Source organism: Lineus longissimus, chromosome 2, assembly GCF_910592395.1.
Source record: "Lineus longissimus chromosome 2, tnLinLong1.2, whole genome shotgun sequence".
NCBI lineage: Eukaryota > Metazoa > Nemertea > Pilidiophora > Heteronemertea > Lineidae > Lineus > Lineus longissimus.
In genome coordinates, this window is record NC_088309.1 from 17693407 (window position 1) to 17765495 (window position 72089).

Consider the following 72089-nt stretch of genomic DNA (forward strand, 5'->3'; position numbering starts at 1 on the left):
CCCCCCCCCCCAACACGCACACACTTCTTGACCTGCATCAAAAAAGGGTGAAAAAGGACCACGGCTGCCACAACAGGCCAAAACAAACAATAGACCCCTTGCACGTTACAGGTATAGCCTACATTTGTTTACAAACAAAAGCCTCGTCCTCAGGTTATGTGCTGGCCTACAGTACACTACATAGATAGTAGCCTAGGCCTACACACACACCTGATCACAGTCGCACAAAACATTGGAAGTATTAATACTTCAATGCACTGACATGACTGATGACTGGATGACAAAACGTCAAGAATTTGACGAATTATCGCACTTATTCTGCTGTATGTATTTCAAGCAGTTTATTATTTAAGCCTCACATTGTAAATATATAGTCATAATTCACGGCCGGATGTTGACAGAGTAGACGTTGCGCCACCATGGCGTGAAAAAATGAAATGAATTGTTCTTGTTGACGATATACTTTGGCGGGATATTTGAATATCACGGCTGATCTTCCGCCATACTGAAGTCATACAGTTCTTTAACAGCAAGTTTATTTCATGAAACAGGGTTTTTGAAATGATTTGTTTGCTTTTCGGTCATACTCATGAAATTCATTTCGGCGATTTTCCATCTGGCAAAAACACCAGACAGCCGACTGCCGCCCGAAGTTTTGTATACTTTTGTTTAGGTCACCACCATTCCTAACTTTGGCTTTCCGATTTGCCTAGTCAGTGACGAAAAATGATTTTACATATCATCTTAAACATTTTCCGATATATTTTGAGAGGCTCTATGATTGGTCGACGCTTTGACTACTAAAGTAGTAAATTGTAGAAATAGACACTTTTGATTGGTCAATTCAGTTAACTACACCCAAACAGTAAATTGTACATACTAAACAACTGCAAAAGTAGTAATCAGAACCTCTGCCAATTATTTAATTAGTAATTTGACGTTAACTACTCAAAATAGTAAGTGAAATAACTACTTTTAGCCTCTAATTTTTTTTCATTTGCCCGAAACAACTCCCACGAATATGTATTACCTTGACCTTACCTTGACACAGTTGAAGTTGGTCACAAAACGGGCGTTACTCTGCGTATATTTAAGTTGATGCCCTAGACTTGTTGCGAACAACCGGGCCCTGACCTCGCTCGTCAAACTCCGGCGCAGTGATTATGGTTTGGTGAGGTGGTCCAACTTATCAGCGATGATGAAAAAGTTGGATTCATCGGTAGGCTACCAGCGCGCGCAGCGAGCGCCGGCGAGGGTGCACACTACTAGTGCACCGATCACTTTTATCAAGAGAATTATAAAGCGCTAAATCCAACTGGTTTCAGTCGCTCAAAGTGCTTCAGATTATTACCCCTCGTTATTGCTCTGTACACTCGTGATTCAAGATGAAAAATTCTATGGTACTGCCCCCCCCCAAAAGAGTCTACTTCCCGCCCCCCCCCCCCCCCCCCCCTCCCAGGACCTGGATGGTTTTGCCGTTACTTTAGAGAATGTAGGCAAATTTATGTAGACTATCAAGGAAACGTAGTTGAGTGAGCAGTAGAGATTTCGACCGTATTCTTCTTGTGATGGATGACAAGCTTTAAGGCACACTTTAGAACCCTATTTACCCCGGCCCATATCACTGACATGACTTGGTGAGTAGTATACATTCTCTCGTCATGCACGGCTCGAGAACGTATTTATCATGCTCATGCAGGATAACAAATGATAAACTTTACTGCCATCAATGAAGGTTTTGATTTTCATTGTATGAATGGGTTTCTATCCTATTCTCCAAGGCCGACATGACATTCGACTGCCCCACCACACTACTATCACTGCGTCGGAGTATATGTGGTTATCCTCTTTGGTTTATATCTTATTCTCCAAGGCGGTCCAGCTATTCTAAAAATTCACAATGCCACCCACTCCTTGGTAAACATAGTAAGGATTACCACATCTCCCTCCAGAGGTCCTCCGGCCCTAAATCTGCTCTTGTCCCAGGAGTATATACGCGTATATATACATGTAGTTCTGGCACACTTTTTGCTCATAGGCTATATATCATGCTCATAAAGGATAAGAAATGATCACTTGCAATACAACTGTTCTGATTTTGATTGTATGAATGAATTGCAAGCGCGTCCTTTTTGAAAGCAAACTCTGACATATTGATTTCTCCAGACCATTGAGTGAGTATCAAATGAAATAAATACCGTACAAGTCATCGATCGAGATATTTCAGGGGGTTTTATCATGCTAAAAAAGGCTGGGTATATGTGGCAAGCTCCCCGAAACTAGTATCATTGTTTGTCCTGTTCGGAGAGTCGCTTGCCGAACACCAATGAAAATCAACCCAGTTTGGCAAGCCCAGTTTGAAAAAATCCTTTCCTCTTTGGCGAGCCGGCGACTCTACAAAATATTAGCCAATCAATGAGCAGTGACGTCATATTGGAGTTAATATGCGCATAATTAACAATGGCGGACTCCTCGCTCTCAATTCACCTTACTCGTGATTTAAAATGAGAGTAACTGATGAGCGTAATAAATACATTGGGTACATTGCAAAGGTCCTTCGCTACACATCCAGTAGTGTCGTCGACAACGCTGCCATGATATGATAAAGTGCTCCGGGAAGGCTATGTATGAATGAGTTCAGCTCTCCATCTTGGGCAAAAAAGAGCCGCTGTTTGGTTAGCCGGGCTTGCCAAATAATCACTTCCTAAAAAAACTTGTTGTCCTTTCGCACCCACCGCATACACACATAAAAGGCATTCCAAAACATTATCCATTTTGCAAAAAACCTCTGAGGATTTCCTGCCAAGTCAGGGTCAAAACTCAAACTAAAGTCAATATTTCGAGCTGGCTGACTTTCATATTTTTGAACACTATTATAGAAGGAGGCTGAATTATGGACACTTTTTGCGTCCATATATTAAGATATACAACTTTAAAAGACAGCCCGATTTTTTATTCGAAAAAATCCGATACATACACACACATACATATGTACCATGGTGCTGATTTTTTGGCAGTGGACCGACTCTGGCCTGCCACTAAGGTGCCGTTGCTCCGCCGCAGCCTAGCAATGACAGAAATATTTTGAACACATGGGGATCAGTGTGTAGGTTCGACTACAGAGAAGGTCTCGAAATGTAATTTAGTCCTTGAGCGCCTGTACTACAGTTATCCCGCGAGATGTTGAGCAGATAGCGGAATTTTCAGACCTGCGGGTATCGGGTAATAATAGTCAAAGCGACTTTGGGCCACCTAAGGTTTGGAAAGCGCAATATTTTATTTAGAAACAATTTCGCTTAACATAAGGTATCGAAACTAGTCGTATTTTTGTTTCGAATCTATGTTCAGAAGATTTTAGAATCCGTGCGTTTTGAGAAAGTGAACCTCCATCATTTTCATAGCCAATTTGACAAATTTCCTTCTATTCTTGTTTTGCATTTGTCTTAAATTCAAGTTAATCATCTGACACCAGGCGGACCCTGTCTTTTCAACCCATATGAATGACCGACAATGCTTGGTTAGGATACATTTGACAGCACAGTAAGAGGCGCTGTCGGTAGGAAAATGAATGAAAACTGCCCCAATGGGTATTTCGATATTCTTCCGCATGAATATCCGCGCTGAAAGAAAATGAAAAAAGGCCTTGAGACAAATTGCTAAAGGGTGCTATGTATTACTTCTAGTAGCTCATTAGAATGTTATCCTTTTCATTCAAATTACATGTCTATACGAGCATGTTATTGAAACGGTGGAGAAACAACATTTTTGAAGTACAGGTACGCTGGGTTCATCAGATGAGAGTGTGAGTCGGTCGACCTCCTGATGACGATGTCCAACATTGGGATAGCTGTTCACGTTAACTTTTCCCGGGCCTTTCGAAAACTCCCTAATGTTGACAACTCCCCGGATCGGCGCCAACTCGCAAAACGGGCATGTCTCCCATCTTCTACAAGCGTTGGGACTTTATGGCATGAAATAATCGACATAATGGAAACCAAAAATATCAGCAAATTCAGCTAACGCCGGTATAACATCTGTGGTTGTTCCCTATTTGTGAGTGTTTCAATACATTACAATAAGGAGACCTTGAGAAATCAGGATTTTTTAACAGCGGGAAACACAGAAAAACTCGTCCCTGATTCCAAACGATGAGCCCACCAGAATCGCCGGGAAACACTCAAAAGCGTTACATTGGCTTCAGTGACCAACACTGATTGAGCGACTGCATGGGCGTTTTGAGTGATTTTTCGCCCGAAAAAAGGAATTTTCGAAAATCCCGCGAAAGACCAATGTGAAGACGCCTATCTCATTGTGAGTCGGTCGAGCTCCTGGTGACGATGTCGAACAATGGGATAACCGTTCACATTGAGGTTTCAGGGGCTCTGCGAAAACTCCTCGAACTGGCGCAAACTCGCAAATCGGGGATCTCTGCCCGTTTACGACAAGCGTTGGGACTTTGTAGCTTGAAATAATCGAAACCATCTTCTAACACCCAATTCCTGTATATCAAATGGGGCATAAATTTATCTTTTTTTTAAAGGATGACGCGTGGAAGAACTTTGGCTGCCAATGCATTATCGGACTCGGTCATTTCAGCAGGTCCCGGACAGGCACTCCGATTTCGTCCTCTAGTCGGTATCTAAATGAGACATATTTTACGTGAACAACGGACATGCAATGATGAGTACAAGAAATATGAAACAAAAGGTCCATTTTCTGGAATACAAACCCATGCACCAATGCTTGTAAGCTTCAATTTCATCATTTGTTAGAGTCCAGTCGAAGAAAGCCACCTTGGTGATCCGTTGCCGTTTGGTGCCTCCTACTATCTTCCTGGGCAAATTCCCGCCAACATTCAGTCCTAATCCTCGCTTCTTTATTCTTCGACATTGCAGGTTGAAACCACTTACCGTTGTAGAGCAGTTGTGCAACTTGACGATCAACGGCTTTCCAAAACAAGATTGGTTAATAATAATCCATGTCCATGCATGCATGTAACACTGTTGCAGTTCTACACTCCGAGTACATTCCCTTCTTGTCACGCGTTTACTATAATCATTGCACCTTCGTAAAATCAACGTACACTTCGTATTTATCTTTTGTGTTATTTTCATTTCAATGCTGATAATTCTATGATTTATTCTGCCGGTTAGCTCCATGAGTCTAAACTTACGAGATACATTGAAAGTGAGACAGGTCTGGAAAGCCAATGTGAAACTCTGGAAGTTGGACCTAGGCCTCATACTATTAAGGAGACACAATCCTCTTTCATTTGTAGGTGTTATTTCGATTGCGCCATCTGGGATTCCAAGGGGACCCTCTGCCATTTTTATTGTGCGTTCTCTTTGGTCACACCCATGCACGCTAAAATGGCCTGAATCAAACTTATCGAAAGGCCAATACCACATTTTACAGTTTACCCAAATATGCTGTGTGAACAGAGTGACTAATAGAAACGACAGCATAGTCGCGCCAGGTCGCATTTTTATTTCACACGTCGAAATTTCATCAGAAAGGGACACCTCGTATAAGTCAGATCAAGCTCCAAAAAGTTCCTGAAGGTGACGATTTCCAGAAAATATCATACATGTACGATAAGAAAGCCGGCCGAATGACCGGTCCGAGTCGAGATGATTTCTTACGGCATGAAGGTCCAGGGCTCTCAGGCCATAGAAAATTTTCGAGGGAGGCACCAACATTAGACCTACGCCACGCTGGCTTGGCACATCTTCACGTACAGTCGTGCAAAGTCGAATTATCCAATAGCCATCCGATAGCACGCGCAGAGCTGATATCAGTCCATATCCCTAATCTGCTAACACAGATCAAGGAGGATACCGCGGTGACGTCATATCACGTGATCACATCCCATATTACTGATCACTATGGCCAATCAGATTCAGTCTACTGACAGCACCAGCACTGAACACATCTCCACGTCTCACTGTCTGGTGCGCTCCTGTACACAAAAACACCAATAGACATGAAATATTGCAATACCTAGTATGGATTCTTCCGGTGTAAAATAAAATTTACAGAGCAGATTAACTTCCACGAATAAAAAAGACGTTTGGCGTGGCCAAAGTGCGGAAATAATGTATCCGCTAAAATACACTAGGCAATGCACTACGCGATACACGGTAGAGATGCAGTTGAGTTTGTTATTGTTTTGACTTAGAAGCCCGCCCATATCATGATATATTCATGTATTCATGAAGTATGAACTCATTTCTGCCCTATACAACCCTAAGAACAGTCAATTTCTGTAGCTGCCCACGGACAAACGGACATTGAAGTCGAGATTGTACAACGTACAGGTTTATTATGTACTTAACTGTAAAATCTGTAACGATAAAAAACAATAAACATTTTTGAGAATTATGTCTACATCTGTGTTAAACTCTGAAAGTTCCTGTCAAGAATACTGATACATGTGTAGCAATTGGATGCTTGTCCAGTGCTGTCCCCTAGGTGGACAGAGACAAACTACTGGGACCATGTGCTTTCACGCACCGGTGCCGCGCCACCTAACGACTGAAACTGGAACTAAATCTAGTCCTCCTGGACGTGGCTTCGTGCCCTAAAATTGAGTTAAATGAACCAGGCCAAAACCTAAGGCCAATCGGAATGTCTACTGGCTCTGCAGAGCACATTACCTAAACCTAACTAAAGAAATAAGACCAGAAAACAGCCTCAAGAAACTCGTTGGCATTTCGCCAACCTCTAAATCAAGGTTGCAATTTCTGGAGTGGTGCATGCACCGGCACAAAAGGCCTTCAAAAGTCACTAAAAACTATGTGACATCTCCAAGCTACTGTTTCAAAGAGGGCAAGGGGTTTCTATACATCATTTTAGCCTAAAGCGGCACTATTTACCTCTTTGAGTCCATCAGAAATAATGAGTTTATACTCCGAAATTCCTGTCCGTGACAACTTTCACAAATACATCTTATGTCCACGGGGTTCCCAGCTTCCGGACTCATGGATTCTATTTCCGTATCCGCCGTTTGAAATGGAGCGCACTGATTGCGCAATACTAAATCTAGGCGCACACACACTCCCCCAAAAATTGCAGAATGCAATTTTCAGAATTTCTATGAACTTGGATTTCAAAACTAAACCCAAACCTTAAAAGTCAAAAGTGTCTTGTATTGTACCTCTGAGAGGGCCCCTATTCCCCTGGCGGTACGGTGCTGCCGCCTGTCTGTAGTATAAACTAACTACTTTGATGTATGTTAAAAAGTCTGGACAAAAATATAGCACAGCTACATGCTTGACATTTAGTGAGTTGGTTTCTTTCTGCTAAATACAAAGTTTACGAGGCCTGGGGCGCAGTGTCACCCCTGAAATGACACATCTGGCGACCCCGGCAGGACATGAACCAACGGTTATAAACTTTATTTCATGATTTTGGAGGACATCAGGTGTTTCTCGGGAATCGGCACCTGCAAATCCACTGATGGATGCAGGGCAGTAGAGTAGCATGCACTGTGTATGACTGAGTACATCATGTACATTGGTGCGTGAGAAAGATCAAGCATGCATTATTGAAAAATGAAAATCCTAGTGGCTGGCCACTCATTTACACGCAGGTACAGGGATTACTTAATTAAAAAACGCCAAAAACACCCTGATCGTGTTGACTTTGGGCCTGATATTGGCCTACCAAGAGAGAACATTTTTATCAAAGGCCGTGGCGGACTCAAGATCACAGAGCCGTCTTTGATTCATAGAACTGTCACTGAGACGGAGCCAGACCTAGTAATTCTTGAACTCGGAACCAATGATCTATGTGATGCGAAATCGGAAGTGGATGTAAACATTTTGGCGGAACGTTTAGTTACACTTGCCAAAGCATTGCCTGTTAAGGCTGTCGTGATATGCCTTGTGGTGGGGCGCCGCCGTCGTAGTCGAAACCAGAACATTTTTGAGAAATTTGAGGAATGGTGCCAGCTCTTTAATATGAAAATAAGGACACTCATTGATTCTGAACCAAACATCAAAGCTTACAAGCACGATCGTACGATTTTGGTGAACCTAAGTAACAGCATTACAGGAGATGACATCCATGTGACTTCACAAAGAGGACTGCAACTCTACAATTTTAGTATCAGGAAGGCAATCCGGATAGGCATGGGAATCGTCCGTGGAACTGGTAGGCATGGAAGCAGCTAGATGACTTGGGATTGTTTTTGTGCAAGTTGGATAAACATTCTGAGTATACCTGAACATAAATTCTTTTCAGGGACAATTAGTTCTTGACGCAAGGGCCCAACGCGCCGCGTAGCGGCAAAAAAGCGAAGCTGGCGAAACATTTATAACGGGTCACCGTCACTTATTATTGGACTTATAGCGCATTTACGGGGTTGCAACTATTTTGCTTTATAGTGTCACCAGGAAAGAAAAGCATGCGACCTAACGCCGATCTATTTGTATAAAGTGATAATTGGAAGGTATATAGTAGGAAATATCAATAAAATAATCATTCCATGTCGTCTTTTGAGGGCATTTTTGATTGTAAAAAATATATGTGTACGTCACCGTAGTCTCTGCAATGATAATTTTATCAGAGCAGTCTCGCGCAAGTAGAAGTTCTTTACCTACTAGTTCTTCACTTATTAGTCTCAACGTCTGGCGCAAAGCCAGACGTTTTCCATTACGATTTCACTACGATGTTTGACAATAAGAAGCAGTGCGCGAGATATGCTAATGAGCAGACTTCCCTCGCTTGAGTTTCTGAAGAATGTTCCATATCGCGCTAAGCTCATCACTGCTGATTATGACAGGCGTGCAGCGGTAGGTATCTGCTCCCCAACTTCCACCCTAATACGGTACAATAAGTTACCATTTGATGAGAATGGGACAATGCCCTCACTGTGTATGGAGTCATAGGGATAAGAAGACATTATTCATTAGTGTTGGTACAAGTGATTTTGCCCAAAAAGCATGCGCATTCAAAAAACAAAATATGCAAGGTATCACGTACATGTAACATGACCATGACGACGTGCAGAAAGTGCACTGGCCATTGCATACCCTATGGCTATGTATAGTAAACATGGTAAACATGAACAACATCATTATTCATCGGCAGTTCATTTTACTCCGAGCTTTTCCTGAAACATATTGCCATGATGATTAGGCCTACCATGTACCATGACCAATAACGGCACTAGATCATGTAGATGTCAACAAGTTCACATGAACCGTATAATCCCGCATAATCCCGCATGGCGCATGTGGGGCATGCGTCTAAACCAAAGCCCCAAAATCACTTGTTTTGGTCTATTTCACTTGTGTTTCCCCCGTCTCCCAGTCCATAATACATTTACAGTTTACAATCCCCGATCATGGCCCAACAAAAGGTCATCGGTTGACTAAAGCCAAGGAACACAACTGTTCAATGGATTTATAGTTGAATGCGATCAAACTACATCTTTTCAATCGTGGATTGTAAATTTAACCCCATGGGCCTAGGGAAGGCCCTATAACAATACTTTCGACACAGTTATTATCTCCGCTGCCTCCACCATGTTACACACAGTGCTCACTGCTGATTCTAAAATGCGCCACCTAGTCAATTGCACTATCGTCATCACCTCATCATACTTCATTGACATTACAGGCACACATTGACATAGACCACTGTTGCAATCAACGACACAGTCGCTATCCAAGTAGCATTATAGAGGTAATTATCATTATCATACCTCATTAGCATGTGAACCAATCGCGTCGCGTCCTTTGCGATCACGGCAAAGCCTCATGGAATAATGTCTTTCAACGTTGAATAATTTTTCATATTCCATGCCTACAACTTCAATTTCTTCATAATCCATGGCTAGAAGTTCAATACTAATATAATATCCAAGATAAAGTTACAAGAAGTAGTCAATAGGGGTCTCTCACCTCTCACTGTATGTCCACACTATTCACGCTTGTACGAGGAATACATTCAATGCTGAATCTAACAACACCCAGTGCCCTTACTCTGTATATTAGTCACTGGAAGATGGCCCATTTCACTCCTTGCTTCTACTTCACCTATAGTCTCATTGCAAACGCCTCAGTTCTATGATATCACATTCACTTTCAGCTGTCATGCAACGCAACAACTGTGCTATCTGCCATCGCACATCAACGAAGAAGTGCAGCCGCCCACATTCCACCTCACGTCTGTCCGACCAGCTGCAATCCTCGAGGACGCCCCACTGTACCACGATTTCACTACGATGTTTGACAAGAAGGAGCAGTGCGCGAGATAGGCTAATGAGCAGACTTCCCTCGCTTGAGTTTCGGAAGAATGTTCCATATCGCGCTAAGCTGACCACTGCTGACCATGACAGGCGTGCATTGGACTGGTACTGGTTGGAACTGAACATTGAATATGCTGGTGGTGACGCTTTCTGATGAGAAGTTGGTCGTGACTGATGCAGTATCCTTGGACTTGTCCACAGCATCGTTCAATCATTGCTCTCTGAGCTGCCTTGATTCTGTACCCAAATACTAAGACCAAATGTCTGTTGACTGTGCTTTAAGAGAGACTGGCGCCATGCCTAGAGATATGACTGACCCCTATTGGCAAATTTGTATGACTTTATCTTGCCTACCTAGCTGCTGCCTATAGTCTCCCTTTAACTGCGGAACACTTCAAAGTCGATAAAATGCCATGTTCCACCTTTTAATGTGTTCAGACTGCCATTTTCAAAATAATCAAGTCAGGACACTGTCTTCTAGTCTCATAATAAATTTTGCTTTCCTCAATATATAATAACATTTCTTCTTCTTCAATGCTTTCATCATTCCAAACTTCTCCTCCTCTGACTTTTACAGGGGTACAGTCATGGCAATCAAAACCCAAATACTGAGACCAAATGCCTGTTGACTGTGCTTTAAGAGAGACTGGCGCCATGCCTAGTCTCTCTTAAAGCACAGTCAACAGACACCAACCCCCTCCGACTCAGAAACCACAAACGCCCAACCCTTCCTGCTACCCTAATACTTCTGGATTTCATATGTGTTAGGATAGTGTTGTTTACATGCTATTATTACAAGCATTATTGTTGTTCACCTGTATGCATGCTTTACCATCGGGTCATTATATAGGTCACTCATTCATTGTTTATGTATACATTTTCCATGCTTTACTGTGGCCCTGTTGACATGTACTATTGAATGTGCGTACTAGGGGTAATGCATTTCTGTTTTAGGATAGTGTCTGGCGCATGGTGGGAGTGTGCATGAGTGTGTCAAATTTGTCTGTGTTTTGATCATAGTACCATAATTTCCCTCTAAAATTTTGTAGTGTCCATCTCTGTTTGGCCATGGCGGATGAAGATGTTCGGCATCCCGGGAGGCAAGCTGGAATGGTATTGCGTGGCAGGGCATTGCCGGGGGCTGTGCCTGTATTACAGCCGAGACAGCAGGCACGTGCTGCAGAAGACAACGAGGAGCCACCACAGATAGTAAACCGACAACTGGTAGAATATACTCGCCAAGGATGGATGACCTTGGATAAAATAGGGGGTATTTTTGGAACTGTTAAGAAGAAACTATCCGGTGTGTTCTCCGCTTTAAGTCTCGGGGATAGGACATCATATGAGCAAGTGTCCATGGACACAACATTGGTCAATCGAGGTCCACAGCCCATAACTTCGACACCACTCAGCCCTATTGCACGTAGTCCAGGGCGGAGAGCTTTGAATGCTCCTACCAGGCCCATAATGGTAGGGATAGATGAGGAGGAATATCATGATGCTAGACAACACCCAGACCCCCACTTTCGCCCAGTGCTTCGGGAAACAAGTGCGACACAGTGTGACCTAACTGCACCACAGCTGCAGGATCACTACATCCCAGCGATTCAGAGTAGCACCCAGGACAATCTCCCAAGACATCAGCCAAGTCCACAGGTATTCGATCAACTCCATGAACCTTCGGAGGCGAAAAGCGGAATGGATTCAGCAGTACCTCAGGTTGTCAATCATTACACCAACTGCTCTTTTGGCCCTGACGGACACACCAGCAGTAGCAACAGACGTCCAAAGATCCCAAAGTTCGACGATTCCAAGATTGATGTAGAAGCTTACATAGCAAATTTCAATGCAATAACAAGTGGATGGAGTGATGCGGACAAGCTGTCTGCTCTTCGTGAAAAGCTTGAGGGGCGTGCTGCCAAGGTACTAGCAAATTTGGATCTATCCAGGACAGTGGTCACTTACCAAAGTTTAGTGCATGCCTTGGAACAGCACTACGTGGGCGAAAGATCAGTCTGGATGACCAACATGCGTGATGTTAGGCGTCAAGATGGCGAATCTTTGGACGACCTCGCGTTTCGAATTAGTCTGTATTCTAAACGTGCTTATGGAAAACTTCAACCAGACCTAGGGATCCACTTTTACCTGGCATTGCGTGACACACCCCTTGGCGATAAGCTGTACGCTTTCAAGGACAAATCTTTAGAAGAAATCGTCATGCACGCTAAGTCTTATGAGAATCATCTCTTGGCTACAAATCAGCCGGTAATTGACAGGCCTACCCCCACTCTTGTAGCCGCACTGGACGAGTCGGCTGTGTGGAACGGGGAATATTCCCAACCTAGTGGCCATAGTGGTCCTGGTAACTCAAGAGGACGTGGCAGAGGACGCGGAGGCTATAACCGTGGCGGTCGTGGAGATTACCGGAATTATAGGTATGATGGGAATGATAGGCGCTTGAACACGGTGGATAAACGATGTCACGTGTGCCAGTCTCCTGACCACCTCTGGAGGGAATGTCAATATGTCAAGCAACATATGGATTCTACTTACGCCAACAATGGCAGTCCGGGATCCCAGGGTGTCTCACAGGGTGCCCCAAACGTTGATCAGGGAAACCAATAGGCCATGTCCGTGAATTTGGAGCCGATGGACATGGTGAAGCCCAGCAACTAAATGTGGCAAAATGTGGCTCCAGAGTGTCGCGAGCGTTCATTGGGACTTATTTAAATGGTATGCCTGCTTGCTTTCTTCTAGATTCAGGTGCCTCGACTTCATTTCTTTCGTCAAGGGCATATTTCAGGATACCTAAGAAGTTTCGACCCCCGCTTCAAAAGCAGCAAGAAGATGTCCTCATGGCTGATGGCGAATCCAGGATGAATATCATGGGACAAGTGTCGATGCCTATTAGGATTCATGACACAAAATTTGTTGCAGATCTGTTGGTGACCAACATGAACGGATGTGATGGCATATGGGGAATAGACTTCATGTCCAGATTCCAATGCGATTTGAAGATGACATCCAATACCTACACTTTTGAGGGGCATGAATATCCAATGCATGGTAGTAAGCACCAACTTCTGCCGCATTCAGTGAGTCTAACAACCAGCTTAAAGCTACCACCTGGGGCAGAAGTAGCAGTGACAGCCAGGTTGAATAGTCCGTTTCGTGCTCGTGAAGAGGTGATGCTGGAACCGAATATTCACTTTGTACAGAAATACAATGTATTGCCAGCGAAGTCTGTCACCTACCAGTCTAGAAAACAATGTGCTACCCCAGTTCAACTTTTTAATCCCCTAGACCAGGAAATTATCATACCTAAGGGAACAGTAGTTGGCTATGCGTTTCCGGCGGAGACACTCAGCAAAAATGAAACATCATCATGCTGTCTTACTTCACCTTGTCCAGTTCTTGCCACCGAGTCCGCGGATTGTTCTGCCGTAAGACTGTTGGAAGAACTTGAAGATGACATCCCAGAACATCTGATCTCTCTCTATGAAAAGTCGAGTGGAGATTTGTCAGCCGAACAGAAGCAGAAGTTAGCTTCTCTCCTCATCCAGTACAAGACAACCTTCGCTGCTTCCTCAACGGAGCTTGGACGAACCAACTTGGTTGCCCACGAGATTAATACCGGGGATGCGGAGCCTTTTAGATTACCCTTGAGAAGACATGGTTGGGCAAAAGAGCGAGAAATCGACGCACTAGTTGACGATGGGTTAAAGCGTGGAATAATGGAGGACGCGAACAGTCCATGGGCTAGTGCTCCGGTGGTGGTGTCCAAAAAGGATGGAACAAGTAGATTTTGTATAGACTTTCGCCAATTGAACAGCATTACCAAGGCTGACAGCTTTCCGATTCCTCGCTTTGACGATTGTGTCGATTCACTCCATGGCAAGAAGTTCTTTTGTACGCTTGATCTTCAAGCTGGCTATTGGCAAGTGCCCCTAAAGTCTGAATCAGACAAAGAGAAGACCGCATTTTTGACCAAAAAGGGTTTATTTCAGTTTACTGTGCTACCATTTGGATTGTGTAATGCCCCGGCGACCTTTGAACGCCTCATGGAGAATGTCTTACGTGGATTGCAGTGGGAACGATGTCTTTTGTACCTTGATGACGTATTAATTTTCGGAGAAACATTTGAGGAAACCCTGCATAATTTGCAGAAAGTGCTAGAACGACTAGAGCATGCAAATTTGAAAATAAAGCCTAGCAAGTGTATTCTGTTCCAGTCATCGGTTGAGTATCTTGGACACCGCATATCAGAGAAAGGTCTCCAACCATTGGGTGATAAGATAGCCGCCATACAATCGTGGCCTACATTAGCTGGTGTACCACGTCAGAAACTAAGGACAGAAGTTAGGAAGTTCCTGGGCCTAGTCGGTTATTACAGGAGGTTCATTAGGAACATGAGCACTATTGCCGCCCCATTATACGAACTAACAAAAGCAAAGAGTGATCTGATTTGGACTGCAGATCATGAAGCTTCATTTCAGCGCTTGAAAGGTGCATTGATAACTGCACCGGTCTTGTCATTTCCTGACCTAAAGCAGGGTGATTTCATATTGGACACGGACGCATCCAATACAGGAGTTGGAGCAGTGCTTAGTCAACGACAGGAGGACAGGGAAACTGTCTTAGGCTATTTTTCTCGTTTACTATCTGACTCGGAACGTCAGTATTGTATTACTAAGCGGGAATTTCTTGGTGTCGTTAAAGCGGTGCAGCATTTTAAACCTTATCTTTATGGTCGAAGATTCCTGATTAGAACTGACAACTCGGCGGTCAGCCATATGCTCACCCTCACCGATGCCCAACCTCAGATCCAACGATGGCAACTTTTCCTGTCACAGTTCGTGTTTGACGTTGTCCACCGACCTGGTCGTAAGCACATTAACGCAGATGTCATGAGTCGTTTACCTTGTCAACAATGTGGGAGGACGGATGAAGCACCCTCTAATGTATCTAAATCTTATCCAAAAGGAAAGCCCAGAAAACTCCAGGCAAAAGAAAACACTGATATCCCCCCTTGTCAACATACCAAAGACACCGATGAGTCTATCGAAGAGACGGTTGACTGGCTCATGATGGATTGTGCGGCAGTGACTACCAGATCTCAGGCAGCAATACAAAGGGAACAACAGTCAATTCCAACTGACAAGCCTCCGCCCATCTCTATACTTGATAATATTATAACACTTTCAGAAGTAGCCAACATTCAAGCATCCGACCCGGACATTGCACCCATTTTACAGCTCAAGAAAAATGGATCTGATTATCCTGATTACCGTTACATCTCTGGAGAGAGCCTCAGTGTCAAAGCTTTACGGCAACACTGGAGACACTTGCTTGTGGAGGACGGCATACTTTTCAGGAGATTAGAGGTCCAAGGAAAGCCCGCCAGGAAGCAATTAGTATTACCGAGAACTGTGAGGTATCAAGTGTTGGAGAAATTACATTCTGATCCAGCTTCAGGACATCTTGGCATGCAAAAGACATTTGAACGGGTGAAAGCAAGATTTTATTGGGTCGGTTGGAGGCGTGATACCATGCGCTTTATTTCCCACTGTGAGCCATGCAACGTAATGAAACATCCACACAAGAAGCGTCGTGTCCCTTTAACCCAACAACTGTTTGGAGAGGCCTTTGAAAGAGTATCCGTAGACATAATCGGCCCTTTGAGACAGACTGTTCGAGGATTCAGCTATGTACTTACAATGGAGGATAACTTCACGAAATAGGTGGAGGCAGCTCCTCTTAAGACAATGGAGACCACAGAAGTCTGCAACGCCATCATCATAAGAGAATTAATCTCTCGCTTTGGATGTATGTACCTCCTCCATAGTGACAGAGGACCCCAGTTTGTTTCACACCTCTATGCTTCTCTTCTTCAAAAACTAGGTGTTAACAAGAGCTTGACCACTCCTTACAATCCCAAGAGCAATGGCCTTGTGGAAAATTTTAATAAAATCCTTAAATCCATGATGAAAACGTATATTTATGACCACCGCGAATCTGTTGGCGACTGGGATTCGATGTTGCCTTTATTTCTCATGGCCTATAGATCCTCTGTACATAATAGCACTGGAGAAACGCCACATTATATGTTGACGGCGAGGGAAATGAAAGTTCCACTGGATCTCCTGTACTCCAAACCATCCGAGTCTGAGGCCTCTGTGCCAGCTTACATCAGGCAGTTGGAGGAACGCTTTCACAAAGCCTATGCTCTTGCTCGCAACCATCTCAAGTTAGCTCAAAGAGTCCAAAAGAAACAATTTGAGCCATCTGATTTTATCTATAAGTCTATCAAACCGGGTGACTTCGTTTGGTACTTTAATCCCAGAAAGACATTTAAAGGGGATCGTCATCTACCATGGCGTGGACCGTACTTGGTGCAAGAGGTAGCTTCGGATTTCACTGTCACTATCCAGTTGGATCGAGAAGGTGGAACATATCGCACTCACGCTGACAAACTTCGTTTAGCCCATGGTGTAACTCTGGACAATTGGCGACCGACATGCAAATAGACAGAAGGCTGAAAGCTCTTTTGCCCTGGCCAGTTAGAGATGGATTCTGCACGCTAGCTGATGCTTGGAGCCCAATATTAGCTAGCTATAGCGGTCAAATTATGAGTGCTCTGTTTGGCTTTTAACAATGTGCTTGTGTTTGCTTACTGACTGCGCATTTGATTGCATGCGAGTGTGAATGGTGTGTGAATCAGGTTGAGGTAATCCGGAAGCCTCATCCGTTTTGAATCTTTTCTGTGCCATATATTATTAGTGGCAGGTCAATGTGCATTCACTAGTACGGGATAGTCTTATGATAAGGCATGGGTGGTTGGACAGTGTAGGCCTAACTCGGTTTATATTTTTGGAGAATTTTTGATCTTTCTGTCAAATGTTATCACCTTTTTGTGCCATCACTTTATGCCATTAGAGACTTTGTATATTTGTACCTCTGGTTTTGTAGTTAACAACTGTATTTCCTCTCTTCGTGCCAGTTCGATGTCGGGTTTTATCCATGGTGCAATTCTGAGTGTGGATATTTCGAGGCTCATTATGAACATTCGTGACCTCTTGAGCAATGACTCTTTATTCAAGCACATTTCGGGGTCGACCGGATTGCTTTGCCGGCCGTGACCTACTGTTCCTGTGCGTGCACATCTCGACTGGATTGCTCAGCCAGCCGTGAATTTATTGGACTTTGTTTTTCGACTGTGTAGAATTTGAACATTGAACTGTATTTTCCACTGGCATTTTAACTTGCATTTACGGTATGTTTTATTATTATTATGCATTTTTGATATAAATGTATGGGCCTAATTTTGACTTTTGTACCAGGGTACACGGGTAATTTGAAAATTTTGTTTCTTTACGATTGCATTTGTATTCACCTGTGCTCTTCATCATCCAGGTAGGCCTAAGTATGCTGTTTATCATTATTTCGAATTTGATAGGAGCGACTCAGTTGGTTGAGCGACTTCCTCACACTCGTCTTGTTAGAACTCCTTCGACATGCCTGTTTCATGTACTGTAGCGTACATACTTTTAATTTTTCTTTATATATAGACCTGGTTAGGTTTAATTCTGTAAGATCTTTTGTTTAACTTTGATGCTCGGCGTATAGCAGGAGCTTTGATACGCTTGGGGAGGGGGTGATGTATTGTACCTCTGAGAGGGCCCCTATTCCCCTGGCGGTACGGTGCTGCCGCCTGTCTGTAGTATAACTAACTACTTTGATGTATGTTAAAAAGTCTGGACAAAAATATAGCACAGCTACATGCTTGACATTTAGTGAGTTGGTTTCTTTCTGCTAAATACAAAGTTTACGAGGCCTGGGGCGCAGTGTCACCCCTGAAATGACACATGTCTCAGTTCAGCACACTCCGGAGCCCAAATGCATGAGTCCGCATAATCGCACCTGCAGACAACTCAAAATTCAAATTTTAGCAAATCATGTCACATAGGAGACAATTAAAAATTTCAACAAAATATGTCACAATGTGGACAACTACTGCCAATGCTACTGGCAATACTGAACTGAAACACAGCAACACTCTAAAGGTGCTACAACTTGCACTGTCCTCTCAAGTCATCACGAATGTTCATAAAATCATAAACTGTCTTGTCTTGATATCAAATTGGACTAAACTCACAGCCACTTTCTCACATGGATGGAATGAGTCTCAGGGTTCTGAGCATTTCAACCAGGAAGACCAAAGAAAAATCCCATTCAGTACTGGGACCACAAAAGGGCACAACCAACCAGTTCACGCTACCAAATGCTCAGAACAATAAATAGGAGAGATCTCAGTACACCAGAGTGAGAACTTAGCGTTAGTAGTGTAATAATGGGGTTTCTAGCTCACCAGTCAAATCCTAGTCAAACAATTATTCAGTCAAATCCCAGTCAAACAATTATTCAGTCAAATCCTAGTCAAACGATTATTCAGTCAAATCCTAGTCAAACGATTATTCAGTCAAATCCTAGTCAAACGATTATTCAGTCAAATCCCAGTCAAACAATTATTCAGTCAAATCCCAGTCAAACAATTATTCAGTCAAATCCCAGTCAAACAATTATTCAGTCAATTTCTAGTCAAAACGTAGGTGAGGGTTCTAGCTCACCTAGGATTTAACCTGATTTTTTATTCAGTCAATTTCTAGTCAAAACGTTGATACAACTTTCAACTTTCTAGCTCACCCTAGTTTTGACCTAATTTTTATTTCAGTCAATTTCTAGTCAAAACTATTTTACAACCCCACAACCCCCCAACCCCACAATGTGTCTAACTTTTCTAACGTGTTTAATCGGCTAAATAATCTCAAGTGTACATCTTGTTTAAAAATCAAAATTACACTATCTAATAAAAATCATATTATATAGAAAATGAGTGAACATTCGAAAAATTCAAAAAATCAGTCAGACGAAGAAATTCAATGTAAAAAACCTGCATTTGTGTTTCCATCTGTGAAAGACTTGGACGAATTAGAAAAAGAACAAGAACGTTCTCCCACGCTTCTTTGGAAAGAAGTTCCACTCAATACGTGGTATCATATTTCAGACGACAGAGAAGTGGAGACACAATTTGGAATTCAAATGATTCTCACGTTACAAGACTGTGAAGGAGATGTGTTTGACACCTATACAACCTCTCTCATTCAGAAAAAATTACAGAACAATCCTAACCTGAATTATATAAAATCAAAAGGAAAACCTAAAGGGAAAAAGTATTACGCGTTTAATTTAGTGCAAGGATAAAATAGGTTAACTTTATAAGAAGTGTCACGTTCTTATAAAGTTACATCATTACTTTAGTCTGACTCGCTAAAATAGCCCAAACAGATGATCACTGATGAAAGTCAAGTTATTTCAGATTCTCTGTAACTTTATTGGATTTTTTATATTCCTGAATAATAAGATCAAACTCACTCGCAGAAATATGTTCATTCGTAATCGCGCGTGAGAGTAAATTATTCACATCGTTTAAATGATCTTGTGTGCGAATCCAGATTGTTTTATGTTTTTTCATTTTTTTCCTTAATTGTGGAACAACAATTTTACCTGTTGTGCCTAACATAGTACAAACAACAGCTAAAGGTAAAGTAACAATATTGGTAATAACACCGCCTGCGCAAATCGAAGCGATTCCTGCTCCTGCTATAAAAAAGCTAGTTTCTAACCAATGAAGGATATTTGAAAAAAAACGTTAATCTGATAGATTTTTTGAAAAAGAATAAATGATTGTTCTAGTTATCGAGATCTATTACCTTGTCTCTCTTTTGATACGTGGAAGAAACTTTTAACTCCTCAACCAAAAATGACACCAAAAATTAAACCTCTTTTAACGTTTGATACATTAGAAGAAATTCCAATCAAAATGGAGCACATTACAGAGACAGCATTTCACCCATCCGATTTAAAGGGTGTCACAACACTCATGGATAAAATTAAAATCATCAGTCAGTATGTGAGACTTTTTTGTAATGAGTGGATATGTCATGATTGTTTTAGCATAGACTATGATCTGTATGACTGGGAAGTGGTGTGCAGTCAATGTTATTCGGTAGATCAACATCGTATTTGGAGTAATGCGATTCAGAAAAGTCCACTTGTTTCTGAATGGTATGGTATGGATCAAACTCATATCATCACATCCACCACGTCAAAACAAGGAGACTTTGAAAAATTACTAAATACGTATCCCATATCGTTTGACGTGATAGAAAAAATGAAAAAAGATTACACCATTCTCATTCAAAAATTTGAAACCATGAAAGCCTTACACAAACGTAAAAACTTTTTTATGGATAAAATTGTGTTACAACGCCTCATGGATTTCTATCACTTAAAACTTCAAGTGGTCAAACCAACCCCTGCGCTGAACACCTATTATACACTTTTTGAAGAGATGTCATGGCCTAATTAAACTTTATAAGAGATTTCCTTTTATAAAATTTAGTCTTCCGTGACAGGTAGAACAGATTCAGCTGTATTGGCTGCGATGGATCCTACAGCCAGAAGAGTTGGATTCATATAATAGCCCAATTGTTTTTTGATTTCGCTGTTGATAATGATATTGTTATTTAATTTTTCATGAAGTTTTTTCTGATCTAAATTTGGAAACATAACTCGTACGGTTTGCGTATAACCGAATAATAAATTGGAGACCAGTTCATCTGCAATTTGCGTATTATAACGTGTTTGATATTCATTGTACATTTTTTCAAGATTTTTCCCACTTGCTTTTTTAATAGTCGCTTCAGACACTTTCATGCCTAATTTTGTTAAAAGACTGCTTTGATAATGTGTTAAGAGTTCTGATCGCATCTCTGTCACAGAATCATTAGGATCATCCATCGTGTCCATTTATTTTATTACAAAATTTTAAAATCAAACGGTTGTGTTCTGCGCAGTACAAGTCGTTTTCCGCTATCAATCTGTTCAAGAACTGCAGGTTTTTCGCTCATAGGGATACAACGATTTTCTTTAAACACTTGATCCAGAGAACATTGATCATTCAACGTATGGATCACCATATGCTTACAATTGTCTCTAAAATCTTTGCAAATTGCATTATATTTTTGAGTAAAGAGCCAAACTGATAAACCAAAATGTCTTCCAGAAAAGGCTAATTCAGTTAGTTTGGTGGATTTATTTTTTGCATCCCAATGGTTTGCACAATCATCAATAATAAATAAAGTTTGTTCCTGTTCATCTTTAAACATGTCAATGGCATGTTCTAAACATTGATTTAAATTTTCTTGCACACGTTGAGGAGGATAAATAAAAATAGCGTCATCGTGTTCAATCCAAGATCTGACACGATAGGTTTTATTCATATCAATGGTAGGGCAAAAGATAAGGATGAAATCAAATTTTTTCTGAAATTCTTTTTCAAGAAGATCTAGTATAAAATAGGTTTTCCCACAATCAGTCATTCCGGACACTAGCATATTGAATGGAACATCACAATAATTCATTTATTTTAACATTAAAGATGGTTAATGTACAATGCCTTTCACTTTCATATTCTCAAGTCCTACCAAACCATCTGCTACAATATAGACTAGCATATCATATTCTGTGTCAGAATTTCTGCTGAGTTCAAGTTGTAAACCATGTTTGATATTACTCATGGCTGTTCCTGATCCATGCACAGTGTTATCTTCTGTACTTCTCAGATCAATCCACAAGCCATATTTTTGTTTGTCGTAGAATTTTTCTACATCCATCATACATTCTTCCGTTTGTTTAAGATCTTCCGTCATATAATGTCGTTTGATTTCATCAAACTGATTATAGGCTTTCAACCCTGATTTGAATATACAATGAGATATTCCTTCTGAAGTAATGGTCACATTAGTGATGTCAGGATTTTGAAAACTTGTTTTTTCAGAATCATAGTCACTAAATGTTTTTTGGAAAAATAATAGAATACCTTTTGTAGAGGCACGATTGACATCTACATTGATATTCACCCGTTTATTCGTTCCAATTGATTCTGTTTTCAAAAGATGGATGTCTTCAAACATAAATCTCATCTCAGAGTTATAAACAGATTCAATGGTTTCAGCCAGGACATCTGAGGTGACTGTTTCATATTCAAGCTGAATATCCGTCACAGCATAGGTTTTATTCGTAGCCGTTCCTGCTAGCACATATTTAGCCTCATTGAATTTGATATTATACTCAATGGATTCCAAAATCGCTGAGGGATAAAAGGGGGTATGGGAATCAAATAGTTCTGATTCAATGGGAATGCAGTAACGATCCTCAAAAGCGGTTTTAATACCATCTTTTCTCTGATCTTTCACAATCCCTTGTTGTACACGATTTTTTCGCTGTTTTTCGGTGAGCCAAAAATCCTTGAAGGTGTTGTAGATAAAGGCTTTATCCACCTCACTCATGGTTTTTCCACCCAATTTTGTGGTGATTCTTTCTACAATGTTTCTACCCACATTGGCTACAAAAGAAGCAGCAGCTGCATTGGCTGCATTACTTGCTTTTGACGTGGTAGAAAGTTTAAACGTGAGTTTCATGCTTTCAGGGACAATCACTTGTCCTTTTTCAAGCTTTGGAATTTTCACATAAAGTGTTTCTCCTGGATTGACAGAATTAGGGTTATGAGTGATCACCTCATAATTCCGTTTGGCTTTTAAGCCTTTGGGATACTTGTCTGATCTGTAAGGATTGAGATAACGACCATAAGAAGTTTCCATTTTATTTATCAGAAAAATTTTTTTTTAAATAAATGGCTAACCTGTGTACGATTAAGTTTAACGTGAAACCCGATGACATTATTGTATTAGAAAATGACATTAAAGAACTTAAACAAAAAATTAACACTTTAGAATCATCCTCATTTAAAGATGACATTAATGCAAACTTTCAATGTTTGCAAAATTGGCTGAATAGATTTGGAGGATATCTTCATGTAAGTCTTCCTGAACATGGCTTTAAAAATGTTCCCATTAATATAAATTTAGCACCTGCATTATGGTTAGATTGAGTAACATGTTTATAATATTTCGTTAGATTATAAACATGTTACTTTTTTCTCAGTCGTGAGTCCATTATATTTTCAGGATCTAATCCTTCTTTATGTTGAATGATCTTTTCAATTTTTATGTCTTTATCCACTTTATCCACACTCGCTGCGCTCGTCGCTAGCGCTTCATTTTCTTGTATGTCTTCAAAATCCTTTGTTATTTTTTGTAAGGCATCTAATCTGACTCTAGAATCATCATTCAATTGTGCATGTATTCCTTCAATACTTTTTATGGTGTAGGTTTTCAACGTCCAGATTCTTTTAAACCCTTTGGTAAAGAGAGGTTTCTTTAATTTTTTCCTCACAAGGTCACCCATCTTAAACGGTTGTTCCACTGGCATACTTTTCTCTACATTGAGTGCAACTAATTCTGTCTCATGTTCATTCGCTTCCTGTGGTGTATATCCTAAAATACCTCTATGAGGTGAATGATTGTAGGCATACAGATAATCATCCAGTTGATCCACCCATACCACTGAATGTCGTTCTGTAAAATCCTTAAATATTTTTTCTTTCATGGTTCTGCAAAGTCTATCAATTAAACCTAGCGCATTATGATCTCCTATGTCCACTGTATCATGTTTTATCTTTAATTCTTTTAAAAGATCTTGTACCGGTTTATTCAGAAATTCATTTCCAGAATCTGTAATAATTAATTCGATGTCACCAGAGTCTGTGTAAATCTCCTCAAACCCTTTTTTCACTTCAAATTTTGTTTTATTTTTCAACGCAGAAGCGTATGCTTTCCTAGTAAATGTATCAATAGCAAGTAAAATCCACTTATAACCTTTATTTTGTCTTGAATAATTTGTGAGGTCAAGAAGATCCATAAACCATAATGCATTTTCACGATAGGCTATAATATGTCCTTGGATTTGTTTTCTAGATTTTTTATGGAGTTGAAAACTTTTTTGTGATTTTACAAATTGATCCACATCCTCAAATGTTACATGAGGATCAATTTTTTTCATAATGCTATAAAATTTCATGATGCTTGGATACTTGTATTTTTTATAGACGTCTTCCATTTATTTTATAAAAAATACTGCAATAACAATGCAAGTGCTACTAAACTTGTTGTAAAATTTGTATGAATTGTTTCAGGTTGTACCATAGGTTGTGGTGTTGGTGTTGGTGTTGGTGTTGGTGTTGGTGTTGGGATGGGTGTTTTTGACACTTGACGCTTTTTTCTAACATTGATATGCGTGTTGATACCAAAATTTGTATTTTCCGTAGCAGTTAACAGAGAATTATTATACCCTTCAATCGTACCAATATGTAAACGCATATGACTCGGTACAAGTTGTAACCCTAAACCTACAGCAAAATCTAATCGTGTACCTACTTTTTCTAAGGCGTTCGCATACGATTGTTTAGATCGAATTAAGATACTAGCCGACTGAAATGTTTTGATGGAATCGACTAACGTTTGACCTTGAATCGCATCTTCCACTAAAATTCCAAACTGTTTTTGTGCATCTAAGGATTCTAAAATATCTCGCCTGATCATGGTTTGTGCACCCAGGATGCAATACACATACGTTCTAATTGATTCATTGATTCTACTCATGCCTGCTTTGGTCAATCCTTGACCATCTAAAGCGATGAAATTGGTCCAATCGTCTGAATAAATGAAAGATAATGTATCAATATAAAGTCTATGATGATCTGAATACACATATCCTTTTTTGTCTGCATTAAACGGAAACTTACTAGGATCTCTTAAATAATAGGATCCATTATCCATCGTAATATCTAATGCTTTCATTTTTCCTTGATGAAAATAATTAAAATCAACTGAACCAAATTCAAGTTTTAAATTTTCATACGCTTGCTTATGATAGGGATTCTTTTTTGATTTAAAATCAGGATTTCCTGGTAAAGGGATTTTAAGTTGATGTAAAATTTTTCGAAGGGTAAAGTAGACATGAAATCTAAAGATACTTTGTACTAAAGGATCCTGATGATTAATATGATTATGCCATGATACGCCACAGCCAGACGTGGCGCAAAATAGTGCAAATTTAAATTGGTTTTCCCAGTTATCCATGGTTGCATTCTTTAAATACTCTTGTACTTGTGAATACTGTGAAAATATTCTTGGAGGAGTCTTATCAGGAAAAATATCAATCGTATTGTAGTTGAAACTTTGACGATGATCCACAGTAATCTGTTGATGGATAAAAGGATCTTTGGTTAAAGAATTATTCTTATAGTTCAAAGGATACTTTACATTTGACTTATATTTTAAATAGGATGAAAAGTTCATTTATTTTAACATTTTATTTTCCAACTTTTATAATGACCTAGAGCTAAGGTTGAAATACCATCAGCTTGAATCATTCGCTTATCATCCGCTGCATCTAATGCTACTTTGGTTACTTTTTCTGTGAAAAGTTGATGATTTCGACTTCTAAAGACTGTCATTTGTTTTTCGATAGGAATTTTTTCCAACAACACTTGTTTGTATTCTTCGAAAGTAATATCCTTGTCAATCACATTCTTCTTGACACCTTTGCATTTCTTAATTTGTTCTTGACCTTTTACATAGGAATACAATTTAGACCTTAAGCCTATAAATTCACTTATAACATGTCCAGCTTCTTCATCCTTAAATTTCCCTATCACCTTTTTATTCGCGTCTGAAAACAGTGCATGATCTTTTGAAAAATTTGAAAAGTCATACAATTCTGCATCTTTTTGAAAATCTTGATACAGATCTTGGGTTTCGATATGATAGACTAAAGAATCTGTATCTGTGTAGAGTAATTTTGCTTTGTGTCCATACTTTTTCATCATATGATTATAGTGAAAATTGTACATGTGTTGTTTGGATAGATCTAAGATCGCTTGACCAATATAAATAGGTTTACACAGATAAATATCTGATTTTTGACGTTGGACCATCACCAGATTTTCATTGAAAATTTTATGCGAACGATAATTGTTTGAATTTAGTAATTTTCTGAGTTGTTTAGCATTAGTAGCTAATGTAATATTTTTGCGTAGTCTCACATTTTCCATGGTTTTACCAAACACACTATTATTCATCAGCTTGAAGAAGTCTTTTTCAAAGTCATTTTTCGCTTTGGCTCTTAAGGTTGTGTTAAGGTTAATATACTGCTTCAAAAAGTCAGTTTCTTCATATGAGATGCCTCTATGTATCTTTTTGAGTATTAACCCTCGTGTCAGATAAAATTTTAACATAGTATGATGAAGGATGTATTTTGTTTTGTGGTGTAAATTAGGGGTTAATTTTCCATTCAAATGTTCAGCTGCTAATGGATAATCATTATGAAGCTGATGAAGATGGTCTGGATAGTCCAAATCAACCTCTAATGTGCAGGGGATGTCTTGCCACTGGTCAAAATCCTTCATCCATTTGAAATGTTGATACGGTAGTTTTTGATCCATAGCCACTCCATACAAGTTATTCGCATCCAAGTAGGAAATATAGCTTGTAGGTTGTTTTTCATCATAGTCTTTCAGGAGTGGATTATTTGCTTTGGCATAGCGATGAGTAGCCATGCACATTCCACCTCTAATTTCTTCTTCGAAAAACATGTACATATCCGAGTCTGTTAAAAGTTCTAATTTAATGTTTGTCATTTTAAGCATCGCTTGCCATGATAATCCTGGTGAGGTGTAAAACCAGGCAGGATCTAATTTATAATGCTGCATACACGTATTTCTGAAATTTTCTAAAATATCTGTGAGTAACAGAACATCTGTTTCAAGGTAAATTTTATGATAATCTTCAAAGGTTTGACAGTTAAACGTTTTCCACACATGTTGTGCATGTGCATACTGTTCATCTGAAATTTTTGTATTGTTTAAGGTTGAATCAAATGCATGCTGTTTTGGTAATGTTGACCCTTTTAATTTTTTGAAGTCAGTTATAAATTCGTAGGGATAAAATCCCTTTTGATTCACCAAGTCAAATTTATCTTTAAAATGATGCTTCAAATTTATCTTGTCGTTATCTGGTAAATTTTTCCCAAGGGTGTCTAAAGATGACTGCATTAACCTATAAGAATCTAGAAAGCGAATTTCAAGGGGTTTTTCCTCTACATCAATAAATTTACTGAAGGATATATAATTTTCAGAATTACTTGCTATCACATTCAATCTTCCTTTTAGTTCTTTCACGAATAAATGTGCATCATATCCTGAAAGGTTGTGAAAATAAACAGGGATAAATTTTGGGGGTTGACATGTATCTGCTTCATCTAGTGTAATAGGTTTGACTGGTGTATTTTTAAACATATAATTTGATGCAAGCATTGTACACAGTTCTTCAATTTTTTCTACAAAATGTTCTGCAATATCTACATCTTCATTTTCTTGCACATATGTATACATCCTATTTTTTTCTTGAATTTGTTCTTGATCAAATTGTACTTGAAATGCATAACTGTTTGGAATATGCTCGTGGGATTGAATTGTTTTTTCTCCTAAATTTCTTTGTATGGGTTTTAAATAGGATTCGAAATCTGCTATGATTATTATAGGATGTTTTACCATCGCATCAAATTTTTGAAATGCTAATGTATTGTTACCTTCTTTTGGCATTGAAATATTTGACATGTCATATTTTTTACAGTGTTCCATGTGTTCTTGAAACCGTTTGTCACGAAGCTCCTTTGTACTTGCTGATACAACTTTCAAACATCTGTAGCAAATTTTAACTGCTGCTTTTTGTTTTGAATGAGATGCACTAACAAGCCTTGAGAAATGTTTGATCCATGCATAATGATAATTAGTATGATCAGAAATATCCTCTATTTTTTCATTTTCTACCATGTCATCCTCCTGTTTGTAATAAAGCAGATTGATATACTTATCTTCCTCAACTATTTTATCTGAATTGTACACTGGTGAAATAACAAGGAAAGGTTTATTAGCTCCCTCCTTTAAAATATAGCTAAACACATTGATTGCAATCTCTGGGTTATGCTTCTCAAACCTAGCTATATCTTTTATTTTGACAGGATACTCAAGACCTTTGAACATGTGATCAAATTCAGGTCTGTTATAGTTTGAAACGCGTTCTGCGTTTTTCTCCAAGTTTAAAAGAGCTGATTCAACTGCATACCTAAAACACTTCTGATCTTGATTTTTAACATTAATGACTGCTTTTTTAGCCTTGATTTGAGTTGGAAGCTCAATGTAGCTCGACCCTCCAAGCGATTGGTACTTGACAGTGTGGACATCTAATTTAGTGACTTCCAAAAATTTCCAATTACTTCCTTTTTGAATTAGATTTTTCAACTCTTTTAAAATATTTTCAATCATGTGTGGATAATTCAGGTCTTCTTTGAAACCTATGATATGTCGTGATCTTAATTCAAATTCTTGTTCTTGGCCTTTACGTTTCATTAAAATGTGTAAAATAATGGTAATTTTTAAACTGCTCTTCTGTGATTCTTCTTTAATTTTATCTTGTAAAGTGGTTTCAATTTTCTCAAGAAACGGCTGTATCCCAATTTTAGGCAAACCGTTCATTCTATAATGGTTTGCAAAACCTTTAAAGGCTGACTTGTATTTTTTCAACTCTTTAAACCCTTCATGCTGCTCAATGAGATGTTCAAGGAAAGCTTTTTTCATATTGGTTTTTACTTCGATACCAATTTCTTTCGCTTTTTGAATGAGATCAGATTTTAAAATACGTTTAATTGGAGGTGTACTTAAAAGTTCTTTCAATTTTTCTATGGATAAATGATGGTAATTACGATACCCACCTGCTTTCGCTTGTGCTAGCAAAGGTTGTTTGATGGATAATTTTGGTTTTACTAACTTAGGTTGAATGGTCTTTAGATCTGCGTTTCCTAATTGTTGTTGTAATTTTTTATCTAGCTCAATCTTGGGAATTTTTCTGATATTTTTAATTCCAACTCGTTGAGCGAATACTCTCTTTTCAATTTGTGAGAGTTGTGAAATAGGTTTTTCAATTTTCACTTCCTCAATTTTATCAAAAAGTTTTTCTAACAATACAGCTCTTGATAATGAACCATAATTCTTGATTTTGTGCCTAAAGGCCAAAACCTTCAGCTCATCAGTACTCATATTACCGACAAGTTGATTCATGTTTATTTAAAGGAAAATTTTTTTTATTAAGTTCATGTTTTGTTTGGTTATTTTTTTGCATAATTTATTTTAACTTTTATGCCTACAGAATAAGCATGAAAATTAAAATATGAAACGGCTTGTCAGTACTCTTAGTACTGACGAACTGAAGGTATTAGCTTTCAGAATGATAAATTTTAGCTTCTAGCATAATCCTCACTTGAGCGAAAATGAAAGAATCAGGGCTTATCATACCCATGATAATTTTAAAATCATCATGGGTGTGATCATTTATTTTAAATTTCTTCAAGAAATTCTGATGCTAAGGATACATTTTGATAATATAATTCATAATCGATTTTATTCCATTTCCTCCTGTTTTCTTGTTTCGTAATAGGTCGTAAATTTCTCCAATTCCAGCATAGCATAAGTTCTTCTTCAACGTATGGTCAAAATGTGATTTTGGAAGAATATGACCAATGTGCCAGTAATCTCCATAGTTAGACCATGTCATATTGTCATCAAATTGAAATTCAATCCATTTGTATAATCCTTCTAGAGAACAACCAATAACTTTTTCAAGTTTAGATTTTTGTTGATTTTTTTAAGGCATAGATAAAGATTTGTTGAAAGATTTCTTGATATTTTAAAAGATTCATTAGTTGAGCTTTTATCTTTAATATATTTGTTGAGATATTTTGTATGATATTTATTAGAACATGTTTTACATCTGTATGTTCTTCCACATTTTGATTGTGTATGTTTTTCAAAATCGTCTAATAATTTTTCTTCGAAACATTTTTTACAATCGCGTGCAAGATATTCCATTTTATATATGTTAAATGAAAATCTATTAGATTAACGTTTTTTTTTCAATAATAAATTAAGCATATCAGAATGATAATCCTTTCTAATCACATCCAGCGCTTGTTTATTCTCTTTTATTTTTTCAATATAGACAAGTCTCAACATCATTTCTTTTGACCGTTTAACGGGAGGTTGTTCAAACACAATAGAAGACGTAATCTGTTGTACAAATAGACGATGATCCTCTACCATTTCAAAAGGTGTATCGTCATAGAATAAATAAGGCTGCTTTATTTTATCATGAGAAGGAATTTCCCCAAACGCTAATTGTTCAAATAGACTTTTCCATTTGAAATGTTGAGTCCATTGACAACAAAATAAAAAATAATCATGTATTATCATTTTTTATATTAATGTTAATTTCTTAAATAACGATAATAATTTGATAATAATTTGATAATAATTTGATAATAATTTGATAATAATTTGACAATAATAATGATAATAATTTGACAATAATAATGACAATAATTTGACAATAATAATGATAATAATTTGACAATAATAATGATAATAATTTGATAATAATTTGATAATAATTTGATAATAATTTGATAATAATTTGATAATAATTTGACAATAATAATGATAATTTATTTCTATAAAATAAATGAGTGATGATAATGAAAAAGTAAAAGAAATTACTACTAAAGATAAACCAAAGGATCCTAAAAAAAGTAGCATGGGGGAAAAAATTAGGTGAAATGAACAAGAATCGTAAAAAAAAAAATAAAGTGGAAGAAACGTCAACTCCTAATACAACCTATTATTTTACACTCCTTATTGGAGGAGTTGGTTTAGCATCTTATGTATGGTATTACACCAAAAATTCAAAATCTGACGTGGAACAACCTATTAAAGAAAAACAAACAAAGCCTAAATCTAAATTAGAAATTTAATTTTTTTCTGTTAAATAAATGAGTTCGAGTATTGACACAAAAAATATCGGTAACACGATCTATCACGCTGCTGTTTTAACTGCTTTAACTGTTGGCTATGGATTAGCTGCAAAGAAACTACTAAAATCAAATATTGGAGACCCAAGTAAACCAGACCTTATGGAAGCTGTTAAGCTCACTGGTGCAGTGACACTTGCTATTATTACAAAAGGGTATTTGGAGAAAAATATGAATTTACCAAAGGATATTACTAAAATTAAAAATAAAATAAAATAAAATGGCTGGAATGATATTAACAACGATTTTTGGTGCTGTGGCTAATGCAACTGCTTTCGTTGGTGGTTCTGCCCTCTTTCATGCATTTGATAAACAGAATGCTGCAGAAGAACGAAAGCGTCATGATTTCCCTCACCGAAAGGCAGTGCACTGAAAAGGACTGCATCACACTGCTTTTGACTGAAACCCCCACTGCATATGACTGTCTTAGGCATATCATTTTTTCTTAATGTTTTAAAACCACTGATTTTGACTGAAAGACCACTGCAAAGCACTGCCACTTGCATATCATTATGAACGACGTATTTCAAAAACACTGCCTATGACTGAAAGACCACTGATTTCCACTTCTCCAACTCTGATCGAAACCCGTGGCATTTTCAACATGACTGAAAACCACTGCTTTATGACTGGTGAGATTAAGACTTGATGGCAGTGTAAAGCAGTGGTAATTGCAGTCAAATTCAGTGTTAAATATCACCCATAATGCAACCTGAGACAGGAAGCTCGTAAGTTTGAATTTGATAGTCAAACATTCAAGAAATCATGGTACCTCTTCATATTTCTCGATATTTACCCGAATTTCAATATGAGAAGAGGGGAGTTTTAGTCAGTTTGAATTGGAACACATAAGGAGCCAAATGAATGCAAAAAGGGTAATCTCGACAGACACTGAAGTTGTATTTTCAGCAAATCAAGAAGGCTGTATAGGCCCTATAGGTGTTGTAATGCATGCATACACTGCAAGATATCTGCATGTATCTTCATGCAGGCCCTATAGGTGTTAATTGTAATGTATGCATACACTGCAAATTATCTGCATGGGAGCTCAATACACATCAATCAGTAGATCATTATTCTACAGGCTGCGTGCAGTTACTTTATTTGGACGTCAATTTGATCTAGCTTCAATCCCTGACATCACTGACAGTAGCTATGTGCCATGTGTCGTTTCAAGTAACCCCATCGTCTAGTAACCCCATCTGACCACTGTCATTATGACAAAGTTTGCAATGACGTAGGTCAAGGACGTGAATTTGTCATCTTTTTACTGTGTCACGTCATCATACAATGGCGATGTCCTCTATTTGTGCAGATGACGTCATCACTGCCATATTGGACGCAAACACACCGTCTAAAATAGGACAGCAAAAGTAACAGTTCGCTAGAAGTTTTTGCTTTTTCGAACAATTTCTTTGGTTGTCATCAGCACAGGGGGGTCACGTCCCCCAAACCTTTCTCGGCATCCGTGCCTGCATGCCATTAAATAAATTATTCATATTAACACTGAAAATGACTGCTCCCTCCAAGAGGTTTTGGAAATGGCAGTCAAAATCAGTGGTGTTTCAGTGTGGATTCAGTGTGCTGCGAAATATTTAAATTAACACTGAACCCCACTGCCAGCCCTGTGCATGATGCATAGTGGGGAGTCATTTTCAGTGTCAAAAGCAGTGGAAATCAGTCAGCCTAAATATTTAAATGAGCACTGCTTTTGACTGCCTTACCACTGATTTTGACTGTCTTACCACTGCTTATGACTCCCTAATCTCTATTTTTGATGCTGTATAACTGTATGCTTTGGTATTGCGTGACTGAAAAACACTCCCTATGACTGCTTTCCACTGATTTCAACACTGCCATAAAAATGTGAGGTAACACTGCAACCTGACTGAATCCTGACTGATATCACACTGCTTTTCGGTGAGGGTTAGCTTTAGAAAAATTACAAAAACAATCTGCAACATGGTCCCAGAATAGAATAAAACATTTAGATTTCCTTGCAGAACAACGACAGAAACAACATCAAGCAAAATCAGACATATTAGATATGGAAGATTCTATTCGCTATTACGACAACATTCATCCTAAACCTACTTTAAACCATTTTTATACGCCTAGTGAATCTCAGAAAAAGTATGAACAAATGTACATTGCAGGCAGTGTGGTGGGATCTGCGGTTTTATCAAAATTTCTTTAAAATAAATGAGTGATGAGATGGAAATTGAAAATCCTGTCCTTGACAATGATTTAGGAGATGATATGAATGAGTATTATAATCAACGAGCAGCGGATGATGATTATCTTATGAATGAATTGACTGGAGATATACCACGAGCTCCAAGAGTTAGTTTACTGAACGCTGAGGAAAACATTGATACAAAAGAAAGATTTTTAGAGAATTTTATGAAAAAAAATAATTTAAAATTAAGAACAGATATTAACACTGTGCGTAACAGACTGACAATGAATGAAAACCATGATATATTTTTTAAATCATTAAGAGGAGACATTAAACTAACGCGAAATGATAAAGAACCTATACTGTTAGATCTGTAAAAGGAGAATTCATGAGATTTTTTAGAAAAAGTAATGTTGAAGAAACTCCAATACTTGAAAATGTTGGAGAAAAAACAGCTAGAAGACAATTGACTTACGAAGATGGAGCAGGATCTAGTTCATTGGATAACATAAAGTCACCTATTCCTCTAGAACCTAATGTTATCGATGTTATGCAACCTTCTGATACTTCTGAAGATCTTGTACAAGACACCAATCTTGATACAAATGAAACAAAGTTTGTTCATGTTGACAATAATGATGTTGATAACATTCAAGATGCCACTTTGAATTCAAACGAACCTATGAAAACAAAGAATTCTAAATTAGATGAGATCATAGACTATTTCAGACGACGGTTTAGAACTATTAAAGAAAAATATAGTCGATCACGTGACAGAATAAAAGATAAAATAAACACACTAAGACAAAATGATGATCTTGAAATGATGCCTTTAATTGAGCATGAAGAACAAAATCTAAAAGAAATTGATGAAGCAGAATCAGATGAAGTGACGAATTTGAATGAAAGAAGTAAAAAACATTTTAAACAATTAGCTGAAAATTTTCGTGATACAGTCAATGATGCGAAAGAATCCTTAGGAGACAGATTAAAAGCTTTATTCAAATTGAAAGGCTTTAAACTTGCTACTATTGTTACTGCAGTTATTTTAACTTTATCTGCCATTGGTGCAAGTTTCGTGTATGGTATAGGCTCTTTAGTAAAACCAAGTAAATCTGGTACACCTGGAAACCAGATACAGCTGATACACCTGGAAAACCAGATACACCTATAGAACCTGATCCACCCAGTCATCCTAATAAAATTACACAAGGTCTGATAAAATTTAAAAACTGGTTACTTTCCTTAGGTTCAAAAGCTCTAGCAGCACTCCCTGGAATTCTAGGAACCATTGTGTCCACTCTCTTAAAAGCAGCTGCAGGTGTGGTAGGATTTTTAGCAGAACATTTGATTATAGCTGTCGCTGTCACGATTTTAGTTGTGATTCAAGTTGTAGTGAATAATGCAGGAACGATCAAACAGAAAGCAAAAAAAATTTCTTCTAAAATAAAATGAATCTACGCTTTCATGGAACAAAGAGACAATCCTTAAGGACAAGTATTAATCAGTATAAAACAGTTCGTATCGCAAACGCTATTATTCCTACAACTTATTTTAATATTTCAAGATTTTCAAAAAATAACTATTTAGATTTTGCAGAATCGGCCCCAAGTGATACTTTTAGAAATAACGGTTCTGTTTATATTTCAGAAGGACTTTATTCCGTTGACTCTTATATCAAAGCGATACAACATGCGCTGAAGAAAAAAGGCTATCAAAATGATATGATGATCACTTATTTGGAAAACGAGGGAAAAATTGTAAAAAAAGTGAATCCTCCTTTTGTAGTGTGGATCCATAAGGAATTACGTACCTTATTAGGAATTAAATTGGAAGATGCATGTATTATCAATGAAGTGAAAGGAGAACAACCTTGCCAATTTTTACCCCATCGAGAATATCGTATTTGTTGTAATATTGTGGATGATGGTAAAAAATTTTTAGACGACGTTCCTTCTGATATTATTTCCACCTTTGTCGCGAAAGGAAAAAATTATGGGGATCTTGTGGAATACAGTTCATTACAAAAAGCCATGATTCAAGATCAGGATTTTTCCTATATCGAAATTGACATCAAAAATCAAAACAATGAATCCATTGAATTTAAAACCCTGTGTACCATAGATTTACTGTTAGAATAAAAGAATGGACGTCTTAGATTCAATCCCCGAACAGGATGAATTTCGTTTTGAGCAAGTTGAGCAGATCAAATCAGACCTACAACTAAAAATTGGAAAACGATGTAAACTGTATAAAAATTATAAAAAAATTTCAAATATCCTTCATTGGTTAGAAACTACATGTAGCTTTTTTATAGCAGGAGCAGGAATCGCTTCGATTGGCGCAGGCGGTGTTATTACCAATATTGTTACTTTACCTTTAGCTGTTGTTTGTACTATGTTAGGCACAACAGGTAAAATTGTTGTTCCACAATTAAGGAAAAAAATGAAAAAACATAAAACAATCTGGATTCGCACACAAGATCATTTAAACGATGTAAATAATTTACTCTCACGCGCGATTACGAATGAACATATTTCTGCGAGTGAGTTTGATCTTATTATTCAGGAATATAAAAAATCCAATAAAGTTACAGAGAATCTGAAATAACTTGACTTTCATCAGTGATCATCTGTTTGGGCTATTTTAGCGAGTCAGACTAAAGTAATGATGTAACTTTATAAGAACGTGACACTTCTTATAAAGTTAACCTATTTTATCCTTGCACTAAATTAAACGCGTAATACTTTTTCCCTTTAGGTTTTCTTTTTGATTTTATATAATTCAGGTTAGGATTGTTCTGTATTTTTTTCTGAATGAGAGAGGTTGTATAGGTGTCAAACACATCTCCTTCACAGTCTTGTAACGTGAGAATCATTTGAATTCCAAATTGAGTCTCCACTTCTCTGTCGTCTGAAATATGATACCACGTATTGAGTGGAACTTCTTTCCAAAGAAGCGTGGGAGAACGTTCTTGTTCTTTTTCTAATTCGTCCAAGTCTTTCACAGATGGAAACACAAATGCAGATTTTTACATTGAATTTCTTCGTCTGAGTGATTTTTTGAATTTTTCGAATGTTCACTCATTTTCTATATAATATGATTTTTATTAGATAGTGTAATTTTGATTTTTAAACAAGATGTTCACTTGAGATTATTTAGCAGATTAAACACGTTAGAAAAGTTAGACACATTGTGGGGTTGGGGGGTTGTGGGGTTGTAAAATAGTTTTGACTAGAAATTGACTGAAATAAAAATTAGGTCAAAACTAGGGTGAGCTAGAAAGTTGAAAGTTGTATCAACGTTTTGACTAGAAATTGACTGAATAAAAAATCAGGTTAAATCCTAGGTGAGCTAGAACCCTCACCTACGTTTTGACTAGAAATTGACTGAATAAAAATTAGGTCAAAACTAGGGTGAGCTAGAACCACACAATCGTTTTGACTAGAAATTGACTGAATAAAAATTAGGTCAAAACTAGGGTGAGCTAGGGGGTTGTGGGGTTGTAAAATAGTTTTGACTAGAAATTGACTGAATAAAAAATCAGGTTAAATCCTAGGTGAGCTAGAACCCTCACCTACGTTTTGACTAGAAATTGACTGAATAATTGTTTGACTGGGATTTGACTGAATAATTGTTTGACTGGGATTTGACTGAATAATTGTTTGACTGGGATTTGACTGAATAATTGTTTGACTGGGATTTGACTGAATAATCGTTTGACTAGGATTTGACTGAATATTTGTTTGACTGGGATTTGACTGAATAATCGTTTGACTAGGATTTGACTGAATAATCGTTTGACTAGGATTTGACTGAATAATCGTTTGACTAGGATTTGACTGAATAATTGTTTGACTGGGATTTGACTGAATAATTGTTTAACTAGGATTTGACTGGTGAGCTAGAAACCCCATTATTACACTACTAGCGTTAGTCCAAAATTAGTCGAAAATTAGTCCAGAATGTCCTCTGAGTCACTAGTATCCCACTGCTGGATACGTAGAATGCGACTGTGAGTGTACTCAAATCAACACAAAGACACAATCCAGACCGGACAGAGCCCAGAGCCAACTGAGACTGAGGATAAAATAATGGCCAAATATGGTGCTTTGGCAATCTGCCAATTATAATGCAAACCTCAAATTACTGTAATCCACTTCGCGATAGAATCCTTAAAGTCAAGACAAACTGATAATTACAGAAAATAGAATCCTTAACACAAGCTAGTCAAGACAAACTGACAATTACAGAACAGACTCAGGAGAATCTATAGGCCATACATAGAAAAACAAGGGTGCAGGCACAAATATGTGCTGCGAGCTAAACAAATTTCTCAAGAGAGCCGAGACCATTCTGCAGTTGCCAAGACGCCAGGACCAGATGTCCGAATTTGGGGGTGAGAGGTTACTAGCACATCGCCCCGCGCGCAATTCACCACTGTGATCACTGAAGCGACGTATCTCCAAAACGACTGAATTATTACGCAAGTGTTTGAGAAACGAATTACTGCTGCTTAACGTCTTCGGCTTCCTTTACCAGGACGAGCTCGTGTATTGGCCTTTCGAGACAGGTCAATCGACGTACTTTGTTGTCCGGTGAGCGATTTCCAACCTTGACCTTGACCTTTCGAACCAGATTGTCGTCTCCTGTGTACCTTTCCTGGATTCGTGCCAGCTTCCACACGTTCCTCGGTAGGTTTTCGTCGCGTACAAGTACAACATCGCCCTTCTCCAGATTGCGTTTTGGGCGAATCCACTTCTGCCTGATTTGGAGGTTTTGTACATACTCCTTGCGCCACCTGTGCCAAAACTGGTCTGCCAGTTGCTGTACTTGACGCCAGTATTTCCTGAGCATGAGATCCTGGACAGGCAAGTTTCCAGGGGGTGAGACGATGACCCTGGATTTCATTGTTAGTAACATGTTTGGTGTCAATGGCACCAAACTCGTAGCGTCGTCGAGATTTTCGACTGTCAGAGGGCGGCCATTTATTATCGCTGCCACTTCGTAGAGGAATGTCCTGAGACTTTCATCGTCAAGCTGCTTGCCATGTGAGAACAGCATCGTATTCAAGATGCTCCGGGTAGTCTTGATTTGGCGCTCCCACACGCCGCCTTGGTGGCTAGCGCTGGGTACGTTCATTTCGAAGGTAAAATCCCCATTTTCTTTCAGGAGGAATTTTCCTGCGGCGTCCAGGTCAACCTCGTCCCAGGCATCCTTGAGCTCACGTTCACAGCCAACAAAGTTACTTCCACAGTCATATCTAAAGATTTTTATGCTTCCCCTGACTGCAATGAATCTGCGGAGCGCCATGATGAAGGAGTCGGTAGACATGGTGTTAACAGTCTCAATCTGGACCGCCCTCATGGCCAAGCACGTAAATATTACTCCGTACCTCTTCAGCTCTCGTTTCCTTGGCTCAGTGATGTAGAAAGGACCAAAAACATCAACCCCACAGTAGGTGAACGCAGGGGCTGTTTGCAATCGGTCCTTGGGCAGGTCTCCCATCTTCTGCTTGTTGGTTGATCCTCTGAGCCTGCGGCACAGCACACATTTGTCGATGTAACTGGCCACAGCCCGGCGACATCCGATGATCCATACTCCCTCTTGACGTATGCTGTTCATGGTCATTCCCCGACCTTGATGCTGCTCAGCTACATGATGATGCCTAATGAGGAGGGTGGTGACATACAATTCCCTTGGCATTATGACTGGGTGCTTAATGCCATGATCATATTCTGCTTTCTGTGTCCGTCTTCCTACTCTGAGGATTCCTTTTCCGGTCGATGAAGGGGTCCAACTTGTACAGAGGCGAGCTGGCTTTGATGACCTTGACATTCTCTCCCCCAGTGCCATCCCGGCCTTCCAAATCCTTTATGATGCCTATTTCTTCGGCAAATGCCTCGAGCTGAACTGCGTTGAGAATCTCTCTCTCAGCACGCTGCATATCTTCCGCTGCCAGGGGGCGCTGCTTAATGGTTGCGTCTTGTTTTCCCAAGAGACGGTCCCTATATCTGAGACATATGGCAATGGCTGTCTTTGCTGCCTCCCATGAGGAGAAGCTGCTCAGTCTCTCGAGCAGAGATGGGTACATGTTTGCTGCCTTGACATTCACTGCCAAAACAGTTCCTGTGATTTCCCTCTTAACCTCTGGATCATCCTCAATCTCTTCAACCTCCTGATGCCCAGCCTTGGGAAGCTCCCTCTCCCATAAGAAATCAGGTCCCCTAAGCCATCTAGCAGTACCACTTGCAAGTTGCTCTGGGTTCAGTCCACGTGAGGCTTCATCAGCGACGTTCTCTTCACTCGCTACATGGCGCCACTGACTCGGCTCAGTCTCTTTTCGGATTTCCTGCACTCTGTTTGCGACGAAGACGTGATACCGGCGCTCCTCATTTGCGATGTAACCCATGACCACCTTGCTATCGGTCCAAAATGTCTGCTCAGCAATCTTGTAATCAAGCTCCCTTGTCAGCATAGTGCTTATCCTGACAGATGTCAAGGCCGCAGTTAGCTCCAGGCGAGGTATGGTGAGTGGTTTCAAAGGAGTAACTCGAGCCTTCCCCATGATGAAACTGCAGTGTACGTCGCCTTGCCTGCTCACAAGACGGACGTACGAACATTGTCCATAGGCCCTGCTGCTCGCATCAGAGAAGTGGTGTAGAGATGCTGATGCCACTTCCCCAAATCCACCTGGCTTATAACATCTCGGTGTTGACAGCTGCTCCAAGTGTGGCAATTCACTCCTCCACTTTTCCCAGTCCATCCTGAGATTTTCTGACAGAGGTGTGTCCCAGTCTGCATTTTCTCTGCATAACTCCTGCAAGATCATTTTTCCCACTAACAGGACAGGTGCAGCCATTCCTAGGGGGTCGTAAATAGATCCAATTGTCGACAGGATTCCGCGGCGTGTCAATGGTCGATCCTTTAGGACGATTCTAAATGTCAGAGTGTCATTTTCGATGCACCACTGTATTCCCAACACACGCTCCAGGGGGTAACTGAGCTCCCCCTTGTTCATAGGCAGCTCGCTTTCTCTCAGACTAGGCAGACGGTCCTCCTCTGGAATACTCTCCAACACCTCTCTGCAGTTCGACGCTATCTTGGGGAGGTGTAGTCCGCCTTCCCCGCAGGCCTCCTGGGCTGATTTGATCAGTGATAGAGCTCCCTCTATGGTTGGTTTTGACCCCAATCCGTCGTCAACATAAAACTGCCGCATGATGAAATCTGCCGCCTCCTCTCCATACTTAGGCTTAAAGTCACTGGCAATCTGTTTTAGACCGAAAGCACAGCATGCTGGAGCACAACGTAGACCAAATAGGAAAACCCTGCTGCGATATTCCACTGTTGGCTTTGACTCGTCCCCTCCTGGCCACCACAGGAACCTAAGGTAGTCCCGATCCTCTCTATTTACCCGGAACTGATGAAACATACGAGCGACGTCACACGTTACAGCCACGGGTTCGTGACGAAATCTGCATAGCACCCCTACCAGTGAATTCATCATGTCCGGGCCCTGAAGTAGATAATCATACAGACATCGTCCCAAATATTGTGCTCGACAATCAAATACGCGAATCTTCTCAGACTTGGGACCAAACACAGCAAAGTGAGAAAGATACCACAAATGTCCCTCCTTCTCGGTTTGACGTTCTGTTTCCCCAATTACCTCTACATCTCCCGCGGCAATGATCTTTTCCATGAATTCGGCATATTTCGTCTTCAGCTGAGGGTTGCTCCTAAACTTTGACTTCAACTGATTGAGACGACTCGGGGCTGCAGGTTTGTTGTTCGATACTGTTGGTGCCTTATCCCCTTTAAATGGGAGGGGCATCTGGTAATGCCCGTCGGGAAGTTGATGGATTCCTGATTCTATCTTGGCTAGGAACTGAGAATCCTCCTGTGAAAAGGGATGTACAGACTCGACCTCAGGAAAATCTGTCTCCAGCACAGAGATAACTTCTTTCACTCCTGTTTTCAGACAGATTGTGACCTCTGGCATTGCAGTCTCCATAGGCTGCGTCCTATTCCCTGATGATGCTTCACCGCAGACAAATAATAATAATAATAGTCTCTTTTATAGCGCTATTCCATGGACAGAGTCCTTGCTCACAGCGCTCCCTCTCCAAAAGCTCGCACAAACAGCCAGGTCTTTATCGCTCCCTTGAATTTTTCAGTGTCCACAGTGTCCCGAATGTGGCATGGAAGAGTATTCCATAGACGCGGTCCATAACACTTGAAACTACGATCCCCAAAAGAAGTCTTGGTTCTAGGAACCACCAGCTCCGAGAAAGCACCTGATCGGGTTGTGCGGGGAGCAGGTTTCCCAAAAAACAAGGTCTCTCAGATACTGGGGAGCTGCACCCTTCACGCACTTGTGCACCTGAAGCAACACCTTAAAGTCAATCCTTTCTGCCACAGGCAGCCAGTGAAGTTTGATCAGAGTGGGTGTTATGTGATCAAACTTCCTGACTCTGCAAACGATGCGAGCAGCAGTATTTTGAACACGCTGTAATGGAGCAAGTGTCTTCGTCGGTAAACCAGCAAGTAATCCATTGTTGCAGTCAAGCCGAGAGGACACGAAGGCATGAACCAGACGTTCCCGGCTATCCTGGTCAAGGTATCTACTAAAACGGCCAATACTATACAAACTGGCATATGCAGCGTTGCATATCTTCTTTACATGTGCTTGCATTGTCATGCCCTGGTCCAGAAGAACGCCTAGATCCCGGACACAGTCAGACTTTGGTACCGATACTCCATCAACTGATATTCCGGCAATAGATCCAGTTCTGCGCGATGAAACAATGTTAATTACATCCGTTTTGGGGGCATTGAGCGCTAGTTTGTGTTCAAATAACCAGTCCTTCACATCCTTAACACATGATTCCACGCGTGTCACCATCCGCTTGCTCTGCAAACTATCGCCACAGGGGGCTGACGCTTCAAGCTGATTGTCGTCAGCATACAGTTGGTATGGAACATTATGTTCTTGCATAACAGCACTGAGTGGTAGAGTGTATATGGTGAACAGAACAGGACCAAGAACAGAGCCCTGGGGAACACCATACTCGAGGACAACAGAGTCCGAGCACATGTTGCCGATTGCAACTGAAAGCTCTCTGCCTGCGAGATAAGACACAAACCACTGGAATGCCCTGTCCGCAAGGCCAATGCGATGTTGAAGTCGACTCAAAAGTATATGATGGTCCACCGTATCGAAGGCTGCGGATAGGTCCAACAGCACTAGAAGAAACTCCTTTCCCACATCAAGTGAGCCCAGGATATCACTTGTAATGCGCAACAGTACAGTTTCTGTGCTGTGTCCTTGGCGATAGGCGGACTGGTTTGGGTCGTATAGATTGTTCAACAACATGTGATCTCTTAAGCGCATTGCTACTATTCGCTCGATAAGTTTGGAACGATAAGTCAAATTAGACACCAGGCGGTAATTCCCGAGTACTTCCTTGTCAAGTGTTGCTTTCTTAAGTAGCGGTTTGACCAGAGCGAACTTAAGAGGGACGGGCATGTGGCCAGTCTCAAGCGACAGGTTGATGATCTTCACTAGTACAGGCAAGAGTGGTTCGACGCATTTCTTCAGGAGCCACGTGGGGATAGGATCGAGACTACATCCTTTAGCTGGCAAGGAGAGGATGAGCTTCCTAACCTCGCTCTCTGACGTTGGTGCAAAGTCCTGTAGCAGGGATGTGGTACTAGAGCCATCGGATGTTGCGAGCGGTTTAAAACCAGAGTCATCAAATTTCTCACGGATGTTGCTGATCTTCTGGCTAAAGAAAGAGAAGAAATCCTCTGCCATGGCCTTAGTGTCGGTATTATCTGGCAGAGGAGACACTGACTTCTTTCCAACAAGCTCATTGACGACCTTGAACAGGTCTTTGCCATTGCAAGCCTTGATTCTTGAGCTATGGAAAGAAAGTTTAGCCTTATCAATCATCGTACTGATGGCATTGCACTGAGCTCTGAGCATTTGTCTGTTTATTTCAGTTCGTTCATTTCGCCACTTATTCTCGAGTTTGCGGCGAATTATTCTGGCTTGGCGAATCTCATCATCGAACCATGGTGACCTTTCCCTGACTTTCACAGTACGACGCGTTTCCGGAGCATGACTATCAAGAATGTCCCGCAGCACAGAGTCATATTGGACAACTAGACTGTCCAAGTCATCCGCGGGGGTTTGCACTAGACTGGATTGTGCAATATCCTGAGAGAAAGCTTCCTCGTCAATGCTGCTGAGTTTCCTACACGTGACAGTTTTGGTCTGTGGTTTTAGCTTAGGAAGGTTCAGCTTGCAGCAGACTGCAAAATGATCCGATGGGAAAGACGGATCAGCACCAAGATTGCTCACAAAACCCCAGTCACGACCACGGATTATAACAGGATCAAGCGTACGACCTTTGACATGCGTTGGTTCATGCACGAGTTGGACGAGATCGACAATATGATGACTACTGCCGCCTATTTCCACTTCCTGTTGTTCTGTAGGGTCAGCCAAACGAACAATACTCCAGCCTAGATCCGTCCGTTGCGCAAAGGGTTCATGTCCACGGCCACAGATCACCTCCCTAGGCGCTAGTGCCCTTGAGCAATTATATCCTATCAACATCCCTACCTCACAGTCCAAGGTAGGCTCCAGCTCCTCAGCAATTCCTTCTAAGTGGCCCCATTTCCGGGCTACCTCAGGGGTAGGTATATGACCCCTATTAGCTGGTATATTTGGTCTTGTATAAACCTGGGGTAGGTGAACCTCTCTGCTGCAACTGCCTAGTCCCTTGACCACCAACCCGCTTATCTTATCTGTGTCTACAAGTTGCGATTCAGCCGTCATTGTTGATAAACTGAGTTTTGTTTTGATGCCACTAACTCCTAGTTTATGTTTGGTCTCCTCTAGTATAAAGGATACATCAGACTGGGAATCTAGCATAGCATAGCAGACATGCCTCACAACCGGCCTGTCTTGGTGATACACTTCTACAGGTACAATCATTGAGCTCAGGTTTTGTCCAGTACCCAATTTAGCCTTGACCCTATGCACTGTTCCACCCTCAGTATCTCGCTGGGGCTTCCTAGACTCTTCATTACCGGTACCGGGTTTCACTGGCGCCGTGTCACCATGTAGCGAGGTAGGGTGACGCTTGGAACAGGTTTTACAAGTCCCCGTTACGACAAAACTTAGAACGATGTCCAAATCCTAGGCAGCCGTAACACAGACCGCGTTCTTTGATGAAGGCCTTCCTATCGGTAAGCGATTTACCCAGGAACTTGTAACAAACATCCAAGTCATGTCCTTTTTCACACAGCGCGCAAGACTTCGGCGCTGTCGGACTCTCAACTACTGTGCTCAATGTACGCCCAACACCAATGACTTTGGGCGACTTATCATTTTGTTTACATTTTGAGTCTGACCTAGTGCCTGTTGATCCTTGCTGAATGTCCCCGTGACAGGATCATTTGCTATCTCCGACTCCTGATATACGAACTCTGTGAATCGCCTGAAAGGTGGGTATTCCCCATGTTTGGAACGCCAATCAGCTACTATCCGCGCCCATCTCTTTACCAGCCAGTCCGGTAATTTCATTAGCAATTTGCGATTTTCCCTGTCATCGTCAAGTACTCGTAAAGAACCAATGGATTTCTTTGCTGCTTCGCACTGCCTTAGAGAATCCGAGAATTTACGAAGTGCCTGACTGTCCTTTGGATGAACCTTTGGCCACCCTTCCAGCTTATTACGAAAAGCCTCTGCTACATTGAAGGGGTTTCCATACCTCTGCTCAAGCACTGCCTTTGCCTCATCAAATGCACTGTCACTACTAATCAGGAAGTAACCTTCCACTGCCTCTTTAGCCGGACCAGCCAAGTACCGTCTCAGGTAGTGCATTCGCTCCCGAGGTGGAATTCCTTTCCCTTCTATCAATGTCTTAAAGGCTGCTAACCAACCAGCATACAACAGGGGGTCACCAGAAAACACCGGCGGTTCTGGTGGTGGTAGACGACTGAGACTCATTTGACTAACTAACACGGAAAGAAGGTCACCCTGTTGCGGTGGGTAGACTGTAAGTCAATGAGGTTGTCCTCATAATGTTCGCGGGGTGCAACCATCGGAGATGTACAGAGTGGCTGCCTGGCGGTACACGCATCCGCCAAAATGTTCAGGCCCTGGAGGCCATCGGGCTCAAAAGCATCACCACATGCATTTGCCGCATCCTTCAGAAACCTGTCCATGTGGGCCTTATCTGACCCCGACGCAATAATCCCAGCAGGTTCAGACGTAACCATGTCAACCTCAATGTGTTTAGAATCGGTAACACCATTAACAACGGCCACATCCTCCTTGTCCTCAAGTTCAGCGATTTGGAGCTCCTTTTTCAGCTTCAGCAACTCCAACCTGTCATTAAGATCAGCCTCCATCAGCTCCATACGAATCCTCTTCGTCTCATGTTGATATTGAAGTTCGATCCGCAGCTGACTGATCCTGGCCCTATTACTGCTGATGGAAGACATCTCGCAATCGTACCTTGTTTCGCAGAGATTTTACTGTAGCTGCCCACGGACAAACGGACATTGAAGTCGAGATTGTACAACGTACAGGTTTATTATGTACTTAACTGTAAAATCTGTAACGATAAAAAGCAATAAACATTTTTGAGAATTATGTCTACATCTGCTTTCCTTAAACGTGTTAAACTCTGAAAGTTCCTGTCAAGAATACTTATACATGTGTGGCAATTGGATGCTTGTCCAGTGCTGTCCCCTAGGTGGACAGAGACAAACTACTGGGACCATGATCTTTCACGCACCGGTGCCGCGCCACCTAACGGCTGAAACTGGAACTAAATCTAGTCCTCCTGGACGTGGCTTCGTGCCCTAAAATTGAGTTAAATGAACCAGGCCAAAACCTAAGGCCAATCGGAATCCCTACTGGCTCTGCAGAGCACATTACCTAAACCTAACTAAAGAAATAAGACCAGAAAACAGCCTCAAGAAACTCGTTGGCATTTCGCCAACTTCTAAATCAAGGTTGCAATTTCTGGAGTGGTGCATGCACCGGCACAAAAGGCCTTCAAAAGTCACTAAAATCTATGTGACATCTCCAAGCTACTGTTTCAAAGAGGGCAAGGGGTTTCTATACATCATTTTAGCCTAAAGCGGCACTATTTACCTCTTTGAGTCCATCAGAAATAATGAGTTTATACTCCGAAATTCCTGTCCGTGACAACTTTCACAAATACATCTTATGTCCACGGGGTTCCCAGCTTCCGGACTCAGGGATTCTATTTCCGTATCCGCCGTTTAAAATGGAGCGCACTGATTGCGCAATACTAAATCTAGGCGCACTTACAATTTCTCCTTAAATCATCACCGAAACCACGCTATCCGCAGGAAGATTTCGTTCTAGTGTCCGAAAATGCATGATCTTACAGGGGCGCTAACTCGACAAATAGAGGGGATCTATGGGGATCTATGCGAGTTTTAGGTCCTACAGGTCTCGAACTTGTAAAATCTGTAAACATGCCTCCAAATCCCATTATGATAATGAAGAAATTGCCCCATATCTTGGAGACTGTTTTGAAACCATCGCTAATTTTGGAAGATCGGTGCCCGGCTATTTTGTTTTAAAAACCCTATTTTTCCCCATCAAAACAGCACTTTTCATTATTCAAATGATAACTTATTGTCTGAAGACTTATTTCATAGCAGAAAAGTACTAATAACTCTGATTTGATGCGAAAAATATAACTTTATTTGATGACTTGATTTTCCCTTGGCCGTGGATCGGAGACAAGACCACAATTGATTTTTTAAGCCTTTTAGCAGTTAAATTGTCAATGTTTGACCGCGACGCATCAAAGAACGCGTCAAGTAGTGAAACTGAAATTCGGATATGATATACGGGTTAGTCTTGCGAGTAACTGGTGCGATGGAAATTGGTGATTGACCACGGAAATTTTTTTATAATCGACAAATTAGACAGACTTTGATATTTCCACTGTTTTCAGCCAACTGGCAGAAAAAACTCAAAACACGCCCCCTATTACCCAATTAGCAAAATTCGAAATTAATTTTTTTATCAAATAATTTCTTTATATCTGTAGACTTGCCACAGCAAATATTTTTTTCAATACCTCTCCAAATATGTACTTGAGAGTAAAAAACATGCACTCGTCTAATTGATAGGCCTCGACCCTCCAACCTATGAATATTCATTAGTGGTCTTGTCTCAATGAAGGTACATTTCAGGGGTTAACATTTTGAGATTTTTTTCAAACTAATGTACATGACATCCCACAACTCTCCAACAAAGGAAAGTCATATCTGGACATTTTTGGAGAACTGAGAGACATTTCAAAGAGTGGTACAACTGTGCCAAAGCGACGAAAGAGGACAAAATCGACAAAAAGTCATGATTTTGCAGCCAACAGCACCAAATTCAAAGACCTGCCCTGGCCAGAATAAGCAGGCTATGGAGCTGATAATTTAGGATGTGATTTAGGAATATCTTTGCTGCTTAGGGCACAACTTTCAGAATCAAGGCCTAAGTAGTTTCAAAGAAATTACAAAATGAATGGCAACACAACAAGACTTGTAAAAATGAAACCGAACTTAGACCGGGGTTAGGTTGACTCTTATTTGGGTCAAATTAAGTTTTTTTCTCATTATTTTAGCTTGTTTTGACCTTAAATCATCAGCAATACAATATTCTAAATGAATTAGAGTGATTTGAGCACATTCAGATTTTTCACTCTATTGACCCAAAATGTAGTGTAAATAGAGACAAGACCACAATTGATTTTTTAAGCCTTTTAGCAGTTAAATTGTCAATGTTTGACCGCGACGCATCAAAGAACGCGTCAAGTAGTGAAACTGAAATTCGGATATGATATACGGGTTAGTCTTGCGAGTAACTGGTGCGATGGAAATTGGTGATTGACCACGGAAATTTTTTTATAATCGACAAATTAGACAGACTTTGATATTTCCACTGTTTTCAGCATACTGGCAGAAAAAACTCAAAACACGCCCCCTATTACCCAATTAGCAAAATTCGAAATTAATTTTTTCATCAAATAATTTCTTTATATCTGTAGACTTGCCACAGCAAATATTTTTTCAATACCTCTCCAAATATGTACTTGAGAGTAAAAAACATGCACTCGTCTAATTGATAGGCCTCGACCCTCCAACCTATGAATATTCATTAGTGGTCTTGTCTCATCGAGTTTGTTTACAATATGCAGCGCCATCTTGGAAAAGCCGTGACGTCACCGCGGTATCCTCCTTGAACACAGATCACAATGAAATTATGACTGGGAAAGCACTGCATGAAATGTTTAGCTGCTGAATACAGACATATTATAAGCATTTCTCGCCATCGGCAAAAATTCAGTGAATTTCAAATGATGCCAAGTGTGGTGGGCAAATTACCAAGCAAAGCTGATCTCAATCAAAATTTTGTCAAAACCTGAAGTGACAAGTTGCTCGAGATCGATAATGCATAACCGTCAATAACGATGTTTTCTGCGGTTCTGGGATGTAGATGTATACACAACAGAGAACGTAGACAAACGTTCAAATAAGCTGTGTTTTGTGCACATTTTCGGATGTATACCACCTTGACGCTCAATCATTGTATTGACATTGCTCTGCTTCGAGACAACGCGCGTCAATATGGGCTGAGGCAACGGTGGCAATACCGCTGGAAGTTAATGTACACTCGTGATTCAAGGTGAAGACTTCTATGGAACTGCCCCCCCCCCCCCCCTTACAATGAACAAACTATCAGATATGAGGAAGATACCTACAAGTCACAGGTGAAAGAGCTGGAAATGCTCAAACTCTCAGTCGTAGACTGGTTGGCGGGGCTCTGTACTAGTTTATATACGATTTCAATGTCTCCTCTCCGGCATCTACAGGCTATCGTTCCTCCGTCGCTTGGGAGGTAGAGGACTTCGGCCTTCTAGCCCGGAACGTCAGTAGAAGGGCGTAGTTTCTGATAATAGTATTTGTTGTCAAATGTTTTCCCACCGAGGGGAATATAAAAGATACACAAATCTCCCACCAAGGGGAATAATTATAAGACTATGATAAAAGGCTTCTCGCAAACTTTAAACGTGCTGCAACACTAACAGACGAACACAGTCTGTAAACGCTGACTCCAGGCTGACTGAAGCAAACTGACCGCTAGTTGGGTTTAAGCGTGCAATAAGGTCAAACGCATTTTTTGCAGTTTCTATATCTATGACATCTCCCGGTCAAGAATTCGTCGGGTGCCGGGCTGGCACCCTTGGGCAATTTAAGATATCTTCGTTTCCATGGCAACCACTTGCAAACAACGTGTATTTTTGTCAATCGCATTTCCTCCCGACATAGAAGTCGCATTTACACAATTAAAACAATTGAACATATTTAAATCAACACCGGCTACCATTTTAGTGCAATAAAAAGATGGTTAAAGGTCAAGGTCACTGGGAAAAGTCAAGGTCATTGCGCAAAATGCACTTTTTTGAACGTTTCATAACAACAATTTTCTCTTGCTAATTACTGGCATGTTTTATTATAATAATGGGTTTATTTTCCTATATGTTTTATCCGTAGATAATGACTTTTAAAATGACAGATTCTGGACCAGTACACGTCATAGATATTGAAACTGCAAAAAAATTGCGTTCAGATCTTATTGCACGCTTTTCGACTCTGCCACTTGACTATGTACCATTTTCCCGGGCAGGGACTCGTCCGACTCGTCTACACGACCTCTGGCACATGCGGAGACAGTGATGGAATCACACCCACTGGCTCTGACTCTGTAAATCTATCAAAACAGTCACCTGAAGTCAACATAAATACATGTAGATTAAAAATTGTGGTTAATAATAATATCTCTTTTGGTCCCAAAGTACAGCTGGGTTTTCTAATGGGTCTATAGGTTTGGGTGTGTCAAATAACGCCAATTGGCCTAAATAGAAATGTAGTAATATAAGTTGGCAGTCGCAACTTCGGAGTCAAATAATCATAGTCCAGACGAGACTCAGCAAAATCAGCCCAGAAACTGTTAAATCTCAATAATATATCGAAAGTAAGCCTATAAGAGTGGAGTGGAAAAGTTTCAGGTCGACCGGCCTGATCTACGCGAGCCTTCGAGCACCTGGTCCGCAAGGACTAGAATGCACCTTCATTATTAAGATATTACCGTTTAGGCCTATTTTTCAGACTTTAGAAACTATGTAAATGTCACAGGTCAGAATATTGCAGCGAGAAGATGACGAAGCAAAACTGAAATTGGTCACGTCTGTACCGTGCCAACTCCAGAATTGTGCCAACTACAAAATATTTGTTCCAACTCTAGTATGCCAACTCCAAAACATGATTATTAAGAGTAACGCGAGAGGGCGGTCAATGCTATGGACCAGCCGCACGTGGTTTTCTGCTACCATTACATAATAACATCAACTTTAGATTTAGATACAAACAAAATTTACATTGATAAGAACAAGACATTGAAATGTCGTTGGTTTCTATGGGCGGTTATTTCTGCATAAATAGAGGTTGTCTCAAATAGACATTTTATGTCGAGTTATGACTCGAATAGACGATTGGTGGCGCTCGTTTTAACGGAGACGTACCTGAAATAAACATATTGTGTCGTATCTCAAATAGACATACACTCAAATAGACGTTTGGTGGCGCTCGTATCTCAAATAAATATATATTGTCGTGTTTTCAGATTTTTGTGTATAACTCAAATAGACGTTTGGTGTCGCTTTTTAAATAGACATACACTCAAATAGACGCTTGGTGGCGCTCGTATCTCAAATGTTGTTATTGTTATTGCTCTAAGCAGTGCACATGGCTATTTGCGCGCGTATCTAAGGAAAATCGAGACTTGATACCATTTCATTTTAATTGTAATTGGATTGTCAATGTATTTAGCTATGGCAGAAGAAGAGAGAAACAAGTACATCAAATGTACATGCAATACATGCAATAGCGCCGCCGCATACCGCAATGATAATGTCAATATCGCTGTCGCCGTCATTAAAATTGATTCCAGCGCCACACAACGTCTATTTGGGGAACTTCCATTTTGCGGAAAAGCGCCACCAAACGTCTATTTGAGTTATACACAAAAATCAGAAAACACGACAATATATGTTTATTTGAGATACGAGCGCCACCAAACGTCTATTTGAGTTATACACAAAAATCAGAAAACACGACAATATATGTTTATTTGAGATACGAGCGCCACCAAACGTCTATTTGAGTTATACACAAAAATCAGAAAACACGACAATATATGTTTATTTGAGATACGAGCGCCACCAAACGTCTATTTGAGTGTATGTCTATTTGAAAAGCGCCACCAAACGTCTATTTGAGTCATAACACGACATAAAATGTCTATTTGAGACATTTACCTCTATTTATGCGGAAATAACCGCCCATAGGTTTCATTGCTTTTTCTAATCTTTTTGGGAGTTTTCGGAGCATACACTGCTGACGAGAAGCGTGAAGAACAGGTAGGCTATTATACGAGTTAGACACGCTTTTGTCTTTTGCGGGTTTGTCTATGCTATACATATATGAACTCGTACATGTATAAGGGCTGAGCTAATTGCCTCTTCCGTGATAATGATGATATGGAGACTCTAGCTACCTGCGCTGCATGCAGTGTATGCGCTGTGGTGTTGCCATGTTTTGGGGTCGTGGTTACATTTCGATCATCACTGTATAAGTGCATATGATGTATGATAATAGGAAGTGACTATTTGGCAAGCCCGGCTATGCATACCCGGCTTACCAAACAGCGACTTTTTCTTGTCCTGAATGGAGAGCCGAACTCATTAATATTAAAGTAAAGTCTCCAGCTCGCCAAACAGGGTAGATTTTTTACCTGTTTGGCAAGCCCGGCTGGCCGAACAGGGTGGCTTTTTAGTGCTGTTTGGCAAGCGGCTCTCCAAACAGGACTAAAAAAGATGCCTGTTCGGCGAGTGGCTTGCCAAATAGACCCCGCCATGATAATAATGAGCATGCTGATGGTCATGAAGTGCATCGCCGTAGGGTTGGCCTGAACGAACATCATCAGAGCCTGTGAAGAAGTTAAAAGGATCATAGAATCATCATACATCAGGTTATAGCCCTAACAGTGTCAATTAGTCAATTTGGTGTTATAATGTAGACACATATAGCACCAAACTTGTATCAGAAGCTACATGTAGTCATTTACTACCAAAATGTAACTTCATCAAGAGTCTGGTTACTCTAAGGGTTGCTCAATCGTGCTTCAGACGTGGTTGATATAACTCTTAGGTTTATATTCCCAAGATTTCAGCTTTATTGGAGAAAAATTCATAGTGTCCATAGGGGGGGGGGGGGTTGAAAATTGGAGGATTTTCAATTTTTTTCCCAACAAATATGCGAAAAATATTACTTTCCACCTAGAATTAATCAAAATTTCGCAAACTATCATAAAGTACTTCCTTGCGACAATCATTTGTAAAGCTTTCAAAACTTTTGGTAGATTTATTTGACCCTAAATTAGCAAAAACCAAATATTTCAGTGTTTGCATGCACAATGCACAGGAGGCTAATTGCCAGATTAATTCACACCTGTCCAATCTCAAACAATAGGAATGATGGAGTCTCCCTCTATTCAAAACAGAGTGTGCTAGGCCTGCCATTGCTGGTAATGGGGGGGGGGAGGAGGTTAACCCCGCTATCACAGTTTTCCCATTCCATCTCCGATGTACCCTCTTTTTCTAATGCCGCTAAATGCTCACTGTTCCATTTCAGGAAAATAAAATCCGGTGTTCATCAAACTATCCCCTGGAGGACGATGTGTACGAAGTTTTGTTTCGTTTTTAGCTCAGCTGACAAAGTCAGCTGAGCTTGTCAAACAAGCTGCTCAGTGGCGTCCGTCGGGCCGTCGCTCCGTCCGTCGGGCCGCGGGTCCGTCCGTCCGTTAAACCCATGGTGCACATTTTGTAACCGTAAGACCTAGAAACTTCAATTTTGCATTTCTGGATACTTCTGGTCAAACTCTACTTTCAAAACAAAATTTGTCGCCATTCGACCTACTTCCTGCGAGTGAGAGCGCATGAAGGAAACTGGCCTATATCGGCCTAGGAGCAGCAGAATTAGTGGAAATATGCTTTAATATTAAGATAAAATTCTTGAAAAACTATTTTATTGAGAAAAAGTTCAAAATTTTAACAGGAGAGGGCGCTACCTGCCTTTTAATTATTTCTGCCGATTCAAATTCCCGCCCGATGACGTCAGCCATCAATGAAGTCTCCTATTTGCCAGTTCTCAAAACATGGCAGCTACACAACAAAGCAGCAGTAGCCTCCAGGAATAAATGACTGTTCACTTCAGCTTCGTAATCGATTGTACCCCCACTTTATTGTGTTTTGTGTGGTGTTCCTATTCAATCAACGATGTAAGGCCTTATTATGTTGGTTTTAATTGGGAAGGTGCATTATAAGCGTCCTGCGAAATACCGAAGCGGAGACAAAATGGCGGCATGTTGTTTACGCCATGTGCAATAATCTTGGAGCTCAATGAGTACTCAGCTCGATGACGATGGCCCGCTACGCCTACGGGCTGGTACTACGGTCGTACCGTGGGAAGGAACCCAATTTTCTGCTTAAAAAGTAGTCTGGTAGGCGATATTATCACTAGTTCGTTTCAGTGGTAGTCATAAGGTCTTTAGGGACTACTTTCAGAAATTAGTTCTTGAAAATTTGGCCACATTTCTGTGAAAACGATATCGGAAGTGCATGCTCTGTTCGCGATGACATCGCCGATGTATTTTGAAGTGGAGAATTCCCACAGTATGTGCAGTGAATCGGCATGATTCTGTTCGCCTATTAAGTTTTAGTTCTACGATTCTTTCATGAGTAAAAAGTAGACATTCTAAGCAATACAATAATGTCACTCCCATAAAAATTGATTGGAATTGAGGGAGTACGGCATTCTGTTCGGCAACTGGCAGCGCTGAAAAAATACATTGCATACTGTACAATACCAAATGGCACATTTTTAAAAGCGCTCATTGGACAACGTAGGGAATCACCAGAAATGACGTCATCGCTGGTCTGAATAGAAAACTACGGTGGCGCAGTAGAGCACAAGAAAAGGTTTAGCGTTAACTTAGTCATGCAAGCTTCAGCAACAAAACGATTTCTCATGAATGATTTACTTGATCATCATCAGCTTGTTTTCCCCTGTTAGATAAAAAAATGATTTACAATTTCCATCAAAGTTTTCTATAGCCAAGCAGTTTTGAATATTCGCAGGAATACTTCGTACTTGTAAACGAGGCTATGACAATGAGTATGCTCATTCATGGCATAAACTTCATGTTACGGTAAATATTTTCATACGATGATTTTACCCGAATTATGATCACGATTGAGGAATGAACAGTGGCATAATTATGTCAACCAAAAACATTGGTACCGTAGTGAACGCAAAAAGATATCAAATACCATGGAGCATGCCATTTTCATGCATAATGAACTAAACACCGGGAAGATATTAATGATATTAACTCAGCTGAGCGCCAGGCCCTTGGGCCTCTTGTTTATCGGATGATATCAGATGGAAAGATATGACAAATCCAATCGAAAAAAAGCGTACGCGAGGAAAAAGTCGGGACAATACAGGTTAATGAAGAGAGTTATTCCGCTAACTGGGGAATCAGCCGAACGGATCGTTGAGATTGGAACTCATCGGATTGTGCCAAAGGTCTCCGAGATACTTCCAATTGTAACTTATAACTTTTATCAGTTCAAAGGTTTGGCAGCTCGAAAACTTGCGATTATCATTTCAAGGGAGTATAGTGGAATGGGAGAGAAACTGGTTCATCGTAACCTAAATACACTCCAGGCAGTCCAGAGGCGAGCACCGACATTTACTAATACGGCACCGCTTAGACCAGTGACGTCGAATCATGTCATGTCAAGAGTGCAGATCGATTTAGTTAACTTTTGTTGTCTCCCAGTGAAAATAGACGGAAAGAAATTCTGCTACGTTTTATCTGTCTTGGATATATTTTCAAGGCATTTATGGCTACGAGCACTCTGCAACAAAGAGTCGCAAGGCGTTGCAGAAATGCTTTTCGGAATCTTCATTGAACATGAAGCGCCAAGAGATGTTCTTTCGGACAATGGTGGAGAGTTCAAAAAAGTTGTTAATGAACTTAATGAGAAGTTGAATGTGAGAAATATACGAGGCGCACCTTACAAACCAACGACACAAGGAAAGGTAAGCATTGTCATTATCATACCAATTTGGTCACCTGTATACCCATGAAAGTATTTCCATGGTATACCAACGACCAGGACCCCTATCTTCTTTTTGTATCCCTTGACATGCGAGCCCGATAATGAGTCGAGCGGTCAAGGCACGATGCGCGAGGAGAACACGTACTATGCATTTCCATCAGCAAATCTCCAAGGACACATTGTTTTTAAGATTGCTGACAGGACTGATGTTTTTGCTCATCTATGTGGTGTGTAGATATACAGGTTATCCTCATGAATACCGGTTTCGAGTGCCATTTTGAAGAGGCCTCTTAGGGAACCCAGTCATTAAATATGTGAAATTGATTCCAGACCAGGGCTTATTATTTTGGTACCCTTTTGTGGACCTCCGAAATGTATGGTCCTACTGTTATACTTATAGTACAGAAATGATAGTCTACCGGTATTCACAAGGACATCCTGTATATAGACCATACAGTCTACTGATATCGGGACTTTATCAATTAAAATCCTCTGATTTCCTTCGTCATTGTAGGTAGAAAGATCGCAAAGGACATGGAAAGAGAAAGTAAAATTCAACCTGACGGAGCTGGTTAAGACAGTAGTGCCCTCAACTGGGTCGACGCATTACCACTTTATGCGAGAATCTACAACTGCTCTCCACATGAAGCATTTGAAAGTAGGTTCACATGTTTTTGTTTAAACAAGGAACGAACGAAGTATATACATATTACAAAGTAAATGCACCCTTGCTTTGAAACACATCGATATTGATTGAAGATTATAAGGACATAACAAGTTTCCGACGATTGTATGTAAATTGCCCCTCTTCCACTGGAATGAAGGTCTACCTGTATTGTGTTCATTACTCCGTGTTCTCATGTGATGAAGGGCGAAAACAGTGTGTAATATCAATCTCCCATAAGCTGATAAGTAATCAAATAGGGAATTCAAGTCTCAAGTCAACCTAATTGGTCAGAAGAAAAATACCTATTTTGGCGACCGTGTGCCGGTAGGCCTTCATCTTTAATAGATAATACATGTAGCCTTGTATTTGCAGACAAGCTGTGTCCATTCGAGGTCTACTATACACGCCCTCCATGGTTACCAAGTGGTAAGACAAGCACCGGAGCCGACCATAATTCTGATGATAACGACAGTCACACATCCAATGATGATGAAGACGTGTTTGGAGTAACGAAGGTGCGTTTTGTGTGTGAGTGGTGGTGGGGGAAGGAGGCTGCGGTTGTTTATTAGCTACATTCACGGGCTATGCAGAAGCTTATTCCTGTTTCATATTTCTGACATGATACTTAAGAATAGCACCCCAATCGATCACTTCTCTCATGTCGGGTTTTGCAGGTTATGGACATTAATCATCCGGCAAAAGAAGATGTTGAGGCATTCCAAGCAGCAGCCGAGGTTATCCGCAAAGGAGCAAGAACTTCATCCAAGTGTGTCGCACGCAAGATGGTTAAACGTCGACTAGGAAAAAAGCCACCTAGCACCTATGAAGTCGGTGATGAAGTTTTTGTCCGTGTTCAAGGAAAGGACAAGGGTGTTCGCAGAGGTGGCCGTTCCATCAAGGCTGTCGTGGCCGTAAGAGGAAAGGTGTTCGAGGCCAAGAAAGACAAATTTCGTTATAAAGTCACTTACACCCAAGATGACATAACGGACGAAAGATGGTTTTCTGTAAATAATGTTACTTCTTTGACTCGAACGGACGAAGATGTTCGGCAAAGAAAAGCAAAGAAGTCTCATCAAGTGCAGAAAACCGCAAGCAGTGAAAAATCTATATTCAGTAAGATTTTGAAAGACTGTGATGACTTATCATCGGCCGATTCAATGATCAATTTTATTCAGTTAGAAAACGCAAAACAGCTCTCACGACAGGAACATGTTTCAGCTAACCAGCTGAGGCAAAATCTAGAGAATAATTCAAATGCTCTGGGATATCGAGTGCGAAAGGAGATAGACGGAGACGGTAACTGCATGTTTTCCGCCCTGAATGACCAATTACTGCGTAACGATATAAATGACTTCACGCCAGAAACACTTCGGTTGAACATTGTTGAATATCTCCGCAAACACCCAAGAATGGATGACGGTACTGAAGTTTTTTCATTCGTTGACGGATTTATCTCATGGGAGGAATACCTCACAAACATGCGCCGACAGGGTACATGGGGTGACCATGTTGTTCTCCGTGCTGCCTCCCAGATGTTGAGAATGGAAGTAATGATACTATCCAGCATCTCGCACGAACCCATCATAATTACACCACCAGATGTGAATGGAAGACTCCTCGTTGGACATCTCTCAGAGCATCATTACCTAAGTATGAAGCCGATACCCAACGACATAGACTCACCCACTATTTCCATAAGAAAACCACATTCCGGACCAGAGGATCTATCTAGTACCCTCCCTCTCGATGAAAGAATGGAAGTGAATCATACTGTAATGTCACCAGATAGTCAAAATAAACATATCACCACATTAACTCTCGATCCTGAGCTCGATAGGGAAGAAATTCAGCTGCTTGTACGGGACGAGAATTACCTTGATGTCAATGAAACATTACCTGATGGGGTTGGTCTGGGTAACACTGATTGGATGGTGGGCATGAAACCGGAGGCGAGATTGTGGGCCAGGCATTTAAAAGAAACGAAAGGAATTATCCTCAGAAAGGCTAAGGGACATTATGTTGTCAGCAATAAACTGATGGATGAATTTGATGATTTTAAAGAAAATATGAAAAAAGAGGACATTGGAAAGAGGCTCATAAGCCAGTTGCTGCAAACCTGGATTACTTTATTCCGCCCATCCGCAAACTACGAAACAGACGGTGAATTTGTTGTCCTTGACAGGGGCTCGGCACGCGAATTCGATTCATGGAAAATATCGTTTTTGTAATACACGACCGTCCAAGATGTTGTCGAATACATGTACTTCATTATTAGATGATTTGTTTGGCCGGCCAAAATGTCAGGTATATATGCAACTTATATCATATTATTTTGGTAATTTGCTTAACAATTTGTTAGAGTTATTTATTTTCAGTGCCGTAACCCCCCCCCCCCCCCCCCCCCCCCATCTATAAAACAACTTCGCCTCTTGCCCATTCAGTTTTCTGTCTCATTCAGGCCGAGATGTTCATCAGAAAATACTGAATTCGAATATGTTGCACCCAGTGCTTATTACAAGACCCTGATTCCATAGTGCAGCGATTGGTCCATCCAGAGTCATTCTATACAATAAATATATTTCTATATATTGTATAGAAAGACTCTGGTTCTATCCCACTGGCACGGTTTAATTGGAAACGTTCTATGTGGGCGGTTCCCAAGGAGGATACCGCGGTGACGTCACGGCTTTTCCAAGATGGCGCTGCATATTGTAAACAAACTCGATCCACGGCCAAGGGAAAATCAAGTCATCAAACAAAGTTAGATTTTTCGCATCAAATCAGAGTTATTAGTACTTTTCTGCTATGAAATAAGTCTTCAGACAATAAGTTATCATTTGAATAATGAAAAGTGCTGTTTTGATGGGGAAAAATAGGGTTTTTAAAACCAAATTACCGGGCACCGATCTTCCAAAATTAGCGATGGTTTCAAAACAGTCTCCCAGATATGGGGCAATTTATTCATTATCATAATGGGATTTGGAGGCATGTTTACAGATTTTACAAGTTCGAGACCTGCAGGACCTAAAACTCGCATAGATCCACATAGATCCCCTCTATTTGTCGAGTTAGCGCCCCTGTAAGATCATGCATTTTCGGACACTAGAACGAAATCTTCCTGCGGATATCGCGGTTTCGGTGATGATTAAAGAAGAAATTGACTGTTCTTAGAGTTGTATGGGACAGAAATGAGTTCATACTTCATGAATACATGAATATATTATGATATGGGCGGGCTTCTAAGTCAAAACAATAACAAACTCAACTGCATCTCTACCGTGTATCGCCGCGTAGTGCATTGCCTAGTGTATTTCGTAGTGTATTTTAGCGGAGACATTATTTCCGCACTTTGGCCACGCCAAACGTCTTTTTTATTCGTGGAAGTTAATCTGCTCTGTAAATTTAATTTTACACAGGAAGATCCATACTAGGTATTGCAATATTTCATGTCTATTGGTGTTTTTGTGTACAGGAGCGCACCAGACAGTGGGACGTGGAGATGTGTTCAGTGCTGGTGCTGTCAGTAGACTGACTCTGATTGGCCATAGCGATCACTAATATGGGATGTGATCACGTGATATGACGTCACCGCGGTATCCTCCTTGGTTTCCTTGGGCGGTTCCGTTGAAGGGAAAGGGGACTGTTTCGCAAAGACACTAAAACTATAACCGCTTGTTGTAGCCTACGTATGAGGAATATACAGTAGAACCTCTCTATTAAGGACACCCTCGGGACTGACAAGTGCCGTCCTTAATAGAGAGGTGTCCTGATTAGAGAGATCAAATTGAATGGAAACAACCAATTTGGGACCAAAACTTGTGTCCTTAATAGAGAGCTTGTCCTGAATAGAGAGGTGTCCACTAAGAGAGGTTCTACTGTACTAGTACAGTAAAACATCTATATTTAAAGGACACCCATGGGACTGACAAATGCTGTCCTTAATAGAGAAGTGTCCTGATTAGAGAGGTCAGATTGAAGGAACACAACCATTTGGGACCAAAACTAGTGTCCTCAATAGAGAGGTTGTCCTTGATAGAGAGGTGTCTGCTAAGAGGGGTTCTACTGTAGCCTACTTACAACCGCCAGCTGTGCAATACAGTCACCTGAATACTACTACTATCAATTTCACGGGTCCCCAACTACCGGAAGTATCATTTTATAGCGACCTTTACAGCGAAGATCATGGCGATAGAAACGCGAAATTGAATCCGTTTGTTCCCGGACACTCCGGACAATAATCTCAACCGGTGTAGCACTATCAGTATTCCCCCATGTATCAGTGTATCCCCTATTGATAACCTATTAACGAACAATGCTTGTAGGGGAACACTCACACACGGAAACACTCACATATACATCTACTTGAAACCCGGCTTGAAGCTTCAATCTTGGGGGTTATTTAATATTATTATCATTATCATTGTTATAAAAGTAACTATCCGAAATTGCCACATTGTAAACAAACACTAGCATTCAGGAAAGCTTCCAATTTGATAGGCCAACTACCCAGATCCAACCTCCGCCGAGGTTGTTACCCAGTAGTTAACGTCAGAAGAGCCATCTTACGGATCGATCTTCAACTTCTAACTTCGCGAGTTGGCATACTATAGTTGGAACAAATATTTTGTAGTTGGCACAATTCTGGAGTTGGCACGGTACACACGTCTACAAAACAGCGCGATGCACACTGCCAGTGCAACCGCCGTGTACAAAAGTATGTAAAGGTTTCACACCGGTAAAAACATCACGGCGAGTGCCATTCTCTCAGTCATCAGATAACAGGCGTAAATCTATCGGAAAGACGTTACCACCATTGCTACGCTTCTTCAACCATCTCGTCAGGAATTTCTGGGCGTTGTCATCTTCGTGGGCGTTCAGAATCAGCCGCGATCCACTCTCAATCGCGTATAGAATCGAAGTGCAGTCTTGCGCTCACAGCACATGGTCGCTATCTCCCAGGCGCCGTGCCAAATGCCCAATTTACATGCACCCGCTGAAATTGTCACATTGGGTCTCACTAGCCAGTGCAATGGTTCCCCGTCCACCATTTAAAAAGAATAGAACGCGCAATGATATTGCGCGCATGCGTATCCAACCTTAGATACGTCCCATTATGACCATTGTTGGTTGGCGATTGTTCCCGTTGTTGAGAGGTGACTGGCGAGCCAACTGAAGGAGAGACAGTAGGTCGAGTGAGGCTTGACAACGATGATCACCATTGACGACGCTTGGAGAACTTATGCACATGGTTGATGACGAAGTCTCGCTGTCGTTTCGCGCAATCTCGATAAACAAATCATCAACTTCGGGCGCGAAAATAACTATATCAACAACTGGGTCAAGGTTGAAATCCGCTGATCGCGATGTAAAGAAACGATCACCGATCGTCACAACAATTTCAACCGTATGCTGGAGAATGCACATGGTTGATGACGAAGTCTCGCTGTCGTCTCGTGCAATCTCGATAAAGAAATCATCAACTTCGGGCGCGAAAATAACTATATCAACAACTGGGTCAAGGTTGAAATCCGCTGATCGCGATGTAAACAAACGATCACCGATCGTCACAACAATTTCAACCGTATTCTTCTTGCGATGGATGACAAGCATTAAGGCACACTTTAGATCCCTATTTACCTCGGCCCATATCACTGACATGACTCGGAGAGTGGACATGACTCGGAGAGTAGGATGCATTCTCTCGTCATGCACGGCTCGAGAACTAGACTTTTTGTTCGCCTCAAACGTATTAATCATGCTCATGCAGGATAACAAATGATAAACTTTTCTGCCATCAATAAAGGTTTGGATTTTCATTGTATGAGTGTGTTTCTATCCTATTCTCCAAGGCCGACATGACATTCGACTTCCTCACCACACTACTATCACTGCGCCAGAGTATAGGCCTAGGTGGTTATCCTCTTCTCCAAGGCTTATATCCTGTTCTCCAAGGCGGTCCAGCTATTCTATAAATTCACAATGCCGTCCACTCCTTGGTAAACATAGTAAGGATTACCACACCTCCCTCCAGAGGTCCTCCGGCCCTAAATCTGCTCTTGTCCCAGGAGTATATACGCGTATATATACATGTAGTTCTGGCACACTCTTTGCTCATAGGCTATATATCATGCTCATAAAGGATAAGAAATGATCCCCCTGCAATCAATATTATACAACTGTTCTGATTATGACTGTATGAATTGCAAGCTCGTCCTTTTGAAAACAAACTCTTACATATTGATTTATCCAGAAGTATTAAGGTAGCAGGAAGGGTTGGGCGTTTGTGGTTTCTGAGTCTGAGGGGGTTGGTGTCTGTTGACTGTGCTTTAAGAGAGACTAGGCATGGCGCCAGTCTCTCTTAAAGCACAGTCAACAGGCATTTGGTCTCAGTATTTGGGTTTTGATTGCCATGACTGTACCCCTGTAAAAGTCAGAGGAGGAGAAGTTTGGAATGATGAAAGCATTGAAGAAGAAGAAGTGTTATTATTGAGGAAAGCAAAATTTATTATGAGACTAGAAGGCAGTGTCCTGACTTGATTATTTTGAAAATGGCGGTCTGAACACATTAAAAGGTGGAACATGGCATTTTATCGACTTTGAAGTGTTCCGCAGTTAAAGGGAGACTATAGGCAGCAGCTAGGTAGGCAAGATAAAGTCATACAAATTTGCCAATAGGGGTCAGTCATATCTCTAGGCATGGCGCTAGTCTCTCTTAAAGCACAGTCAACAGGCATTTGGTCTTAGTATTTGGGTAAGTACAGAATGAAGGCAGCTCAGAGAGCAATGATTGAACGATGCTGTGGACAAGTCCAAGGATACTGCATCAGTCACGACCAACTTCTCATCAGAAAGCGTCACCACCAGCATATTCAATGTTCAGTTCCAACCTGTACCAGTCCAATGCACGCCTGTCATGGTCAGCAGTGGTCAGCTTAGCGCGATATGGAACATTCTTCCCAAACTCAAGCGAGGGAAGTCTGCTCATTAGCCTATCTCGCGCACTGCTCCTTCTTGTCAAACATCGTAGTGAAATCGTGGTGCAGTGGGGCGTCCTCGAGGATTGCAGCTGGTCGGACAGACGTGAGGTGGAATGTGGGCGGCTGCACTTCTTCGTTGATGTGCGATGGCAGATAGCACAGTTGTTGCGTTGCATGACAGCTGAAAGTGAATGTGATATCTTAGAACTGAGGCGTTTGCAATGAGACTATAGGTGAAGTAGAAGGAAGGAGTGAAATGGACCATCTTCCAGTGACTAATATACAGAGTAAGGGCACTGGGTGTTGTTAGATTCAGCATTGAATGTATTCCTCGTACAAGCGTGAATAGTGTGGACATACAGTGAGAGGTGAGAGACCCCTATTGACTACTTCTTGTAACTTTATCTTGGATAGTGCCCCTTTATCAAGACTGAAACCCACTGTGCGGGGCTAAGAAATTACCTTTATAATCCAAGTTGGATAACCACTGTGTAGATGATTTGAAGAGTGCTCTGTGGATGTGTGCCTGTAATGTCAATGAAAGTATGATGAGGTGATGACGATAGTGGAATGACGAAATATTGGAAAGAGATCTATTCCTAGAAGAACATATGTCCTGTTTTGACTAGGTGGCGCATTTTAGAATCAGCAGTGAGCACTGTGTGTAACATGGTGGAGGCAGCGGAGATAATAACTGTGTCGAAAGTATTGTTATAGGGCCTTCCCTAGGCCCATGGGGTTAAATTTACAATCCACGATTGAAAAAACGTAGTTTGATCGCATTCAACTATAAATACATTGAACAGTTGTGTTCCTTTAGTCAACCGATGACCTTTTGTTGGGCCATGATCGGGGATTGTAAACTGTAAATTTATTATGGACTGGGAGACGGGGGAAACACAAGTGAAACTGAAATAGACCAAAACAAGTGATTTTGGGGCTTTGGTTTAGACGCATGCCCCACATGGGATTATACGGTTCATGTGAACTTGTTGACATCTACATGATGCTGTTATTGGTCATGGTACATGGTAGGCCTAATTATCATGGCTATATGTTTCAGGAAAAATTCGGAGTAAAATGAACTGCCGATGAATAGTGATGTTGTTCATGTTTACCATGTTTACTAGTACATAGCCATAGGGTATGCACTGGCCAGTGCACTTTCTGCACGTCGTCATGGTCATGTACGTGATACCTTGCATATTTTGTTTTTTGAATGCGCATGCTTTTTGGGCAAAATCACTTGTACCAACACTAATGAATAATGTCTTCTTATCCCTATGACTCCATACACAGTGAGGGCATTTGTCCCATTCCCATCAAATGGTAACTTATTGTACCGTATTAGGGTGGAAGTTGGGGAGCAGATACCTACCGTTGCACGCCTGTCATAATCAGTAGTGATGAGCTTAGCGCGATATGGAACATTCTTCAGAAACTCAAGCGAGGGAAGTCTGCTCATTAGCATATCTCGCGCACTGCTCCTTCTTGTCAAACATCGTAGTGAAATCGTAATGGAAAACGTCTGGCTTTGCGCCAGACGTTGAGACTAATAAGTGAAGAACTAATAGGTAAAGAACTTCTACTTGCGCCAGACTGCTCTGATAAAATTATCATTGCAGAGACTACGGTGACGTACACATATATTTTTTACAATCAAAAATGCCCTCAAAAGACGAAATGGAATGATTATTTTATTGATATTTCCTACTATATACCTTCCAATTATCACTTTATACAAATAGATCGGCGTTAGGTCGCATGCTTTTCTTTCCTGGTGACACTATAAAGCAAAATAGTTGCAACCCCGTAAATGCGCTATAAGTCCAATAATAAGTGACGGTGACCCGTTATAAATGTTTCGCCAGCTTCGCTTTTTTGCCGCTACGCGGCGCGTTGGGCCCTTGCGTCCAGACCTTTGTGTGAGAATCAATGGAAATTATACCGTATATTATCAGTGCAGTGCCCTATAGTAAGCGCGCTGCGCCTTAGGTTGGGGGGGGGGGAACCCCCAAACCCCCTGGTTGGGAACCTGCTATAGTTCCTTCCGCCATTTTTTTTGTTTTGATGACGGTTTTCTCCTTGTATCTCTTTAGCAGTAACTGATGACTCAACTGCATCATCACAATAGCCGGGCAAAGAAATGGAAAATGTCCCCCCCCCGGAAAGGTGTCCGGACTATTGTATCGTAGTCTGGCACTCTGGCTGCTTCATATGTAAAGTGCAATCTCTCGTGAACTCACTCAACTGTCGACATGGGGAGCCCCCTCACCTCCCCCAAACCCCCGTCCTTCTGACATGTTTTAGCCAGAGCATTGGGTGGAAGGCCGCAACCCCCCATTGGCCTTACAATAAGTCCTTCCGAGCTGCTCACCCCGGGGCGCTCGAGTGGAACCCCCAAACCTTCATGGTACAGTCCTGTGACACGTTTAACCCAGGGCGAGGAAGGGGTACCCCTTTGATGGTACCCTAACCCCAACCCTCAACCATCAACGCTTCCTTTTCACTGGCATGATATTGGCAAGACTGCCAAGAGGTGGTAGACACTGGTGGCTTCCTTGAGACAATTGCATGTGGTTGTATCTGGGCAACCAATTAAAGGGGTCAGGGGTCAGGTTTTTCCCCCACCAACATGTAACCAAGGGTAAATGCATAAACAATTGGTTGAAAAGGGTTTTTGCAGGCCAAGAGACTGGAAGACACTTGACTCTTGAGGAACACCAGACTGCTGACCAAAGAACCTGAGGAACATAGACATATCTTCATATCTGGGAGCATAAAAAGCCTGCTAGCGAATATTGATTATTCTTAAGGAAAAACACATGTGTTGGGGGGGGGGGGCCCGAACCCCCCAGAAATTGAAGTTTGATTGAAAAACAGTGAGAATATTCGTGTGGTTCTCTCTCGGAGCTCAGAATAGTCGCGGTGCTTCATTCGCGCGTTTATCTCTTTTGAGTGACCTTTGGTGAACTTTTAAGCCATCTGAACCGAATCCATGGACATGAGATACATTGTTTACATTCGATACGTATACACGTTAACTATAGTAGCGCTTCTAATATGCCCATCGGTCGAGTTATTCAGGGGTTTTTATTATGCTAAAAAAGGTTCGGGATATTTTTGGCAAGCCGTTCCCCGAACTAGTATCATTGTTTGTCTTGTTTGGAGGGCCGCTTGCCGAACAGCACTGAAAATCGACCCAGACTGGTAAACCATTCTTCCCTGCTGTTTGGCAAACCGGGGACTAATTCGCCAGTTAGAGAGCAGAGACGTAAAATAATCTTCTCTGTTTGGCGAGCCGGGGACATATCAGCCAATCAGAGAGCTGTGATGTCATATTGAAATAAATATGCGCATAATTAACAATGGCGGACCCTTGCGCTCGATTCCCTTTCGAGACAAGACCACAATTGATTTTTTAAGCCTTTTAGCAGTTAAATTGTCAATGTTTGACCGCGACGCATCAAAGAATGCGTCAAGTAGTGAAACTAAAATTCGGATATGATATACGGGTTAGTCTTGCGAGTAACTGGTGCGATTTAAAATGGTGATTGACCACGGAAATTTTTTTATAATCGACAAATTAGACAGACTTTGATATTTCCACTCTTTTCAGCCAACTGGCAGGAAAAACTCAAAACACACGCCCCCTATTACCCAATTAGCAAAATTCGAAATTAATTTTTTCATCAAATAATTTCTTTATATCTGTAGACTTGCCACAACAAATATTTTTTCAATACCTCTCCAAATATGTACTTGAGAGTTAAAAACATGCACTCGTCTAATTGATAGGCCTCGACCCTCCAACCTATGAATATTCATTAGTGGTCTTGTCTCTTTCTTTAAGGTCTCATTAGGGAGTTTTTCCCGAATGTACGCGATGATGACGTGCCCCGTTAACAGGACGTAACTTCTATTTTAAAATTCGTTTCCAATTGGCAGCTCCGAATCAGACAAGGTGCCGGTTGAGTATGGTGTCCCACAGGGATCGGTTCTAGAACCCATACTCTTTAGCACCTACACATCTCCAACCCAGGATATCATGATCGCGTGTGAAACATTATATCACAAATATGCTGACGACAAGGATGTTTACAAGTTCTGTGACCCCAACCCAGCAGCCATTTCTGTAGCCATGGATTCACTTGTCGATGGTGTCAATGAGCTCCGGTCTTGGCTGACTCTAAACCAACTGATGTTTAATGACCCTAAAACGGAATTTATTTGCTTTGCAGCCAGCAAACAGCAGATCAAGCGCTGTAAATCTCTTGTGCGGAAAGTTGGCGATGCAATGATTAAGCCAAGATGTCATGTTCGAAGTCTGGGTGTGGAGCTCGACTCCCAACTGACCATGCAACGTCAAGTTAGTAGCATCTTGTCAAGTTGCAGTTTCCACCTTAGACGGTTTGGTCAGATTCGGAGTGTCTTTGACACTGACACCTGCAAGACTGCAGTCGACTCCCTCGTGACATCGCGTTTAAATTACTGCAACTCACTTCTGGCTGGTGCTTCTGCTGCACAAATTGCACGTCTCCAGAGACTTCAAAATCGTTCTGCTAGACTGATAACACTCAGTAGCTCTCGTGAACATATTACTCCAGTCCTGTTTAAACTACACTGGCTGCCCGTAAAGCTACGGATTGATTTTAAGCTACTCGTCCTTGTCTTCAAGTGTTTGCACAACATGTCAACATTTTATCTAAAACTTGAATTTTATACTCTAACCAGGTCACTACGGTCTTCAGACTCCCTAAACTTGCAGTACCACGCACTAGGCGTACCATTGGAGATCGTTCCTTCTCAGTTGCAGCCCCAAGGCTCTGGAACGATCTCCCTCTGGCAATAAAATCTGCCAGTTCGCTGCCAGCTTTCAGGAAGAATCTGAAGACCCACCTTTTCAAATCATTTTATAATATGTCTTAATACATTTTACGTAATGTTTTTAAGTATTGTATCTAGGCCTATTTATTTTTATCTCTGATATTTATTATTTATTGCGATATTTACATGAGCGGCGCCATACGAATATCGTTTTATTATTATTATTATTATGTGATTGCATGAGGACAACCCATTTGTGTCGTATATCACTGGAAACGCCCGATTCCCCTGATTCTGCAGGATGTTAAATCGGGCATTTTATTTCTTTGAATAAATCATAAGCGTCGCATTGGCTCCTGCTCTGTTCACCATCCCGCCACCCACTCCTTGGTAAACATAGCAAGGATTACCACACCTCCCTCCAGAGGTCCTCCGGCCCTAAATCTGCTCTTGTCCCAGGAGTATATACGCGTATATATACATGTAGTTCTGGCACACTTTTTGCTCATAGGCTATATATCATGCTCATAAAGGATAAGAAATGATCACTTGGAATGCAACTGTTCTGATTTTGATTGTATGAATGAATTGCAAGCTCGTCCTTTTTGAAAGCAAACTCTGACATATTGATTTCTCCAGACCATTGAGTGAGTATCAAAGGAAATAAATACCGTACAAGTCATCGATCGAGATATTTCAGGGGGTTTTATCATGTTAAAAAGGCTTGGGATATTTGGCAAGCCGCTCCCCGAAACTAGTATCATTGTTTGTCCTGTTTAGAGAGTCGCTTGCCGAACGCCACTGAAAATCAACCCAGTTTGGCAAGCCCAGTTTGAAAAAATCCTTTCCTCTTTGGCGAGCCGGCGACTCTACAAAATATTAGCCAATCAATGAGCAGTGACGTCATATTGGAGTTAATATGCGCATAATTAACAATGGCGGACGCCTCGCTCTCAATTCACCTTACTCGTGATTTAAAATGAGAGCAACTGATGAGCGTAATAAATACATTGGGTACATTGCTAAGGTCCTACGCTATACATCCAGTAGTGTCGTCGACAACGCTGCCATGAATGATAACACGGACATGATAAAGTGCTCCGGGAAGGCTATGTATGAATGAGTTCGGCTCTCCATCTTGGGCAAAAAAGAGCCGCTGTTTGGTTAGCCAGGCTTGCCAAATAATCACTTCCTAAAAAAACTTGTTGTCCTTTCGCACCCACCGCATACACACATAAAAGGCATTCCAAAACATTATCCATTTTGTAGAAAACCTCAGTGAGGATTTCCTGCCAAGTCAGGGTCAAAACTCAAACTAAAGTCAATATTTCGAGCTGGCTGACTTTCATATTTTTGAACACTATTATAGAAGGAGGCTGAATTATGGACACTTTTTGCGTCCATATATTAAGATATACAACTTTAAAAGACAGCCCGATTTTTGATCGAAAAAATCCGACATATACACACACATACATATGTACCATGGTGCTGATTTTTTGGCAGTGGATCGACTCTGGCCTGCCACTAAGGTGCCGTTGCTACGCCACAGCCTAGCAATGTCAGAAGTATTTTGAACACATGGGATCAGTGTGTAGGTTCGACTACGGAGAAGGTCTCGAAATGAAATTTAGTCTTTGAGCGCCTGTACTATAGTTATCCCGCGAGATGTTGAGCAGATAGCGGAATTTTCAGACCTGCGGGTATCGGGTAGTAATAGTCAAAGCGACTTTGGGCAACCTAAGGTTTGGAAAGCGCAATATTTTATTTAGAAACAATTTCGCTTTACATTAGGTAACGAAACTGGTCGTATTTTTGTTTCGAATCTATGTTCAGAAGATTTTAGAATCCGTGCGTTTTGAGGAAGTGAACCTCCATCATTTTCATAGCCAATTTGACAAATTTCCTTCTATTCTTGTTTTGCATTTGTCTTAAATTCAAGTTAATCATCTGACACCAGGCGGACCCTGTCTTTTCCCCCCATATGAATGACCGACAATGCTTGGTTAGGATACATTTGACAGCACAGTAAGAGGCGCTGTCGGTAGGAAAGTGAATGAAAACTGCCCCAATGGGTATTTCGATATTCTTCCGCATGAATATCCGCGCTGAAAGAAAATGAAAAAAGGCCTTGAGACAAATGCTAAAGGGTGCTATGTATTACTTCTAGTAGCGCATTAGAATTTTATCCTTTCATTCAAATTATATGTTTATACGTGCATGTCATTGAAACGGTGGAGAAACAACATTTTGGAGAAAAAGTTATCACGTTCAATTATTGACCTTGTTATTGTTGGCCATCAAGTAAAGTACAGGTACGCTGGGTTCATCAGATGAGAGAGTGAGTCGGTCGACCTCCTGATGACGATGTCCAACAATGGGATAGCCGATCACGTTGACTTTTCCGGGGCCTTGTGAAAACTCCCTAATGTTGACAACTCCCCGAATCGGCGCCAACTCGCAAAACGGGCATATCTGGACATGCAATGATGAGTATAAGAAATATAAAACAAAAGGTCCTTTTTCTGGAATACAAACCCATGCACCAATGCTTGTGAGCTTCAATTTCACCATTTGTTAGAATTCTGTCGAAGAGAGCCACCTTGGTGATCAGTTGCCGTTTGGTGCCTCCTACTATCTTCTTGGGCAAATTCCAGCCAACAGTCAGTTTTAATTTTCGCTTCCTCATTCCTTTGTATTGTAGGGAGATACCTCTTACCGTTGTAGTGCAGTCGTGCAACTTGATGGTCATCTGCTCTCTAGAACAATCTTGATTAAAAATAAACCATGTCCAGGCATGCATGTAACACTGTTGCAATTCTACACTCCGAGTACATTTCTTTCTTTTCCAGCCTTTGCTATAGTTACTGCAACTTTGTAAAATCAACTTACACTTCGTATTTATCTTCTGTGTGATTTTCATTTCAATACTTATAATTTTAAAACGATTTGAGGGGTTTCTGCCGGCTAGCTCCATGAGTCTAAACGTACAAGATACATTGAAAGTGAGAAAGGTCTGGAAAGCAAATGTCAAACTCATCAAGCTATTGGACTTTCGACTCTTACTAAGGAGACACAATCCTCTTTCATTTGTAGGTGTTATTTCGATTGCGCCATCTGGGATTCCAAGGGGACCCTCCACCATTTGTATTGTGCGTTCTTTTTGGTCACACCCATGCATGCTAAAATGGCCTGAATCAAACTTATCGAAAGGCCAATACCACATTCTACAGTTTACACAAATATGCTGTATGAACAGAGTGACTAATTGAAACGACAGCATAGTCGCACCAGGTCGCATTTTTATTTCACACATCGAAATTTCATCAGAAAGGGACACCTCGTATAAACTTTAGTATCATAAGTCAGATTTTAGGCTCCAAATGGTTCCTGAAGGTGACGATTTTCAGAAATAGCATACATGAACGATAAGAAAGCCGGCCGAGCGACCGGTCCGAGGCGAGATGATTTCCTACGGCATGAAGCTCGACACCGCTGGTCGAGAGCTTTCAGGTCGTAGAAAATCATCGAGGGAGGCACCAACATTAAACCTACGCCAAGCTGATTGGAAAACTCTAGGCTTGGCACATCTTCACGGACGTGCAAAGTCGGATTATCCAGTCGCCATCCGATAGCGCGCGCTGAGCTGATATCAGTCCATAATCCCTGATCTGCTATTAACACATACCCAAAATGAAATTATTACTAGGAAAGCACTGCATGGAATGCTTAGTTGCTGATTACAGACATATTATAAGCATTTCCCGCCATCGGCAAAAATTCAGTGAATTTCAAATGATGCCAAGTGTGGTGGGCAAATCACCAAGCGAAGCTGATCTCAATCAAAATTTTGTCAAAACCTGAAGTGACAAGTTGCTCGAGATCGATAATGCATAACCGTTAATAACGATGTTTTCTGCGGTCCTGGGATGTAGATGTA

At 40.8% G+C, this 72089-nt stretch overlaps 3 protein-coding genes across 3 annotated transcripts; all 3 read right to left on the bottom strand.

The window, feature by feature from the left end:
• Positions 1-37880: 37880 nt before the first annotated feature.
• On the bottom strand, positions 37881-39080 carry LOC135482977 (uncharacterized). Its single transcript, XM_064763460.1, has one exon. The coding sequence runs from the start codon at positions 39078-39080 to the stop codon at positions 37881-37883; it is 1200 nt and encodes a 399-aa protein (XP_064619530.1).
• Positions 39081-39105: 25 nt separating this feature from the next.
• On the bottom strand, positions 39106-41376 carry LOC135482978 (uncharacterized). Its single transcript, XM_064763461.1, has one exon. The coding sequence runs from the start codon at positions 41374-41376 to the stop codon at positions 39106-39108; it is 2271 nt and encodes a 756-aa protein (XP_064619531.1).
• Positions 41377-44733: 3357 nt separating this feature from the next.
• LOC135482979 (uncharacterized) lies at positions 44734-45396 on the bottom strand. The gene has a single exon (XM_064763462.1). The coding sequence runs from the start codon at positions 45394-45396 to the stop codon at positions 44734-44736; it is 663 nt and encodes a 220-aa protein (XP_064619532.1).
• Between the last annotated feature and the right edge of the window lie 26693 nt (positions 45397-72089).

Excerpts from the sequence above, each read along its gene's own strand:
- LOC135482977 (XM_064763460.1), bottom strand. The coding sequence starts at position 39,080 with ATGCCAAGGGAATTGTATGTCACCACCCTCCTCATTAGGCATCATCAT.
- LOC135482978 (XM_064763461.1), bottom strand. The coding sequence starts at position 41,376 with ATGCCAGAGGTCACAATCTGTCTGAAAACAGGAGTGAAAGAAGTTATC.
- LOC135482979 (XM_064763462.1), bottom strand. The coding sequence starts at position 45,396 with ATGAGTCTCAGTCGTCTACCACCACCAGAACCGCCGGTGTTTTCTGGT.